At 39.5% G+C, this 72,089-nt stretch overlaps 1 long non-coding RNA gene across 1 annotated transcript; it reads left to right on the forward strand.

Moving 5' to 3' along the window:
• Positions 1 to 10,668: 10,668 nt before the first annotated feature.
• On the forward strand, positions 10,669 to 16,401 carry LOC131424089 (uncharacterized). The gene is made up of 3 exons (XR_009226574.1): positions 10,669 to 10,965; positions 12,628 to 12,765; positions 14,125 to 16,401. It is a non-coding gene; the product is annotated as an uncharacterized LOC131424089 (long non-coding RNA).
• The last annotated feature ends 55,688 nt before the right edge of the window (positions 16,402 to 72,089 follow it).

Raw genomic sequence — 72,089 nt, forward strand, 5'->3', positions numbered from 1 at the left:
GAAACAGTGATTAATAAAGAGCTCGGCTGTTGTAGGATTGGTTCTTCCGTATCTTGTTCCTCTTTCCCATCCAGAGAAATATTTCTGGACCTCAAATTTCACATCCATAAAAAGACACTTGTAGAAAGTGAAACTAAGGTCCCTTCTGGTGCTAACATTAGATCAGTCCAAGTGGGTTGGACATTTCATCCAAGATATTTTAAGGAAATAAAGCACTTTCCTAATCAAAGAACTTTTCAAAAGGGAACACTTTGAACCTTTCTTATGAGTCATTTCACAGTTGGGGACACCTTCTAATTTTATTTTCCACCATCACCAATCAATCACTGAAGAAAAGGAAGGAACTTGAGTTAGAACTTTTAAAAAGCCTTAACAATTCTGCCCATAACAGAAAAATGTCTGTGGTTTAGGGAAATCACTCATTTCCATAATATTTGGATGTTCAAACCGTCTACTGAATTGAGAGCATTTGAGGTAAATGCTGCTGAATAATTTGCCGGAAAAGTATATAAATGGGATATTATGACTACTTCCTCTAAGAGATCATAATCAGCCCTTGTCAGAATAGAACCGGCCTCGTCCTTTTCCTAAGGCAACAGTAAAGAAAACATTAGGTTTCCATAAGCACACTTAGCACCAGCCTTTTAATTTTATAGGTAAGAAATTAGTTAGAAAGGTGAGGGGACCTATCCAGGCTCATACAGCAATTCAGCAAAAGCTCTAGACTTCATACTGGTTAGAACTGCAATTCTAGTACTATTTTCCAATGTTATCTCTTTAATATGCAGATGTGTTTCTGGAAGATTCATATTCCCCAAGCATCAGGAATCGACAAGTGGCACAAGCTCAGCACTTAAGTATATACTGAGCTGTGCTTTTCAAATAGCATCACTTCTATTAAAAAAAAAAAAAAGGAAACCCTGATATCTTCTCTTTTGCGTAAGATTGGGGATAATTATGAATTATAATAAGTTGGCTGATAGAGCAGTTGTGTTGATCTCTGCCTTTCAAGCACTGGATGACAAGCAATCAGGAGATTCAGGCTCTACCACTGATCATATGTGAGAACTTTTATAAATTAGAAATCTCTGCCATTTCTAACTCTTAGAGCCAGTCATCTATGCTTGGTTTTGAATGTAAAACTATCATCAGGGGCCCTAGAAATTTCTATCAGTGGCTAAATCAGGAGCCCCTACTTAGATCCTTCAAATCCAAGGTCAATTATCTCTGACCTTGAGGAAACTTAGAGGCAGAATTCAGGATACCGCTCAGTCCCTTGAGTCCTTTAATTCTTCGGGAACTAGCTGTAGGAAATAATGATTTCTACTCAGGCCCTCCCATAATCTTTTCTCCAAAAGAGAAAAGATTTCACCAATAGCATTTAACTATTTACAATCAAGGAACACATTTCTAGTTTTGTGGGGGATTTTGAACAGCATTTTTAGAAAATTGAATATCTCTTAAATAGAATGTATTTATTTTATAATGATTATCTCTATTTTTATTTCCATTTGTCATTGGGCAAAGAAATATGACTGCTTATAGCAGCTCCTACCAACATGCTTGTTCCAGTGGTAATCATTTCAGCCAAATTGACATTCCAGTAAATGTGTATAATTTTGTAGAGAAGTAATGCATATTATCTATTTTAATATTAGAATTTTTGAAAAGTCCTGGAGGGCTTCTTGTATTATCACTAATAAGCCTGAAGAATTTCTGCTGAAAATTACCCCTCCATTCCCCTAGAGGTGAGAGATTTAACTCTCCTCTGATCCTCAATGGAAAGGCCTAAGTAGATAATTGGAATGTATTCATAATAGAAGGAAAAATAAGTCAGAGGAAGAAAGTGGGATATTTGGGCTTTATTTATTTTTAATTAGACTGCACACCTCCAGGTGAAACACATTTTCTTGGTTACATTTTGTGGGGGTGTTAATGCATTCTTAACTCATGATGATTCAAGAGAATATTTTAGAGGAACATTGAAATTCTCCCGGGTAAAACTTGGAGAACCCTGTGTTTTGAACACTCTTCTTTTAGAACTCTTGCCTCTAACCATATGTGTTGCTGAGTAATACATATATTTATGAAGAGAGCATATACACATGCTAATTCTGGAGGAGATGAAATGGCCAGCTCTGCACAGTCCAAGGGCAACAGGAAGGGCAAGGCCTGGGACCCAGCTCCCAGGGGACATTCTGAAACCCCAGGGAGTCCTCGGCCTCCTCAGCACCCAGCTTGTCTCTATCCAGTGAAGAGGTCAACTAGATTCATTTGGACGCCTTGGGGAATCTCTCCTGTCCCTTCCAGATCACTGTTCTGAGAGTCACGGGTCTCTAGGACTTGATATCCAGCTTTATTTTTCCGACATCACAGCTTTCATTTTCTGAAGCTGACCATTCTTTGACAAACCAATATTAGTCCATACATTCTGCTGCAACTTATTTCATGTGTTTCTTTATTCTTTCTCCAATCATTCAATCAAGCTTTTTTAAAAACCTACTTTGTACTAGGCACAAAGTCAGAAACTACAGTTACAAAAAAAATAAAGTCATAGAACTTGTCTTCAAAGAGCTCAGGAGTACTTTTTAGAAATGCCAAGTACCAGGTAATTACAGTCAAATGGGCAAGTGTCCTGATAGGAGACACGCTCAGCCAGGGGAGACACACAGCAGGAAGGAGTCCCCAGTAAAAACGTGGCTGTCAGAGGACAAATAAAACCCAAAGGAAGGAAGGATAAAGTGCTGTGGGCACAGCCATACAGAGACTGGAGAACACGGGAAGACCATTGAAGGTGTAGGACACTGTGTGTGGTGGGCAGGGGAGGAAGGATTGGTGAAGCATCAGGCCCAGCAAGGGAGTCTGGTGGTGAATTCGGACTTGGGCTGACATGTCATGAGAAGTCATGGGGAATAAAAGAGTGGGGTGGGGTGCCAAGTTTGAATTTTAGAAGGATTGTAGAAGAAATGTAAGAGATGGCACCACAAAGGGAGAGGGGAAAGAGAAGCTGACAGCAGAAAAATTAGTTAGGAAGCATTGGCTGAAATTCGAGAAAAGTCCTGAATCTAAATAGCTATAAGAAACATGAGGCCTTGAATACCCATTGAGAGATGTGAAAGAAAAATCCTGGATAGGACACTAGGACTCTAAAAGGGTGAATGTTACCATTAAAGTCTTTGAATCTAAAACCCAGTCTCAAATCACCTTATAAATTAGAGCAGATATAATTGACCACATGTTAAGCTGTAGATCTCCACAGTGGCACTTTGCATCTTCCCCTGTAGACCTTCTACCAAGGTTTTAATGATTGGGAAAAAGCAGCGTGACAAAAATCCTTTACCCAACAAAAATATCCCCAAGCCCCATTACATAGTGTGTAATGGGATGTTACAAATGGAGTATTACAAGGGAAAAATATAAATGACCACAAATCCAAGGGGAATCAGCTCTTCTTTCCAGATTATGTTCAACTTTAATAAAGGAATTTAATAAGCTCTTGCGTTCCTGCCGGCTTTGGACACAGCACTGCTGATCAATAGCATTTATTTCTAGACAGAAGGGGGGGCGGTGGGAGGGATGTCAGAGCAGCAGGTTGATGCTGAAGCCTGTGAGTGATGGTGCAGGGTGGTGAGTAATGGAGATCTGAGAGAGGACACAGCCCAGCAAGCCTGCCTTGGATCTGGGTGTCCAGCTGTGCGCCACTCCTCCGGATTCTATTAACACCTCTTATCCTAACAACTGGGCTTGGGGCTTCATGTCATCTCAAAGCAAAACAAAAAAGGAAAGCTGTTTATTTTTCCCTGTGTTTATGATTCTAAATGAAGCTCAAAGCTTTGAATTTGGAAATTGAGGTTTTGTCAGAGGCAGATTTCACCTAACAGAAGGATGAATTTGCAGATAATCAGATGTCCCTCGATGGAGTGGGCTGAGTTGGAGAGAAGGAGGTAGTGATTTCCCCATCCATGACAATGTGCCAGAGGAGAGCAAGTGAGCATCATGGAGGGACACGGTTGGGAGGATCACTTTGTTTTGTAGAAGAAATATAAAAATTGGCTGAAATTTCCAAATAAATCCAAGCATTTCTCTCCCAGTTGATTTTACTTTCTTTCTCCATTTTCCCCTTTTTTCCTCTCTCTTTCTCATTCCCTGTTTTAAAGATACACTTTGTTTTATATCCACAAGAAGACACTAAGATTTACTTCATAGAGATGCTTAAAACACAATAGGATATCAATGAAATTAGGAAATAGTGGCAGAATGAACATAGAAAATAAGATAATACTAAGATAAGGGTTGATAGTAGCCAAAGCAATGTGACTCTAAATTCCAGTGACCAAACTAAAGGGACAAGTAGTGGACAAAAAGGGCAAAATGCAGTCTACTCTGGAAAGAGTTGGCTAGTGCCTTAGAAGAGGCAACACATTCTCTTGTTCCTGACCTCAAACATTTCTCCTAGGAGTTTTCATGAGAACTAGACTTTGTGAGAGGGTGGATCATATGTTCAGACTGCTCCTCCAGCTATTTCCTTTCATATGCATATCTTTCATATGCACGGAGACTCCATGCTTACCTTGTCGAGTTTCTGCCAACCTTGAAAACAGGTCATGATTGAGCTGTGACTCTCCAGTCTTCTGAGAATCAGCACATATCAGGCTCACAGTCATTTCTTTGTACAAGTTGTCTGTTGGTTAAATAAACAAATATACACATGAATGAATGTCCAAATAAGTATTCATTGTGGATCTTGTTTCCCTGCTCCCCTAGCAAGAGTTTCCTCCTCCTCTATCATTAGGAAAGTTTTGTTTTGCTTTGTCATGGGAGTTAATCAAAACTCCTCATTACTTTGTATTATATTTTATTATTTTATATCATAATGCCAAGATAAAAAATTTGATTTACCACTAATTTATAATGTTTGATATACACACACACAAACAAACCATGACTAAATCTGGTAGTGCAAGCATCTTGCACATAGAGTTGTCCATAAAAGTGGCCCCAAAAGATCTAAGATATAATAGCTGTAGTACAAAAATATTTGGCAGAACATTAAGAGGAGTAGAAAGAGGGGATCCAGACGAAAGTCTTAAGTGAACAAATTTCAGATTGACCCTTTTCCACCTTTGAAAACCTTTGGGTAAGAAATATAATCAGAGCTTATCTTCTCATCTCAATGAAGAAAATACCAATACTGCTTCCCAATTTGTTGTGAGACCCTAATAAAATAATGCAAATATGTATTTTGTAAATCATTATAACAGAGATTTTGCTTCCACAGTTCTTATAAGAAACAAAAATGATTTTATAGTCATAAGAGTTCTCATAATCAAGCTAACAATTGGTTTCAAAGGGTTCAGTGTTTTTGAAATACATTTTTTTTTTGCTTATGTACAGGCAAGTTCCATAATTGTCTCGGGGGTACCATGGAAAGATAAACTATAGAAAAGAACAAAGGCACTGCTAATTTTTCCCTACCTTTCTGAGGATTTCTGGGAAAAAAATAATATTTTCTAAGGAAAAATAATTTTAAAAAATGGAGATTCTGGGTTTCAGATACCAGTTAAGTATGGCAGCAAAGGCTGGAGGGGAAAGAAATGTTTAATACAGAAAGTCAATTATCTAGGGCAGTAACCTGTGCAGGTTTTATTGCTAAAGGTCAGGAAAACAGTGATTGGAAAAAAAAAATCTAGAAATGCCAAATGGCACAGAAGACTTTTTCTTCATAATGTATTAATGTGAAGATATTGGAAATGAAAGATACTATGCCAAACTGGATCCCATGTGGCTCTCATAGTTTCCTAAATCTTCTATTGACCTTAAGCAACTGCATTTTCTTCACAAAATCTTTCATGATGCCAAAAATTCTATTTCCTCTCTTGTCTCTGAAACATGAGGCATTTTTAATCCTACTCCAGTAATTTCTACTAAATCCTGTTTAGTAAATTTCATTCATTTGTCTATTGACCAAAAACATACAACTTTTATTGCACACTTTCTTTTATGTCCTCAGCACCATGCTTAGCTAGATAAAGGGCAAATTGCCCAAGAGAAGAGAAAAGCACAAACACATTCGTTCAATCACTATTATAGGTGCACTGAGAGATTCACAGAGTATGGGAGAAGAACAAGGTCAGTTCCACCCATGGTAGTATGAGATCTTGGAATGTTATGCAAAAAGAGTGGCATATTAGGTGAATGAGGTGTCTTAAAAGTTAAGTCTGAACACTGGTAGTTATGGGATCAGGAACAGAATATTTCTAGAATATTTCAGCATTAGCAAAAGCATGGAAGGAGAAATGTCTCTGTGTGATCAGATCAGAAACCACAAAAAAACTGGATGAGGACTGATGGAAACCAGGAGGCGAGAAAGAGCGACCTAGAATGTCAAGCTCAAGAACTTGTGTTTTAGGGGTTCACAATGAGACAGCCGAATGGAATAACCAAAGAGTGATCTGATTACTGATGAAAAAGTCAAAGAATGCCAAACAGATTAGAGGGAGAGCAAAATGTGTGTGTGTGTGTGTGTGTGTGTGTGCGCTCGTGCACATATGCATGTGTGCACATGCTTCTGTGTGCATGTGTGCACATACATGCAGGGGATGGGCAGTGAACCAGTCAGAAGATTGTTATAACAGTGAGACAAGAGATAAGAGATGGTCTGACCAAATACAGGAGCTTTCGCCTAGAATCTACAGGGCCAGGGAACAAATAGATCAACTGTAGTCGAGAGTGTAAGAGAGGGAAAGTGGACCAGGAAGAGGACTGAATCTCTGTGGAGGTACCTGATTTGTTCTTGGTGGCCTTCCCCAGAGACAGGCAGTGCAGAAGGAAGAGCAGGTCGGAGGAAGAGCAGAGCTGAAGTTCTAGGAAGCAAGCAGGTGGTGTCACCTCTTAGGCAGCTCAGTAGTGAGATCTGGAGCTCAAGGTATGTGGGCTGAGAACACAGATTTAGGAACCAGCATTTGTCTGAATTTCAAACTGTAGTAGAAGAGTGAGTCAGGAGCCTGGGGGTGGGGGAAAAATGCCAAGACAGGTCTATAGAAAGCTGCAAAAATTAAAAAAAAAAATAGAAAAAGAAGGACCCGGCAAAGGAGCCTCCAAACTATGTCAGAGACAGGAGGAGAATTAGAAAAGATGAAGGAATCAATCAAGAAAGCACCGGCAGCACCACGCCCAGCAGTGAGAAGGAGTGAAAACTGCAGGGGAATTCAGGAAGTGAAGACAATGGTTTGGTGCAGGAGTTTGTGTGCAAAGGGAAGGGAACAGATGGAAAGGTAACACGGAGAAAGGAACGCTAAAGGACATCTTAAGAGACATGCATGATAGTTTGTAGTCCAAGAATGAGGAGCCAGCTGACAGGGAGTGTTTAAAATAAAAGAACAAAGTTGTCAGTCAATATTCCAGGGGAATCCAGTCTAAAAGTAGAAGACGACTTAAATAGTGTCGTTGCCTTATTTTAACAGTGAGACTTCAAGGTTTGGGGGAAACAGAATCATTCAACTCCTTTTACCTTCAATTGCCAGGAATATCTGTTAGCCCTCAGTAGACATTCAGAAAAATATTTGTCAAATTTAATGAGGTTTATACCAACAACTTGGAGATATTTAAATAAATAAGAAGACTTTTATGTTTCTATTTCTTTATTGATCAGGATGGGAAATACAGCTACAATTTTTAGAAAGTCTTCATTCTTACATCAGTTTCTTTAACGGCATCTGCATTGTGATTAGAGTAGAAATCTCTATAACTGAAAGATTCATCTGCAGATGAAATTGTTGTCATTGGCCAAATAGATGGGACTTCCTTCATGTGTCTGAAAGGTATCTGTTTGAGTAGAAGACCTTACAGTTGGTCTGTTATCATCTCTGTTTTTTTTTTTTTATTTAGCTTGAATGTTTACAGAAAAATAATATCTGTCTCCAACTTATTGTTCTGGAACTGAAAAGGTGCTACTTGAATGAAACAATTAAAAAAAAACTGGCCTATAGTTAGCAAAACAGTATCAGGAGGGAAGTTAATGGTCATGAATACCTGAATTAATACAAAAGAAAGAGCTCAGGTAAACAATGAAAATCTATTCCTAAAGAATGAGCAAAATAACAAACCAAGCTCCCCCCCACCCCCGCCACTTGTTTTCTTTTTAACAGAAGAAAGGAAATAATAAAGCTTGGAGAAGAAACAAATCTAATAGAGAATACAAAAGCAATAGGAAAAGAAGAAGAAAATTAGTTTTTTTCAATGGTAAACCAAATTAAGAACACTTTTAACACTCTTTGATTCAATTGCTATTTGATAGTGAATTGTTTAATTTCTACATATTTGTGAATTTTCTAATTTTCTTCTTTGTAGTTTCATTCCATTGTGGCTGAATGAGATATGACTTTGATCTTCTTCAACGTAAAGAGGTTTGTTATGTGAAATAGCAGGCAACCTATATTAGAGAATGTTCCCTGTGAGTTTGAGAATTGTCATCTGATGTTGATGGGCAGAAAATCTTTTGAGTATCTACCAGGCTCATTTGGTCTACAGTTTTGTTCAAGTCTGCTGTTTCTTAATTGATAGTTTTTGCTGGTATTTGCATCTCTTATTGAAAGTGAGATACTGGAGTGTCCCACTTTTACAGTATTGCCATAAATTTCTGTCTTCAGATCAGTCAGTATTTGTTTTAGGTAGTCTGCTGTCGAGTGCAAACATATTTATAATTGTTGTATCTTCTGGTTCAATGAACTCTTTTATCATTATAGAATGACCTTCTTTGATCTCAGAAACAAAAGCCTAGACTGAAAACCTATTTTATCTGATGTAACTACAGCCACCTCTGCTTTCCTTTCATTACTATTTGCATTAATCTCTCTTTTCACCCATTCACTGTGAGATTCTTTAGGAATAAAGAGATTAATGGCTGTTGCTATTTTCAGGGAGTTCAAAATGCGGTGAGGAAAAAAAGTACTTAGAAGTAATAAAGTTCTGAAGATGAGATGAAAGGTTACAGGAAGGAGAATGGGGACCAAAGGAAAGAGAGGAGTTAGCCGCTTGAAAGTTGGGGAAGCATCCCCCGAGATGCCCCAAGTCACACCTTGAATTCTGCCTGACTAGAAAATAGTAAGCATCTCTGTAAATGGAGGAAACAGATATTTGAATTGTAAGAGTCCTAAATCAACCTAAAGAAGAGGCATCCAAGGTTTCTTGAAAGCAGAAATGATGGGTTAAAAACTGAAAAGCAAACCCAGCACTACGACCTTCTACAACTATGGTATTCTAGTCACGGTGGACAAGCTGTTTGCAGTGTTCTATAATTCACCAGTAATTTTACATCATCACAGTAATGTGTATGGTAGGTATCCCTTTCCTTGAAGAATGTTTCATCCAAGCAATGAGTCTTTGAGAAAAAAAAAAAAGAAAGAAAAGAGAGAGATTGAAAGTAGACGTATAAGATCCCTAGTACGGCTTCCTCTCCAGTATTATATCCTGCTTCCCAATCAACTTCTGAGGAGTATCCTCAGGACTACAGATTAGAACAATTTAAATATACAAGCATCTTTAAAATATAATTAAAACTACAATGGCACCCATTTTCTGAGTGAAGTAGGAGAAGTAGTAGACTTCATTGGGTTTTCAGTAATAGGTGCTTATAGGCCATAGTCTTTTTTAAAATATCAGTTATAAAAATTATATAGAAAAAGAGAATGTTATCAATAATACACTGAATGAGTATTTTCTCATTCTTTGGGGATTGCAAGCTGTTCTCACATAAGTTATTTTATTCCATCCTCACTTTGAGAAAGTGCAACATGGTTGTTTGTTACATTTGACAGGTGAGCAAATGAACTCAGAAAGGTATAGTAATTAAAGACTTAGATCCAGTTAATATGGCAGAAGTAAGTCTGAATTGACTCCTTAACCTCTGAAATAGCTAATGCCTAATAATCTTGAATGTAAAATACAAAATTTACTTCAACTATGGAGAAGTCAAAGACTCATAGGGTTGGAATTTTCCTTATCTATTCTCATTGCATAATGCATTACTTAATAGGTGCCTAATGTTTATTTGATGAGTAATAAGTGGGTGAGTATAAAACAGTGAAATTAATAAAAAATGTGTATTCCCCTTTCCTTTCTAACTAGACACATAATAATTCTGTATATGTAGTGGGGGCATTTAAGTAGAATACTAACGCTCCAAAGACTATTCATAATCACTTAGTTGGGAACAAGGTCAGTGTCTAAAATATATTCACACACACACACACACACACACACACACATACAGAGGTGGTCTTACATCAATTGCATTGCAATGAAAATCTTTAGTGTGTGAGCACTCACAGCTTTCCTATTCACATGGCACAGAGAAATTGGAATAAGAGACACCTGATAGTAATAAAAGTCTCTATTTAGTACTTGTGTTACTTTGCAGAAACCAGCTATATTCTATAATTGTACTATCCTCATCTGTAAAATGGTGCAATGATATCTATTTTGAAGGACTTCTGTAGATAATGAAGACAATGTATTAAAAAATATATAAATATATATAATATATTAAATATTAAAAGCACAGTGTTTACTTATAGTAGAAAAGGTTGGCTTTTATTCTGATACAGATCCTAGAGTTAGCTTTTTCAGGAAAAAAAAAATTAGCCATTCTTTCCTTCTAGAAGCATTTGGAAATAGAATTGCTTGTTATCCAGACTGTGCAGAGCCAACATCCTACTCAAGAGAATCCGAAGTGGGAACTAGAAACATGTGTGCGGCACCAGAAACGATGCCCGTTTTGTGTTGTGACATTGTGCACCAAAAATGAAGCCACACAGTCCTGCTAACTGAGACCATTTGCAGCCACCATCAGTACCAAGTGGAGAGCATTTCTCAGGCAGGAGATGAACAGACGGTGATATTTCTCAACTGCAATCCCGCAGCCGTGAAACTTGGCAAATGCAGCCATCGTTTTCACCCTGAAGAAAAGTAAGTTTTAAGGAAATGGAATACCAGCCGCATGAATCCCCACCAAGAGATGAGGGAGAAGCAGAAAAGGAGAGAGGGCATTGTAGACAGGGCACCTTGCAGACAAAACAGTTGGGTGTCAGCTAGTAGAAATGCAGGGGGTGAGGAGCAAGCTGAAATGCTAGGAAAGTACAGGGGAGCTTCCATACTTCACACAGATTGATCCCTCCCAAGGAGACCCCTGTCATAAAACCCTTTCTGATGAGTAAGTACATTATGAGAAGCTAGGATTTTCAAAATATTATAAATAACCTTCAGAAAGATGAGGAGAAGAAAACATGAGGATAAAATGATATTCCTTTTTTTAATTTTTATTGTTGGTTGTTCAAAACATTACATAGTTCTTGATATATCATATTTCACACTTTGATTCAAGTGGGTTATGAACTCCCATTTTTACCCCGTATACAGATTGCAGAATCACATCAGTTACACATCCATTGATTTACATATTGCCATACTAGTGTCTGTTGTATTCTGCTGCCTTTCCTATCCTCTACTATCCCCCCTCCCCTCCCCTGATATTCCTAATAAGTAACAAAAATTAAGCTCAGTGCTTCACAAATATGTTTAATCTTCATCAGGGAGCTTATTTATCTTCATTAACTATTATTTTTTCAACTATAAGAGATGCACAGGAAGTTCTGTTACTTGAACCAAAATCACTCTGCTTAATTTCAGATCTCTGACTTCTGTGTTTTTGTGGTTTTCAAATTTGAAAGCATATCAGAATCAGCAGGGGGCCCTTGTAGGGTTTCTAGTACAGCCTTGAGTGTACCTTCCTCAACCACTCCCAAGTGTGCTGAGGCTACAAGCTCCGCTCTGTGAGAAGCACTTTCCACAACTGGATGCAGAAAAGACTCTGCAGTTGTAAAGTCTTGTTTTTTCCCAGAATCAATTATTCAAAAGAGGACAGATGAGAATCATGATTGGAATGAATAATCTCAACCAAACCCTGCAGGAAGTCTCATGGATGCTTAGTGAATCTATTCAACAACCCAGGCTAAAATGCATGCAACCACTCTATATGATGGAGGAAGGATTCAGGAAGTCAATGCAGGAGGCCTTCAAGGATGGAAAGGGGGCCAGCAGCAGAGGAATTGATGGCAAAAGGTAGAATCTGGAGAGAGACCAATCCAGTGCTGGGCGCATGCATGCCAGTGAGCTGGAGGGAGCCAAAAGTGCAGGTGCTAACTCTAACCAGGAAACTTGGAAACGTTCCAGCCCCTGGGCAGGAAAGCCAGGATGTGGGAATCAGAATCAAAATCCATTAGAACAAGGGGAGTAGGCTGTTGGTTGGGTGAGGTGGCTGCATGTCTCTTCTGGAACTAGAGTGGCAGGTAGGGAGTATAGATGTGTACCTATCATCTAATCCTCTCCTCCTTACTGCTTCCAGAACCACATTTTCATTTAGCTAGGACTGAACCCAGATCCCACCTCCCAATATGAATCACTAGAGGCAGGGACAGGAGATTGCTCATGTCTAGGAAAATAACAAGTCTACAAGGTGACTTCTAGAAATTATTTTCCTTCAGGACAAAAGAGATAGTTACCTGAGTGAAAGACGCAGTTCCTACCTTAGAACCTACTGTGTAAAGGCTTCATTCACATTTAAATTTGCAGCTGCCTTCTGGTGACCAGCGTGAGAGAGCCCCTGACATGCTGAAGACTGCAGTTCTAGGGGAAGAAGACCATGGGGTATTTGGCCTACTGCCAGAATTCATGCTAGATGGAACCACTCACGCTGCCTTTTGCTGATTGGTTGGTTGTTTTTTGTTTTTTTTTGTTTTTTTTTTAAAGAGAGAGAGAGACAGAGAGAGAGATTTTTTAATATTTATTTTTTAGTTTTTGGGGGACACAACATCTTTGTTTGTATGTGGTGCTGAGGATCGAACCCAGGCCGCACGCATGCCAGGCGAGCGCGCTACCGCTTGAGCCACATCCCCAGCCCCAAAATACAGTTTTGACTGGAAACAAACTAGATTTAAAGTTTAAATGACTATCAAATATATCAAAAAAGTACATTCAGCCTACAGAAGCTTGATGGAACAGGCCCCTTTCAAGCTACAAGAAACAATGAAAACCGATGACATACACTCAGCTCTGATAGCTGAACATCACTTCCCCACTGCCACTCAGCTGAAGGATCATAGGAGAGAGAAGGAAACCATGGGCTTCATTTAAATTATTTCCACTGGGAGTCAAAATCTTTGACCCTTCCACAGTTAATACTAATAAGAATAATATCATCTATTACTATAATGTGTACTGAAGTTCACAAAGTGCTTTCTATTATATGATCTTCACACGAAATCGAGATATAAGTACATATATAAAAGCTGAGAGTCCCTTTACACTAAAAACTTACTGAAGATCTCTAAGACATTTCTTTACATAGGCTATGTACATAAATAAGCAGAGCATCACAAAAATGTAAAAATAGTTATTGTCATTTAAAATAACGATAAACCCATGTGAACATATTTTATGAAAATTAGTTTTACCAACAAATATTTACTGAGAAGACTTTCATTGTCTTTCATTTCTTTAATGCTTGACTTCGAAAACTGACATATCCTCATGTCTGCTTTTGTATTCAATATTTTGCAGAGAGTCTCAATGTAATCTAATGGGGAACTCCACTGTATAGGAATGAGGGACTGAGAGTAAAAATGGCGAATAATGTTAGTGTTAGTGTAAATATAGTTTTTAACTTTGCTTGTAGATCCTCTGAGAGGAACTCAGAGGATTCTCAGAAACACATAGTAAGTCTGAGAGCGGGTGAGACCAACCAAGAGAGACCAAATGATATAATGGAGGTTGCACAACTAATTCATCCCTCATGTAGGGTGGGAGCCTGAGTATTTAATATCAAGCCAGAGGGAGTTTCAGGCCTTGTATTACTGTGCTTAATAGAATATGATGCGTACTCCTTACATGATGACTATGCGATCATTAATCAATAGCTAACCCAGAAAACACACACACACACAAGCACATACACACACACCTTTGTATTTTTCCCCAGGACAGTCACTAAGGTGGTTTGAGAGTCACCGTGGTTCAGTCAACTGTGGTTTATGTCCTTTTGACATGCATGCGATGGTTTGTGTCTCATAGGTGCAATGGAACAGAGGCCAGACCCACAATTTCCTGTGACGCTAAAGACTTTGGTGGACCATGGTGTATTGGAAGGAAGTAGAGCTTGAGAATGAGATTCCAGGAAGAAAAGGATGATCAGAAACTAAGGAATTGCTCTTGCTCCAAATATACAAGTTGCATTTGTATAAAACAGAAGAAGAATATCGCAATGCAGTAAGAATTTAAATCTGAGAAAAAAAAATCTGCCAGAAATGGATCCATCGAATTATGCAAATGATGAAGCAGGAAGCCTCACATTTGTTCTGACCTAGGAAATGGAAGTGTCACTAACCACATCCTTGGGGACCAGAGAGTCGAGATGAGGATGTTTGATTTCTCCTCAGACTTAGACTTGAAAATGATCTTAAGTAAAAATAATAATAATGATTTTATTAAGTCAAGCAAGCTGACAAAAATAATTAATATTCTCTATGAGAATAAATATTCCAATGGCAAGAATAGTCAGAGACAGAGACATTCCCTGGGGATTTTAAGATAAGTAACACGGCCCCTCCAGGCAAAACTAATAATTATTACAAAGTTGCCTGGCAGAAGAGGCCAACTTTGGATCATTGTTTTTGGGAAGAGGGAAGAATATCTCTTAATATTAAGTTAACCAAATTTTTTAAAAAGAGCATTTATAAACCACCTATACATATCAAGATAAGTGATGAATGTTCAACGTATGTGATCTCATTGAAATTTAATAACAGCACAGGGTTCAATATTATTGTCCCCCATTTTGCAGTTGGCAAAAGAATAAGGCTCATGGACTTCACTGGTATTGCTCCATGTCATGCACTTGGTACATGGTATGATCAGGACCAGAAGTTAATCTGTTGGAACTAAATGCACTCTTCAACACAGAGCAGTACAGTGGCATGGCACAGATACAGATGAGAAGAGATGTGGTTCATTGCAAGGAGGAGCACATAGTCAGGGAAAATTACACACAGATATGCAACACAAGACACCCCTGAAGAAATGTGCAGGACTGGATCCCAGAGGCGATGGGAATGTTCTCCTGTAGGAATGTTGGTGGTCGTATTTGCATTTTAGAAAGATCTTTCATGTAGAAAGCAACACATTGCCCGAAGATGATGTGTTCAAAGGGAGGGTGGGGGCGTAGCTCACCCCTATTTTTTATGTGAAACTAGAATTCAATGCTTAGGAATGTTCAGAGATTTCAAAAGCAGCAGATTAAAAGTATGTAAATACAAACAAGTGAAAGATTATTCTGATGTTCTATCCCTGTTTCAAACACACCAAAATGGAAAACTGTTCTTCTGACCCAAGGCCCTGATTTATAAATTCATATTTCAATTTTTCATGAATATGGTTAAAGTAGAGATATAAAAAGCTCAAAGAAACTCTCAGCTATTTGTCAGAGCTTTCCCTTTAGATGAGCTCTCCAGGGAGGGGTTCATTCTAATCTGGAATAAAGTTAATGTCCCTGTTGCAAAGGCATACCCACTACACGATGTGCTAACTTTAGCCAGAGCCCTTCATATTACTGAGCTTGGGCATGTAATGCTGACCCGCACCTTCTGCAGCTCTGCAGGAAGACACAGCCACAATGGCAGAAGGGAGCAAGATCTCAAGAAGCCAGTGGGTGTTCAGAGGAAAAGCGAAGCAAAGAACTTGGTAATAAGACACAGGATCGACCTGAGCTACAGAAGGTACGAACGAAAAAGAGCAAGAAGAATAATATTAAGAAGAATATTCAAGAATCAAAGAAGCCAGCATTTGCAGCTGTGAGGTTGAAGCTCAAAGGCTTATATAAAGACAGATCATACTGAGCAAGAATTAACGAGTGAACTTGTGTGGAAAGTTCCCATGTACTCACATTAGCTCTCCTGAGGAAGGGTGATTTCCAGTCTGCGTTGTTGCTATCCTTGGGGCAGATCTGAACTGAAATAAAATAGATGAGGTATACATGTGATTTATAAAGGAAGGCCACCTTTGACACTAAGTGTTAGTTTGGTGGCAGTCAGCTTTGCATAAGAAGCAGAACACAAAGGCTCACAATCCCAGAACTGGACTATTTCCTTCTTATATGGATCTTTTTGCCTGTCATGTGTGAGAGACTGTGAAAAAAATAACCTAATAGCAAAGAGTGTACCTCACACCTAGATCTTGGTTTCTAATTCTGTTCTCTAAAAACAGGAAACATATCCAGAGAGAAAGGACTGATTCTGAGACTGGGTCAGAAAACATATAAAATGAGCCTGGAGAATGTTGTAAGTGCCAGGAAGTCAGGAGGAGAAGAGAGGGAGAGTGTGGAGGGCGGGGGAGAAGAAAGAAGAGGAGGAGAAGGAAGGGGGGGAGGAGGAGGAGGAGGAGGAGGAGGAGGAGGAGGAGGAGGAGGAGGAGGAGGGGAGGAGGGAAAGAAAGGAAGGAAGAACATAAAACAAAATACCATATTGGTGAGGTATGAGAGTATGTCCCAGGGACACAGAAATTAACTAAAAGAGCTCCTAATTACCAAAACAAGAACAATCTAAGAACAAAATGACCTAACATTCAATTATAACTCAAAGTATAAAATAAGCATGCATGATATTTTACTAAAAATCATAAAATATTAAATGAATAAATAAATAGGGAGGCGAGACAAACCTGTCACACAGAAAAGACGCCACATGGCTCTGTAAATGCTCTGCCCTCAAGAACAGAGGCGAAACTCCTTGCTTCTTCAGTGTGGGTTGGGCCACATGGTGTCCTCCAAGTGAACACACTTCAAAAAGAGGGAAATAGAGAAAAGAAAGATTCACAGTGAAGAAACCTGACAAAGGCCATGTTGTCAGTAGGCACTTTAATGCCATGTGAGGCAAATACTTCACCTCTGTGTTCTTCCTCCTAAAAACCCAGAGTTCCACTCAAATCAGGAGAAAAAAATAGACAGATCCAAATACAGTGATATTCTAAAATTATCTAAGTAGTATTCCTTAAAACTATTAAATCTGTCAAACCCAAGCAAAGTGTGAGAAAACTGATGCAACTCAAGAGGAACTTAAGAGACATGATGAAAATGTATACTGGTGTCCTAGGTGAGACCCTTTAACAAAAATAAGGGTATTATGTGAAAACGAAGGCAATCCAAATAAAATATGGACATTAGGTAACAGTAACAGATCAATATTGATTGGTTCATAGTGACAAATGTACCACATAAATATAAGATATTAATAACTGGAGGAAACATTCTTGCCATTTTTTCTATAAATCTGAAACTGCCCTGAAATTAGTATCTATTTTAAAAAAAAATAAATTAATTTCATTCACACAAATTTCCCATGTCTATTTTCCTTTTTCTCTCTACCTCAGTGTTCGCCATATGCACATAGAGGCCTGGTGGAGATATAGCTGTAAAGGAAGTACAATGTGTTGCAAATCTCTTGCAACTTAATTCCATAGCAATTAAAATTCATCCAAAACATATTGCATGTTTAATGTGAATTCAGGGTAAAGAACCAAAATATAAAATAATACAGAAATAATTCATTTGAAAAAAATAGGTAATATGGCGTGGCCTTTGTCTCTGAAGTCCACCATTCTTGGGATCCATGTCTGGACTGCTTTTCCTGTGCTCGGGAGCCTCAGGTCTCCTTGCTACCCAGGGAGAGCTTTGGCAGCATGAAATCCAGGAAAGGGAATCACTGACATTCAGGGTTGTGGCAATGGGAATGGGAATGCCTGCACCCTGATCAGCAGAATTTATATACAGATGTGACGTTAGAGAACTACAGAAACCTGGCCTTTCTGAGCTCTTGCTAAGTTGTTCAAAATAGCTTCAGGCTCCTTGTTTGCACTTCTCCTTCTTCAGCCTTCAGGCAGCCAGAATTACTGGCATACTTATCATCTATTTATTGATAAAACTGTTCTTTTGTCTAGGTTAAAGACTTCAGCATTTTAAGGAAGATTCAAAAGATTTTTATAATTCTGTTTATCTTTTGTGTATTGTTTTAAAAATTAAACACAATCAAGACCACATAAAGTTAAACTAGTGTTTTAAATATTTTAAATATGTTGCTTAGTAGTGTTCATACACATTTTTTCACAACATCTTTTTAGAAAGTTTACATCTCACAAAATTAAGGGGAAATTTTCATGAAAAACAGGTGCTCATTTCTGTCTCTCTCTCTTCACAAACACCATTCCTTCTGTTCAATGGGTTTGATTACTTTAGAAGTCTCCTTTAAATAGAATCACGCTGAATTTAGCTTTTTTAAGGATGGTTATTTGAGCAAACATAATGTCCTCAAGATTGATCCTTAGTGTAGATGCTATAAAATCTCTCATCTTTGTAAAATTGAAAAACATTCCATGGTTTCTTCCAAATTGCCTTCATCCATACATTTGAAAGGGCATTTAGTTTGCTTTCCCCTATTGGCTCTACTGAATGATTTAATAATTATAGGTTTGTAAATAGGCTTTGATTCACTTTTATAAATAAGAATTTACTGTCTGTTCTTTTCTATGTCTACTTGTTGAAGTTCATGTTAGTATTAACCTATTGAATACTGGAGCTTTTATTATGTTTTAAAAGCAGCATTATTCCAAATTTGTTCTATTTTGAATATTTTTAATGACTCATAAACACTTGTGATTCCACAGAATTTTTTCTGAAAAACTAATATTGGGACTTTGATAGCTATTACATGGAGTCTCTAGATCATTTGGGTAGTATACACAGCTTCTAATTTTATCTTCCTTTTCTTGAATAAGATCATGTTTAAGAGTGCACGATTGCCACAAATTTATGAAGTTTTGAATATCACTTCCTCTTTAGATTTCTAATTTATTATGTTTAGAAAGTAATTTCAATAGTACATAATTCCTCAATATTTTTTGCGCTTTTAAGCTGGTCTACTCAGAATATTTTGTGAGTTATTGAGATGATTGAGTCTCTCAATTTGATTGGTTTATGAGAGTTTTAACTTTTCTAGTTCCTGATTACCATTCCACTTGATTTTATTTTCTAATACATTCCATCAGGGAGGTGTCTCCAAATATTATTGTTTTGCTTTTTATTTCAATCAATTCCTTCAATATTGTCTTTCCATATTTGGGAAGAATAATGTGAGTTACACATGTATTTATTGTTGTAGTATTACAGAGAGTGGTCTCTTTTTTATCTTTATATATTAGTTTGTCTCTTGAAAATAAGTTTTCACTTAAGCATTTTATCTCCCATAACATTTTCTTAATTGTTTTGTGTAACATAAATATTGCCATCTTTGATTTCTCTTTTATATTCTCATATAATACCCTTTTCATCCTTTCACTCTTACTAAAAGTGACCTTAGATCTAAATGAGGTCTCATGTAGATAGCAAACAGAAATTTTTAGATTAAACCCTGTTAGTCATGTTTTGTGTTCTGATTAGTTTTTAATAATAATCCATTTATACTTAAATAAAGTACTGAAAATAAAGAACTTATTACCATCACTTTGTTAAGAAAAAAAAATGCAAGAAGTAGAAGAAATAGCCCAGCTAACTCAGAGCTACCACGGGGATAAAAAAGGAAATCCCCACATGTCTCCTTCTAATTAACCCCTGTCCTGCGTCCCACTGATTAGAGCTTAAGCAAAATATAGCCACCTAAGTCTTATAATCAGAAGCTAAAGACAGATCCGTTGTTAATGGAGAAGTCATCAAGTACTGTACTTTAAACACAGGGCACTGTACCAGCCTCCTAAACCAAGACAGGACAAATGGAATGATTTTTCCCCAGTCCTCATTTGCCATGGGCAGTCTGTAAGGGAGAGATGTGTGCGGTCTCCTCTGGCTTCTATAGTCAGTCCCACATTTGGAGATTCCTCTTGCCAAGAGAAAAAATAAAATGCCTTCTATGCAGCAGAAAATGTCTAAATTATCACTGAAATTGATCTTTTCAGATCCTTATAAATATAACTAACAACAGTAACACAATATTCAAGAAACACATAAAGAGAAATAGCAGCTCAAAAGATAAGAGAAAGAAAATAGAAAATAATAAAATGGGAGACATTTTAAGTTAAAATATCTAAGCAGATATTGAATTGATTAAAATAATAGCTGACAGGTCTCCAAAGGAGGGAAGAAAGGGAATAATGGGAAAATTCTTGAAAAGTCAACAAATTATCTCTCAGTGCATACCAGAATGCACACTAAGGAGGAAAAACATTGTCATTTAGAAAACCAATGCAAACTCCCAGAGTATAACAAGAAGAAGGAAACTCTAAGGAAAGATGAGATGCAGTTGATAGATGTAGGAAAGTCATTTTTCATGTAATATGGTACTGTAAGAAAAGAATGAGGTAAATACACAGGAAGCAATTATTAAAGGAATAAAAGAAGACAAATGACCCAGCGGACAAAAAGGTTGTCCTTACACTGAAAGAGATTCTTGTCTGTACATGTGAGGGAATGTTCCTGGACTCCAATAATTAAGGAGGAGATGCTTTAAGCATCTCAAAAAAATAAAATAAAATACAGACTTCAAAATAACTTTCACTTTGAAATAAACAAGTAAATCAGAAGAAAGCAAGAAGAGTTTAATAGTTATAGGAGCAAAAGTTAAGATACTACAAGGCAACACATGTAGCTCAGAGTTTGTTAAACTAGAAATGGCACCTTTGAAAGATCATTACGAGTAATTAAAAGTGCTGGTAATCAACCTTAAGAATGAAAAAAGGATGTGAACCAAACACAAAGAGCTTTGTTTACTCTTAAAGGAATGTTGTTATGGGCAGTTGCATGACAGTGACATAAAAACCTAAATCAATTAGATAACTAGGAAAATATAGGACTGAATTCAAGGCAAGTGAAAAACGAACTTTGAAATAGACAAGCAAAAAAGAAACTGCAAGAGATAGAGATTAAAACACCAAAAAAAGGAATTACTGCTTATCTGACTGAGGATTAATATTCGGAATACATAAAGAACTCAAACAACTCTACAGAAAAAGAAGAAAACACACACACACACACACACATAATCAGATTTAAAAATGTGCCAAGGACCTGAAAAGACAATTCTCAAAAAAAAAAAAGAAACACAAATGGCCAACAAGTATGAGAAACAATGGACAATATCACCAGTTGTCATGGAAATGCACGTCACAGCCACAGTACCACCTCACAACAGTTAGAGAGTGGGTCTAATCAGAGACAAAGCATAACAAAAACTGGTGTGGATGCAAAGAAAGGGAACTCCTATCTTCTATACATTACTGGTGGAAATGTGAATTAGTACATCCATTATAAAAAACAGTATGGAGACTCATTGAAAAACTAAAATCAGGACTAACATGTGACCCAACAGTCCCACTGTTGAGATATACCTAAAGGAAATGAGATCTGTATGTTGAAGAGACACCTGAACTTCTGTGTTCATTGTAGCACTATTCACAATGACCCAGATACAGAATCAACAGATGAGTGGACAAAGAAAATGTGGGGAATATACACAATGGAACGTTGATCTGCCATAAAGTAAATGTAACCCTGTCATTTGAGACAAAGTGAATTGAACTGGCAGCTATCATGTTAATTGAAATAAGCCAGGAACAAGAAGACAAATGCTGCATGTTGTCACTCGTTTGGATAATTATATAGTTGATTTCACAGAAGAGAGTCGAACAGGGGTCACTAGAGACTGAGAAGTGGGTATGACAAGAGAATAAAGGTGGGGGTGGAGAGAAGGTAGATAAAGTACAGTTGGATAGGAAAACGAGTTCTGCATTCTATACCTTAGTAGGTAATTATAGTGTACAATAATCTATGATATGGTTCAAAATAATTGGAAGAGGCCTGACCTTCCCTTCACATAGAAATAATTGATGTTTGAGGAGTCATAAATGCTACTTACCCTGATTTGATCATTATACATTGTATAAATGTATAAAATTGTCTTACTGTACCCAAGAATATTTACAAATGTTATATGTCAATAAAAGAACTCCCTTAATAGAAAGAATCATTGATTTCATTGAAGCAAACAAAAAAGGGCCCCAAGAATGCCTTGGAAAACCTTAATTTGGAGGCCAAAAGAACAAAATTTAAACTCAAACTTCTTCATCTGCCAGTACATAATTTTAAAAAATTAATTTAAACTTAAATGAGTTGTAAAAAATTTGATCTGCAAAAACGACTTTCCTGGGTTATCAGTTAGGCACTGGATAGAGTTATTAAATAAAAAAGATAAAGTGCCAGAAAGCATTTTATAAACTGAGAAATGGTTTGCAAGCTCATGGTATTTCTATCGGTTATTTTCAATCATAAGAAGTTTCCATCACAAAATTCTCCAGAACTTACCACATTTTATCATAAGCTACGTGTTTAAAATAATAATTCCAGTTTGCAGTAGCACAGTGCTTTCTCATGACAATTCCAGTCAGAAACAGTTACATATGTAACACTGAAGCGTCCTTAATTGTAGATGAATTCACTCCATCCTTTTCAAGTGAAATCAATAGGTGTTGGGAGTGTATGGGGTCTCCTGAAAGATCAGGGATACAGGCTTGTGGCCACACAATCAGGAAGACTGCAATAGAAACACATCCAGAAAAATGCACACCTTTCAACCGTGTTGCTGCAGCAACGTTTTTGCCATAATCTCCTTTTCAGCACCACTGACACTAGACCCTGCACCAGAGAGATTCCGAACCCAGAAGAACCATTAGCATCTCTCGCCTGCTTCACAAGCTGTGATCAGCTGGGCTATTATTGCCGCCATTGCATATGGCTCGTTTCCACCTCTGAGATGTCTACAGGTGGGGTTCCCTGAGGAACCACAGTCAAAACAAGCCTCTCTGAAAAAGTGTCTAGGAACACTGGTTAAAAATTCACATCCCTGTCCCCAGTTCTCAGAGGTTCTAATTCAGTTAAGCCTGTGTGAAGTCTAGGCTAGTTTGTTAGAAAGGGGCCTCGGGACCGACCATAAAGAAGCCAGTCAAACCACACATAAGTTTGAAGACTGCAGCTAAGGCATTGTACCAGTAAATGTTGTTTAAATGCTTAGATTTTCAAGTGTCAAAACCAAATAAAATTAGATTCTGCCAATATCACTTCCTCTCCAGAAAATCTTATGATGTTAGGGCAGACATAGGGCTGCACACCTGTAATCCTTGGTACTGAGGAGGCTCAGGCAGGAGGACCAGAAGTTCAGGTTCAGCCTGGGCAACTTGATGAAATCCTGTTTCCGAATAAAAATAAAAAGGGCTATGGATATAGAGAGTGCTTTCCTAGCAAGCATGAGGCTCAGTGCTTAATCCCCAGTACTGTAAATTCTCAAAAAAAAAAAAAAAAACCTACGATGTTTTCCTAATGTCTTTTGGTAATATTCAGCAGTAGCTTGACTTGCTAACCACTCCTATCACCATCCAGAATTCCAACCACACATCAACTATGAGCAATTCACCAGAGGAGCAGATGCTGCAATGTTCCACGTCTTACCGGGTTTGCCTCCCTTTCCCTGATGTGTCTTTCTTTTTTTTTTTTTTTTATGAAATACTCAAATGCCTAATCATCTACTCAAGCATCAACTGCTCTGCAAACCAATTCAGGGCCCACGAAGAGCTTTTGCATTTCCAGTACCTTCATAAAAAGTGTATCTCAATATTACAACATCAACCACAATGCAATTAGGTCTTGCAGATTTGGTTTTCTCTCTAATCTGTGAATATTTAGAAAGTTATTCAATGCTGGGTTTCCAGTAACCTGTACTAGGCTCTCTGAAATGTTGGATGAATAAATCCATGAATACCATTTATCTAATCTAAGGTTCCAAGCTATGTTATAATTTGTGTCATGAGTCAGCTTCCAGGAAAATAGATCTGAAATACAGATTTGCTTGCAGAAGTTGAGTGATACCCATGATAGGATCCCCATAAGTAGTGAGGGAATAGTTTTGGACAGCGTAGTTGAACTGTGATGCCATCCCATCACAGATTCCAGCCCAAAGCACGGGAACTTCTGCTTGAGCCCTAAAAGGAGGCCAGGCACACTCCCTCAGCCCAGGTTGACAAGTCCCTGGTATGGGATGTCCTCATGAAAGTGCATGATGTCAGGCGAGGGAGCTTCCAGCAGCCAGGTGCAATTTCTCAGCTGCACATGCTCAGTAGACAGGACTGCCTGCATCAGGGTGGAGCAGCACCTCCATTCTGAGAGTGTCACCTGAATGGTTGGTGCTCAAGCAGTGGCTCCTGTACCAGCTGTCTTTCCTACTCTTTTGTTCAAATATGTACACAAAGTCACAGCATTTCAATTAATAACTGCCAGCCTTTCCTGAATAACTTTTGTATTCTTTTATTATTATTATTATTATTATTATTATTATTTTAGTTCATGCTGATTTCTCTTAATTGTCACCAAGGAACTTTTCCTCTCTCCTCCCTCTCAACTTCCGTATTTATCCACCCTATCATCAGCCTCTCCCACTTGGTTTATACCTCTGTCCTGATTCCATATTACAAAACTTCAGGATCCACTTGGAAGCTCCTCTGGGGACAGAGCAGAGAAGACAAAGTGTCATTAGATGCACTGGAGAGGAAGAGGCCCTGGTTGGACTTGCATTTCTTAAAGCCACATTACTTTTAGGTTGCAGCTTGTAATAGCACCTCTTCCTGTTGTGTGTCACTCCCTGAGGAATAAAACTCTGGATGCCAATTCGTTTGAGCTTCCTGGGCTGGTCCCCAGAAAGAAACACCCATGAAACCCTGTAAATAGGAAACCAGCAAGGAAATAGCATCCCATCAAAAACTAGCCAGTAATGTTCATTGCAAACTTCTGTGAATGTCAGTTTGCTTTGATAGAAGAAAGATAGTAGACTTAGGATAATTCGCATCAAAACACTAGTGTGTGTGTGTGTGTACTCTTATGTGTATCCATGTGTGGCAGGGGAGGGAAAACGTCTCTGTATTTTAAAATACAAGTGCTGGATCAGTCTTCTGTGTTGGAGGGCATCGTTATGGGTGGAGATGTGGAGTTTGGTGTCCCTTTGGATAAATCTGTGCAAGAGTGAATTATGTAGAAATGGTATTTCAGTTTAACAGGAATACACATGCACATCTCCCTGACACTATATATATATATATATATATATATATATATATATATATATATATATATATATATATATATATTTTTTTTTTTTTTATCAAATTCTCCATCATAGCTGACAGGATGGTGTACAGTGGAAAGGAGACTGCCTTGGTCTTCCTTCTTCCAATAACGAGTTCTCTGAAAATGTCACTCACTCCGCTGCCCCTGAATAAATGCAATAAATTAAAGGAAATTTATTCTGAGAGTAACAAGAACTACGAAATCCTAATCTGACAGCAGAGTCAGACAGTTAGGGAAAGGAATTAAGAGGCATCTTTATAAAACTGAGGGAAAAAGGAAATTTGCTCCCATTGCCCAGTTTTCCCCATAATCCTATCTTACCTCTGGCACAATTCTACCTAGTACATATTTTTATCTTAGATAAGATCTGAGTACTGCTTACAATGTTTCAGATAAAGTTGGAGCCTGGAAATTCCTAAAGGCCCCAGATTGACAGGTGGGCTTCATTTCTCTTCTTCACAATCACTGAATCATAAAGCCCCACCATGTTATCAGGGCATGGTTCACTTATGCTGGTCATAAACTCTGCTTGGTACCAATTCCCTGAAATCCAGTCTCAGACCCACTGCTCTCCCTGCCCACTCCGTGCTCACAGGTCTTCGCTGGTGGTGGATTTCGCCACCTACCTCTGCTCACTCTCAGTTTCCACGATGACCTATGGTATTTCCAATAGTAGTTTTCTGATTGCCAACCACTTAAACTGGCCTTCAGCATCTCTGGGGGATTAAGATCTTAGAAGTGAAGGATAGCATAATAAATAATACAGCAGCACACCCATGATGATCCTTTCCTCCAGATGTGACAACTCTCTGGGTGTCCGGTGATTTCCAAGGAAGGACTTGTATCCCCCATCTCTCCCCCATGTTCAGGAGATGATTTTTCACAATATCTCTATTCTTCCAAGAGACGTCATTCTTTCCTGCGCACCTTTTGTTTCTTTGAAATTTAGCTGCTAGTGAGAATCATGATGTTTTTATTCCTGGGAATCTTTTTAAAGTTTCCTATAATGTTAAGTTTATTCAGGAGCTAGGTTTTCTACTTTTCCACAAATTAAAAGATAGATTCCAGGTTTCGAAGGTAATTCTGCTAGGGAAGGTTTTTTTTTTTTTTTTTTTTTTTTTTTTTTTTTTTTTTTATTTTTAGTTCTCTAGACTCTTGTTGATACTAAATTAAAACTTTCATAGTCTCTGACTTTGTATTTCAACATCATTATAGGGTTTTGATTACTCTTGGTATTCTCTACTTAGGGAAGAAATAAGATCTTTAGTTTATATAACAAAAACATAAAATATCTTTTAAATAGTTGACTGATCTTAATCGCAAATGAAACAAAAGCCATACATTTTATTGGATGCCTAATGTCTACCAAGGACCTGGCCTATGTATCATAAAGTGCTTGCAGTTGGAAACATGACTCCTTAGGGTAACATTTTGTAGGCTTGTTTCTTCCTTGGCCAAATTGGGCAACAGGAATTATTGCAACAAAAACCAGGTAGACTCCATATTATTCCTAGTTTTGCCCTTAAAAATAGGTAAAGGCTTACATGTTTATTGGCAACTCAAAGCTGTGATCATAAATCATCAGCAACAAGGTCACTTTCTGATCTATATAAAGTTTATTATGAAATTATATAATGAAATTAATTGCTTATTCTTTCATAACATACTCTGAACTACAATTGTAATCCAATGGAAAGCGGTAGAAATAAGTATAATCATATGAGATCATCTCACATATTATATTGTGAGACATAATATGAAAACCGTGCAAACCACTACTGGCCAACAAGAAACAGAGAAAATTAATTGCAATTAAGTAGAATAGGATAGACTTATAAAGGAGATGACACTTTATAGACTCTTAAAGGGTTTTGTTGAAGTTTGATATAGAATGCCAGTCACAGAGTAGATTCTTAATAAATTTGTATTGAATAAATAAATGAATAATGGGGCAAGCCTTCTAGGAATAGAATGCTGAAAACACAAAGAATTGAGATGGAAATGTACAGCCGACATTTGAATAAATGAATAATTTTGTTTTGTTCTGTTAAGTGTCCTTCATGATGCCCAGTGGATGTCAGTTGACATGGGGACACCAAGACATTAAAGAAAAATATGTTTATTGATAACAAACCAGTCTTATATTAACCCATAGAGATAGAGAAAGTGTCCTTTATAAAAAAAAAAAGTTTGCACAATATTCTGATCCAAAAAGAGTGTGGGTCAACTAACTCACCTGTGTTTCACATATGAAATTTAAATTAATGCCAAATTAAATAGTTATTTCCAGTGCCAATAGCTTTGATCAAAGGCAAGGTCTAATTTCAGCACTAGGTGATGAATGAAATGTGGAAAGGAAATTCATGCTTTTCTATCCTTATAATCAATTCTAAACACATATGGGAGAAATAAGTCTGGAAAATATAATTATCTGTTTATCTCAGCTACGAAAGGCATGTCAAGTGAGCACAAACTAAAGTATTTATGAGAAGAGGTCAGAGGTAAGGGAAGGTCCTCCCAAACTTATTCCTTTACTCCAAATCATGGGCATTCGAGCCCTCACTAACTTGGAGAGTGAGGAATTTTTCTCAGTGTTACCTTGCTGCATGATTCCTGAGGGAGACTTCCATGTGCACATTGACTTTGTCCCATATTGGAAGGGGAGGGCTTGGGATTCTTTTGTAAAAAAGAAATATCCTTTCTTGGACGTGGGTGGATATATTGTAAATTTAAGAGGCAAGTATCAAAGCAAAGATAAAACTTAGAGCTTGTTCGTATAGTAGTACAGAAAACACCACACTTCCACACTTTTTTTCCTTTGTAATCTGCACAACATTATACTTTTGTGGATGTTGAGACATGAATGATTAAATGATATTTTTAAGTCACAAAACCTCAAAAAGGCGGAAGCCTGACTTAAACTCAGGTCTCCTGACTGCATACCCACATCTCCACCAACTCTTCTATTTCCATAGCAGCATCCAATATGGGAGCCTGAGCTCTACACCACCTCTTTGGGCATAAATGTCAAGCCCATTGTTACCAAGGAACCAAAGTGAGATTTGAGCAGAGAGGTGCTGGAACATACGACATGTGTCATGTGGGTACTGGAGACTGCTGCCTATTTTTCCTCGAAAGAGTCTGGTGATGAGAAGCCAGCCAGAGGTGCTCTCATCGAAGGGAAAACAGAGACATCCGCAGCGTGAGAACTGAGATTCATCTCACAGCTGCATATGCACCTGTGAATGTTTATGAGCACCAAGTGAACCTGCAGGAGGAGCCCATCTTTCATCATCTTCAAAGACTCATAGTCACTGGGGCTTCCTGGCATGGGTGAACTGGCTGTAGGAGACAAGAGCTGCAGTTGTGCCATTCATTGCAAAGTGGAATAAAAGGAGAAACAATCATTAACCATCCTCGGATCCTGTCATTGACACCCAAGAATGATTCTCTGGGAGACTCTCCAGCAAGGAGATCTCCAGGGAACCAACAAAAGTGCCCCACAAGTAATTTGCACACCTATAAGGCCCACAGGCCATCAATTTCAAGTAAAACTGCCCCAAAGAAGAAAGATATTTGGTGATTTTTACCCTTCCTGCCTCTGCCATTTCAAATAGGATAAGTGCAGAAGAACAGAGCAGTGGGGAAAGGAAAAATGCACAGGCTGACCACAGCAGCTCCAAAGCTGACCACAGCAGCTCCCAGAATGGACACTTGCAAGTCTGAGTCAAATCTGAGTTCAGGTTGGTGTGAAGCGAGAGTGAAGATTTACACTACACATGAAATCCAAGTTTTGACATTACACTCTCTGGCCTATTTCACTGTCCCTAAGGTCAATCCAAGAGAAGATACTGGAGATGTGACAAAGCATGAAAGGCAATGGCAGAAGGAAAACAAGTGCCTTTATTATGCCAAACCTGGGCCTTCAAGTAATTGATCAAACATGTTTCTCATTATTTAAGTGTTAAAAATTCAAAGTGGAGTAGTATGAGATGGCTGAGTTTTCATAAAATTATTTATTATGAATCCTGATATATAGGGTGCACCGTAGATCATCACTGTCCTTATTTCTATAACCCTGCATCTGTCACTATATTGCTAGTTAGATAGAAGAGAATCAGTCACATTTCTGCCAAGTTCTGAATCACTAGTCCACACAAGGAGGCTTGCATATTTCAGAACCCTGTACTTCTCCTTCCACTGAGGGTCCTCGTGGGGGAAACTGGTTTAGGGCCTGGGATGACAGGAGAAGTATCTATTTTTTATATCCTAATACTTGTCACTTTAGCAGCTTACACACTAACTGGAAAGATAATTTACTGACTCTTTAGAGAAATCTAGAAAAGTTAAGAATAGATTAGTGTTCTTCATCCCAAGTTACAGGAGTAAGAGAACTTAAGAGGGACCCAGAATAAGGAATTTCCCCTTTCCTAGTCCATAGAATCACTTTTAGAAACTACTAAGGAAAAGGTTACCACGAAAAGCCAGGACAAAAAATCTCATACTGGAGCTGTCAAGCAAGGCTCCATGGAGGAAGAGATAAAAGATTTATGTTCAAGCAATCTTTAGAGGTTCCACAGGGTTCTCTCTGAAGGCAACCCATGGCCATGCGTAGCATCAAAGTTCTTTGCAAATGGAAGGCACCATTTTTCAAAATTTGGACATGGACCAGCATTCTGGTTTTGTTTTTAATTATTATTAAAAGCTAGCCTTAAGGATGATAGAGTTTCTAGAAGTCAGCAAGAGCATCAGATAAGTTATGGCTGGCTTTGACCAAGTCATTTCACTACGGTGCAAAATTCTGAAAATGAGAAAAACATCGTGTTCCAAGGAATTCATCATCCTGTTTATAATCATAGAATATTTGATAGCTACATAAGCCCCAAAGTACTAGTATGGGTTGTATATGAGTGTTCCCCCAAAAGCTTATGTGTTAGGCAAAGCAGGAATGCTCAGAAATAAAATTATAGTAAAGATTCTTTAAGTAAATGAAGTAAAAGTTTTTCATTGCTAATAATACGACTATACTATACTTATCTTTTCTAATTTCAGCTATGTGTTATCCACATAATGTGACATCAATTATGCTAAAACAAATCAACAAACAAGGTTTTAAAAAGCAAAACAAAATTTAAAATATTAACAGATGTTGACCAACAAAACTAAGACCTTGTTTTTTTTCTGTGCTGAGTTTTCAAAATTACCTATTAATAACTATGCTCCTTTTAAAATTAGAAAAATTAACAATTTAGAAGTAATCTAAATAAAATCTTTGCCTCTGTATAGGTGCATCCAAAACCCCCCTTGGCTGGGAGTCTAGCAAGTGCCCAGAAAACCTCCTGTGCTTAGATGGTGGACATTCCTGTTTAGATGTGACTCTTCCACTGAGACACAACCTCAAAGTGTGTTCATCTCTCTCTGGGTGGCAGATTGAGTATTCTTAAGGTAGGAGTGCTATGATTTGAGGTTATGTAAACAAGTTTCAAATTTCTATGCAGTACTTGATGATGTCAAATACTATCTTGAAGTAATCATTTTATTCAAATTTGTATTAAAAATGAAAATATTTTAGAGTAATTTATTGTGCATTCATGATGTATTGAATAAATACCTGCTTAGCTCTATCTTAGTCTTTGGGGAAACATAGAAGACAGATCCTGCCACTTCATAGCTTATAATTCACTCATTTAACTCTAACTCATTTCTTCCTGGGGGAAACAAAACACAGAGCCCATTAATGTGTAAGGCTTTTGTAGATGGGAGGACTAAGGTTCTGAGAACTTAAATCATACAAAAACCAAAACAGTAGCAAATCTTTTTTTTCCTTGGTCTAAAGCTAGGATTCACTGCATAATACTCCATCTCTCTCTTCATCTTCAGGCACATTAGATTATGTACCAAACAGCATGGACACAAAGCATTTGTTATCCTTTTCTACCTCAAAAAAAATCCCATATTCTCCTTTATTTTAGATATTATAGCCCAAATACTCAGGTGAAAAAGAATTTCCATTTGAAAAGTATTGTCTGTACGCTCTAACCATACAACAGTGTTTATTTAACAGACACCTTAACATTTTACCCAAGTGGCTCAAGACCATATTTTGGAATTATACAAAGATCCAAGACTTCATGGGCCAGGTACCTAGTGATGTGGCAGGGACACTGGAGGTCACAACCTCAAAGAGGAACTAGCCTCTTTAGTTAAGACACTTACAACAAGTTTTGAAGAGAGAGTTGGAATTATCTATAGAAAAATTCCAAAGGTTGGAAATCTTGCCAAAATAAAATTTAAAATTTTAATGCATATTATTGTTGGGAGGGCTACTAATATGGGTTGGATATGAGTGTTTCCCGAAATGCTAATGTGTTAGGCAATGCAGGAATGCTCAGAACTGAAGTAATTAGATTATGAGAGATGTGACCTCATTGATGGATTAATCCATTTAGTTGATTGACTACTGGGTAGTGAGTAGTAGGTAGGGTGTAGCTGGAGGAAGTACATTGCTAGGGAATGGGCCATGAACAAGTAATTTGTTATGCACCTCCATTCCTTGAATGTTATTATATGAAAGAGAAAGAGATAGAGAAGGAAATTCCATGTAAAATGAAAGTAAGATATAGTCTTAATCATTTCTTGTTGCATCTTCTAGATATTAAAAAAATGTTAAATAAAATTTGCATCAAATTTATTCAATTAATTGTGCTGAGTTTGAATATGCAATGAAGAATAAAACTTTGAATTGGTTTATTTTGAAATAGTAAACCTGCAAATTAACAAATGAATTATAACTGATGTCATAATAGTAACAAATGTCTCAGAAAAACAAGGGTTGAGTTAGACAGAGAATGATGGCTGAATAAGCTGCTCCAAGGAACACTATCAGAGGGCCTGACATTTAGGCAGGAATTTGAGTCTGACTGCAAAAGAAGTTGAGTGTCTTGTCTCAGTCTTTCTGTATTTCCAAAATTCTCATAATTTTAAAGAAAAAGATGAGAACATTCACAGCAGTAGATAAGTGGGAATGTCTGGGGACAGAAGGACCGCTAATAAGTTCAGAATTCATGGAAGTAGGCACCAGAGGAGTGGGATCAGATCGTGGCAGGTATCTGGATCTGCTGAAGGACAATGGAAAACCATTGGACAGTTTCTTGGTTTATAAGCATGACCTCCTCCTTTCCCTGTTGATTCCATCTACCCTTCATCCTCACACAGTTCCTAACCTACTTAGGGTTCTTCACCTAAAGGATCTGAAATCACAATTGTTCTGCATTTTTATATCTGTGTAACTTTTCATTCACTTTGCCAACTATACATAGAAACACTAAGAGACACACCAAAGAATCCTCAGGTTTCCAACAAAATCCTTCTCTCTCTGATAACAACAAAACCTGTTCTTTCTGCATAAGGAAAATCAATCATCTCCAATCAGTTCTTAATTACTATTTCAGCATTATATAGCATTCAAAATGGTGGCAGTCTCAATTTCCAAAACTGGTGGAGCCACCATTGAGTGCCTTGTGGGAAGCATTCTCCCCTTGAAGTCTCAGACTTATAAGTCAAGAGAGCTTAAAGATGGAACTTAAAGAGTGAACAAAAGCTTATCAAGTAGTGAAAGGAGTCACATCCTCTCTACCACTTGACACCTAAGTCATATTTCTGGCTGTTAGAGAAATCATGCAGTTTATTAATAGTTTATTTGAACCATATACTGCAACTTGATGAATGCTGTCTCCAACCACTGGAACTGGGTCTCTGGCAGACCATCCTATGTTCTGTTGGTCCAAGTAATTGTTGGGCCACTGGCTGTATGGAAAGAGTGATGAATTTTATGGGTACCAGTCCATTATTAGAGTTCTTGCATTTCAAATGAGTTCCTTGGCGGGAGTGATAATATGCAGAATACAAGGTCAGTGAATGAGGTATTCTGTGAGTCATGTATGACCAGGCCAGAATGACTATAGCAGTCTTGGAAGATAAATTCATATCCAAGATATATGACTATAATTCAATAATCCAGGGGTTACCAGTTGTCTACTTACCAGGCCTCAGTATTGCTGTTGGAAAGAGGCAGTCAACACCGGTAGTGTCCTTGCCATCCTAGGTGAGAAGTTCATGCTGCTGAGGTCATGCCCGGCTTCCATTCTGTGGCCACTCAGGTGCACCTGTCCATTCAGTAACCACTGCCATGATTGGGGTTAGAGACTGATTGACATCCATACAAGGGGGCTGCTTGCCCATTTATTTAAATGGTCAGGAATTTGTTTTAGAGTAGATACCTTTGGTGGCAATCACATGAAAAATCAGCACTTTGCACAGTTCCTGTTCTGAGATGACTATCCCTTAGGCTCTTCATGGTTCACACACCTCATTCTACAAACTTTGAAACGATGGCCTCATGGTTTCTCTTAATAGTACACAAGCATTTCGAGTTCTAAAAAACAGAAAAGAAAGAGAAAAATGTTCATTGCTACAGAATCTCTTAATAAGTGACACAGAAACATTTTTAAAAACTAGAGAATTAAGAGGCACAGCTGAATTAATGATCAAAACTCAATAGTAAATGTCAGTCCTATTTACCAATAATAACATATTTCACAGAAAAAGATATCATTGAGGACAGAATTTAAACTATAAAGCATATAGAAATGAGGCTAGAAAAATATGTACAACACCCATGTTAAGACACTTATAAAACATTATTAAAGAAGATGAAATAAAATTTATATTAATGGGTATATGTAACTTGTTCATGCATAAGCAAATTTACTATTCTAAAGTGGTCACTTTCCCCAAAAAGTACTACAGATATTCAAGGTTTTATAAAATAAAATTTCAAAATGATTTTTTCAGGAAACTAAACAAATTAATTCTAAAATTACTTGAAAGAATAATTATCTGATACTTTCCAAGTAACTGTAAAAACTGAATAAGAGGTAAGGCAACTTTTCCTATTAGACTTCAGATTTTATAAAGCTCTGATAATTACAACATTAAGGCAGAGGCTCAAAAGCAGAAAGACAAAGCGAATCAACTAAAGACAGAGAATTTTGGTGTATGTGGAAATTAGTACTTGATGTTCATGGCATATAAACCCGTGTGCAATGATGCCATGTTCAAAAAGGTAGAATAGCTCAGTTGGCATTGCTTAAGGAAAGTAAAATCTAGATCTCTGTGCTACATACATCATACCAAGAATATAACTTCCTGATGTATTCAATTCTAATTTATAACAAAAATGGAGAAGGAATGGTGTTAGGAAAGCTGAAATGTAAAAATGTCTTAGATAAGATACATTAAAACAACAAAAAGAATCCATATATATTAAGGTTTAGATATGAGGTGTCTCTCAATACTTAGTATTAGACAATGCAAGAATTTTCAGAGGTGAAATGATTCATTTATCAGAGTCTTAACCTAACCAGTGGATTGATGCACTGATTTGGATTAACTGGTTGGTCACTATAGACAGGTAGGTAACACTGGAGGAGGTAGCTCACTGGGAGTGTGCCTTTGGGGTTTATATGTTGTCCCTGGTGAGTGGAGCTCTCTCTGCTTCCAATTGTCATGTCCTGAGCTGCTCTCCTCCTCCATACCTTTTTGCCATGAGGTCCTGCCTCATCTTGGACCCAGAGCTATGATTTGGTCATCCATGAGCCCTAAATAAACTTTTTCTCCTCTTGCCAGGTCTTTTGGTTACGGCAATGGAAAAAACTGACTAAAACAATGTATTTGACTAAATCTGGATTTGAATTTCTGTAACATAAAGGTGTCACAAATGAAATTATAAAGGAGCCACTTGCCACAAGATATTTCTACTACATATATATAGCAAAGAATTTTAGTCTCCTGGAAACAAACAAACCAAAAAAAATGGCAACAGTCAACATTTAAAAGAAAAATAATTCAGTGGGAAAATGAACTGAACAGGCAATTCCCAGAGGGGAAAATAACTAATAAATATGAAAATGTGTACAGGAAATCAGGAAACGGTGAATTGAAGCAAAGAGAGGATACTGCACATGCATCAGATGATTGGCAAAATTCAGGAAGTCTTACATTACCAATTTATGAGACTAATTTGGAGAGCAATTAGAAACCTAATGAAATTGAAATGAACACATCTTATGATACTGAAATTCTGCTCCTCGGTTTTCAGTGTAGAAAATCTCACAAACATGTATCAGAAAAACTCAAAACCATGTAAATGCCCAAATAATGTGGTGTGTTCATATATAAAATTCCATAAAAACAAAAATAAGCTAATCAGAATTTTTTATCTTCATAATGTTGAATCACATCATTAATGTGGAGTTATATATACAAGATAGCATTAAGACAAATAAAAAAGAAAAGGCACACAGTGAATTGGAAAGAAACACACCAACTTCATGTTGACTTTTACTTTGGGGAAGGAGCATAGAAATAAAATTGAGAAACAAAGGAAAATTTTAATATTTGAATTTTAATGATAAAATAGTTTTATTAATTCTGAAAATTGGGTATATGCATATCTTATATTAACTTTCCAAATTAAGACAGACAGAAAGACACACACATACACTCTCTCTCTCCTCTCTCTCTCTCTCTCTCTCTCTCTCTCTAAGCAGAAAGAACAGGAGAAAGATGGGTTAGAAGAGCTCTTGAAATTTTTGATGATTAATGGAGACCCAAGAAATGGGACAGGAGTAAAACTCTGGGAGATATAGAGTCAATGTTTTTTTCTTAAGCGGGTACTGTTAAAGAATGTTACTAAGACATTGGGAATTATTCACTAAGGCAGTTAAAATTAATGATCCAGGAAACAGAGTGACTTGTCAGAGAGGCTGGTAAAGAGCAAGAGGAAATGAAATTCAATATAATCATGAAGTCACTGATGGGTGAAGAAATGTATGCTGAAAACAGAAAGAAGTCAAATGCGTAGAAGTCTATACAAGTTTGGTTGTGAGACGAATGTTAGTCTTCCCCAATCCAGGTGGACAGATCTCCTGAGCGATCTGGGAAGTCAGCTCCAGTGCTGTCCTCCATGCCCACTGGAGGCTGGAAGCTACCCAAATCTGCTGCTGTTGTCACTTCTTATGGTTCAAATAGGAAATGTCTCCAGAAGCTCATGTGTGAGACAATTCAGGAGTGTTCAGAAGTCATGGGTTAGATTATGGGAGCCATAACCTGAACAGGGGATTAATCCATCTGATGGATTAATGATTTGAAAAGACTACCTCCCTGGGTGGTAACCATAGCCAGGTAGGATTTGGCTGTAGGAGGTGGGGCGCTGATAGTGTGCTTTGGGGGTTGATAATTTGTCCCCGGCTCCTCACTTGCTCTCTGCTTCCTAGTGTCCTGAGCTGAGCGGCCTTCCTCTGCCCTTCTGCCTTGATGCTCTACCTCACTCTTGCCCTGAGCGATAGAATTACCAACCATGGATGGAACCTCTGAAACAGTAAATGCAAAATAAACTTTTCCTCCTCTCATGTGTTCCTGTAAGGTATTTTGGTCACAGTCACAGAAAGCTGATTCACCCACCACTGTGGTCCGGTCCTGGTAGAAGAAATCAGTCTGAAGGAGGCTGAGTTGGTGCATAATACTTTGCAGTGGGTCCTGGAGAAGAGACAGTCACAAAGTGGTTCTGCTGAACTGAAGCTGAGTCTTATCTCAAAGGTTGGGTTTACCTGCAGGTAGGTTCTTCTCGGATTCTTGTGCTGCACCCCCTCTTTCACATCTATACACCTCTGGCTACAATGGAAAACAAATCTTACCAGGGAAGGTAGAGCATCTAAACCAATCTTAGTATGGTGAAAACTTAACTTACCTCCTTTTTCCCAGAAAATTATCTCAGGAGGAATGTAGAACAGACACATAAGTATCTTAGAAGTTGAGAAAAGAGGTACATCTAGTTTTAGGGTTTATGATCCTACACACACACACAAGCGCACACACACACGCACACACACACACACACCTGAGAGATGAATGTTAGCTGTCACATAGCACATATTAAGGGGGATTCCGTGTCAGAAATGATAAAGCAATTCACAACCAATGACTTCAATTTTATGTTTGAAATATGAAGCTAGGTCATCAGCTGAGATCGATGGAAGGATGGTGTGAGAAGAGAATCAGTTTTCAGATAGTCATCTTAGACCATGATAAAAAGAGCTCTTAGAGACACTGGGAGGATTCCTAGGCAATCCTCCTTTCAACTTAGGGTCAGAGAGGGAAACGGATCTTACTTATGTGATTTTCCTCAGGCAGAGTCAGCTTTCCCAGGACCAGGTATGAATCCCCATGTGAATGGGGGTATGAATCCTGATAATTTCCATTTGGAATAGGTAAATGAAAGGAAGAAAGAGACAGGAATTCATGATATTTTCAATAAATTAATAAAAACAATAAATCAAGCAATCCATGACCAAAAACTTGAAAAAATTTGGGTAGGGGGTTAGGGATGGCTCTAAAGGATAGGAAAATTTCTGTTGGGAGCAGAATTTGAAATGTTTGTTGTGATTTCAGAGGTGATCTAGTGTTAGATGATAGAAAATTCTAGAGTTTCACTTACAACTGGGCTGCAAATAACAATGCTGAATTTGGAGAGCTAAAGGATTGAGTGACTCTTGAATGATTTCTTCTTGGAGATGAGGTCTGTCACAATGAAAAGCAGAGTAACAGCTCAACTGTGGTGTAAGATGGAAGGCCCAGGAAGGAGGAGGAGGAGGGTAGGAGTGGGCAGGTTATTCACAGCTGACAGTGACCAGGAGGGGAGAAGAGGTCCTCACCAAATGACAGGAACTTCTCAAAAGCAGGTCAGTTTCCTGAAACTTCCCCCAAAGAAGGAAGGGTACAAATGATATGAAAATGCAGTGAGGGGCATGGAACGAACTTCTGGTCCTGAAATGAGAACAGGAAGAAGAAAACAAAAACCAACAATTATAATACAAAATCATAATGTTTAAAAATAATACTTAAATTCTTCCCAAAAAATCACTTCCATTAACTAAATAGGTGTATTTCACTAATATTTTATATTATGTGCCATCTCTTAGGCATTGAACTAAGTACATATGTATATCTGTGCCATCTGTATTTCTTAACCCTCATAACAAGTCTGTGAGGTAGACCCTACTAATTAATATGTTACCTATGAGGATACTAATGCGTAAAGAAGTTTTATAACTTCCCTGGGGTCAAATAGCTAATGATTAAAGGAGTTCTTCCTTGCTGTTGACTGTTCTTGTATCCTCTCCAACATGCCAACTTCTTCATAATGGACTGTTAAATATATGTGAGGACTTAAACAGGTAGAAGTAACTCAAGGGTGAAGAAACATGGAATAAGTACTCTAAGTTCCTGGAGGAATCAAAAATATTGCTTCATTTCTATTTCAGATAAAACAAAATCTGTACCATATTTTATTGGTTCAAAGATCACCTTTTTCTCATTTTAATAGCTCTTATACTGGGGAGAATGTACAATTTGGGGTGCATTACATTCAATGACTATAATGGATTATAGGATACAATGGACTAAATCTAATTGTTTCTAGTTCCAAAAGTCATTACTATGAAAACAGAGTTCATATTCCTCCCATCTTACTGAAGAGGGGTGCAGATGGAGGAAGAAAGGTGAGCCCATGGACAGACAGGACCAGGTTTCATGGATCCTGAAGTCTTTATTAATTAAGGGTCCTTTAAAAGGGAGAAGATACGAAATTTAGTGCAAATGTGAATATTCTTAAAGGAAATAACAAGTTATAAATTTTAAAATGCTAATAAAGACCACAAACCAGAATATCCAAAGAAGCATGATATTTTTTTTCTTGCATAACTGACAGGGCATGTCACCAAAGTCGTGCTTGTTTCCTGTATATTTTGTCTACATGTTCATTGATTACATCTACATGTGACAAGGATGTTGTAGCATTATTATTGGTAAAAAAAAAACAACAGATAATTTAGTCATTCCTCTAAAATTGTGAACTGAAAATTTTAAAATTATTAATAACTTAGAAAGATTTTAACCTCACAACTAATTATCAGTGATGTTATGTAAATTCTAATGGCTTATCAAATTTGTTATCAAATAGTATTCTAGTAAGTATTTTTAGAAAAAATCTGAATTCTGAGATTTGGAAGATTTTTTTTCACTGACTAGTTCTGGCTCCACATATTTTGGGCCAATTTCTCCTTCATCACCAACTTCTGTCCAGGGCCAGGCAGCCTTCCAGCAGGACACACTTAGTTCCCTGTAAAATCTCTAGTCCTGCGTCTTTGTGTAACAACACTGGATCAGTCTGCATAGAAACTGGCCAGTCAGCAGTAGCTCAATTACACATGGACGTCTGTGTTAAACTGAGCCCTAACAAAAACTATCTCTTTCTTAAATTACCCTTATTTGGATCCCCAAAATGCCCACAGTCATCCCACACCAGCCAACGTGAGAGCAGGTAGGAAGAAGGAAGTCAGAGTGGGAGGAGAAAGAAGCCTCCGCTGATCAAATAATTCTAGCTTCTCAAATATTATGAAACTGTATGTTATTCAAACACTGTGATAGAGATGTAGAATGGACAGGTAATGTAGATCAAGGAGGGAAATCAAAGGAGAAAAAGAAGCATTCAAAACTGATAATATAAGTTAGAATAGTAATTATTTTAAGAAAAAAATAGACTTTTTTTAAAAAATGAGCATACTCATAAAAGTAAAACAATCATTAAGAGTTGGGGTTTTTAAAAGAATGGAGATATACAGTTCCCTTCCCATCCAGTTATTACACCTAAGATCTCTGCAAATGGTGTATACAAAACTAATACAAGATGACTCTGAAAAGTAGAAACAAGGAGGTAGGCAAGCAAAAAAAAAAAAAAAAAAACCAAATCCAAGGACAGCCCTGGGCGAATTCCTTGCATTTCTCTTGCTTCATATACACCAAACTTGGAACTTTATGCCTCAACTTGGAAATGTTGGCAACAGCTTGCTGTCTCTACTGAATAAACCAAGAAGATGTTCCATGAAGCCTGGTCCTGTCTGTCTGTGGACTCACATTTCCTCCTCCATCTGCCCCCTCTCCAGTAAGATGGGAGGAATATGAACTCTGTTTTCATAGTAATGACTTTTGGAACTAGAAACAATTAGATTTAGTCCATTATATCCTATAATCCATTATAGTCATTGAATGTAATGCACCCCATTGTACTGAATAAACCAATAAGCCAGAAAGAGAAACAGACCACAGAAAGCACCAGGGGCCCTACCACCACTCAGACAAGCAGACGTAGGGAGGGAGCCTGGACGTCAACCCTAAGCAGTTCATAATGAAATGGCCAGCCACACCATGGGGCAGTGCCCAATGTGCCAAGTAGGAAGCCAGGACTCCTCAGTGCTGAGCAGTGGGTCCAGCCTCTCCCACCCCCCACAGCGAAAACTAGACTATCCAGGCGCCTGGACTTCCTCCCCACCTAACAGTGACAAGTGACCTTTTTCCTCCCCTTTGGGGGATGTCACAGAGACCTAATGAAAAATCAGGACTTTGGCCACCATCTAGGGGTCAGGAGACCACCCTGTGGTATCAGTGGAGTCTAGATGGGGAGAAACCTAGAACGTCCCTGCCCCTCAGCTAGATGACATTAGAGAAGCCAACCTAAAAGTAGCAAGGAGCTCTCCTTCCACTGCTGGGTGTCAACAGAGATGAATGACCAAGACTTCCACTCCAACCTGGTTGTGACAAAAGAGAGCTTACACTTTCTCTGTGAAAGTGGCATCAGAGGAAGCCTGCCCAAAGAGAAGAGTTAGCAAAATCCAGTATCATAATACCCCAAAGGTCCATGTTTAAAGACAAAATTACACATCAAAAACCTGGAAAAGATGAACTTGAAAGAAAAAAAGACAGTAACAGATGCCAACTTTGAGACAACCAGGGTGTTTTAATTTATCTAACAAAGATTTTGAAACATTGTCATAAAAATGATTCGGTTACAACTAGACCTGAACCAAATGTAAACACATGTGTATATAATAGATAGCTTACATGTGAGAACCAAGTCATACAGAGTAGAACTGAGTAAAAACATTAGAACTGCAAATGGAATAACTGAAATTCTAAAAATCAGCAAATAAGCTCCATGAAGACTGTAGGGTACACAGGAAAGAATCAATGAAACTGAAGACAGAATAATATAAATTGCCCAGTCTGAAAAAAAAAGAAGAAAACAAATAAACAGAGACTTGGGGTCTTATGGGGCTAAAATAAAAGACATAGCATCTGTGCTATTAGAAAGAAAGAGAGAGAGAGAGAGAGAGAGAGAGAGAGAAAGAAAGAAAGAAAGAAAGAAAGAGGGTAGGTTGGAAATGTACTTGAAGAAATAATGCTGGGTAAAAATATTCCAAATTTGGCAAAAAGAAGCATACCCCAAACAAGATAGCTGCAATAATACACATTATGTTAGTTTCTAATTGCTGTTCTAACAATGTATCAATAATTTGGATGCCAATAAATCATTTATCTTACAATTCTGGAGATCTCTGGTCCTGAAAAATATCAAGGCACTAGCAAGATATTATTCTCTCTTAAGAATGTAGGGGAGACTCTGTTTCCTTGACCTGGTCAACTTACAGAAGCCATTCACATCTCTATTTCTTTCTTTCTCTCTCCCTCCTTCTCTTTCTCTTCCTAAAAGAAACTAAAAATAAAATACAATAAAAGAAAGACATGCCATATAAAAAATTATATCAAGCACAGCCCTAGTACAGCACTTAAAAGGACTTTGAAGACTAGATTAAAAAATAAGATTCAGCTCTATGATATCTATAAGAAATTCACTCCAAATATCGTGACTTAGCAGGTTGAAAATAGTATGATAAAGTATATTGTGGAAATTTTAATTGGCTTAAAGCAAGAATGGCTTTATATCAGGTAAAATGGGACTTTAGAGCAAACAGAATTGCTGGAGCCAGAAATGGACATTAGAGATTAATGAAAAGGCCAATCCACCTCAAAGATGTAGCAGTTCAAGATGTGAATGCACCAAACAGAACGACAACAGAGGGGAGGCAAAAATCCTATGGAACCAAGAGCAGAAATAGTCAAATCCACAATTAGATTTAGAAATTCTAATAGTCCTCTCTCACAAATGACACAACCGGAGAAAATCAGCAAGAACATACAAAAAAGTCAACACCACTGTCAGAGGAGATCTCATTGACCTGTATAGGACACTGGATCCTGCATGCAACAAAAACAGAAGAAGCACTCTTCTCACGTAACCACAAAACATGGACCAAGGCAGAATGCGTTCTGAGGGATGAAACCAATCTCAATAACCTAAAGAAAATGAAGTCATATCTTTTGTCTAACCACAGGACCCTCCAAACACAAGAAAACTAAGCAACACATTTCTAACTAAGCCATTGGTCACAAAGAAATCCTCAAGGAAATTGGAAAAATACAGAGAACTTAATGAAAATATAAAAATGTGTTAAAATGTGTAGGACACAATTACAAATGCTGAGAGTGAATTTATAACATATATATAAACATCTACATTAGAAAAGAAAACCTCAAATCAGTATTTTAAGTTCCAATCTAAACAACCAAAGAAAGGAGCAAAATAAACCCAAAGCTAGGAGAAAATAACAAATATAAGAGCAGAAATAAATGAAGTTAGATGGTGTTATAATAAATATAATTTTTATTTGCAGAAAATCATTTAAAATGAAAGTTTATATTCTCTTTCCCTAAATGTAGTATGTTTTAAAAATTGCATTAAAAGTTCTCCTAATCAACAACTTAGTCATGACATGAAAAGAGTCAATTATATAACAATATGGTTAAAGAAAGGAAATTCTTACTTATGATCTGATTCAAAAATAGTCACATGCTCAGCATGACATGTACTAAATCCCTAAATTCTAAAAAATTGTGGGAAAAAAATCTGCTTTGATTTCATGTCTGTTCCTCCCCTCTCTCTCTTCCTTCTTGTAATAGTTGTTGCTGTTGTTTGTTTTGCTGTTTTTGTTTTGGAGAGGGCTGGCAAACACAGTCATACAAATTTAAAAACTTAACTGAAAGCTTTGACACTGTTAACTCCTTACCAGTATAAGCAATTATTCTCAGATGGATAGAATATTTATTTTTTATGAATATGATAATTTTCTCTACTTACAAATTGAGTACGTAGTCAAACAGCCTACAGTTAAACGAATATGATCTGTTTAAAAAAAAGAAGAAAGAAAAAAGTGAAATGAGTAGTCTCTGATTTCAGACTGATAATTTTTTGCACTATTATAAAAGTACAGAATGTACCATTGATTACACAGAAAGAATGAGGAGAGAGGAGAATCATAGAAGGGATTTGTGTGTGTGCATGTGTGTGTGTGTAATTTGTTTCTATCTTAAATAGCATATTTCTTAGACATTTTTGCTTAGAGGTCAGATAAATGACACAAGAGTTGAGTGTGTTTTTTTTCTCTGTCCCTCCCCCTCATGTTGCTGCCTCACTCTGGCAGTCTTCAGAGTGAACACCTGCCTCCTCCCTGCTGATGCTCCACAGGGCCACTGGGTACATGTGCACTGTCCTGCCAGTGCATGAGGAATCCTGTCCTTATGCTGGACAACTTATAGTTTTCAAAGTGTAGAAGTTAAGAAGTATCCTGTAAATAAGACAGGTCATTGAAATCAGAAATGCAAACGAGCACTGTCTCATGTAACCAATATAAAAGAATCTACAAACTGAGGCTGCAAATAAAGACATAATAGTTTTACTTGTCTCCACTCATTCCTGAAACTTCATTTCCCTATTAGCAGAAAGTTGAATGATTCCCTTGAAACATCCATACTTGTCCTCTGACCCTTTCATTGTCCAAGAACCCGAGTGTCATGCTTGGCTCAAAGGTTACATTCTTCCTCTAGTGCCAAGCATGGAATTAACTGAAATCTGGATTATTTGTTATTGTTATGGCTCCCTACTGTCACACCGGGTCTTCACTGAAGGTTATTAACACAATCTGGTTATGCATAGACATTGCATACTGATGCATCTTATTGTTGAATCCCAAGATCACTGTGTAAGGATGATACCACTTTCATAAATATTACACCCAAGTTCATAGCTCTTAGTAATCTCAGCACCCATGCCTCAAGATGAAAGAAGCTCAAAAACATCAAATCTAGCACCCAGGATTGCCAGACCCACTGTCTCCCAAGTTATCAAGTCTCCAATATGGTACACCACCTCCATTTTCAGTTCTCTCAAAATAAGGAGCTTTACTAACCCCCCTATCCTGTATGATGAAAGGTACTCATTCTTCACCCAACTCTATAAGGGAGACTATACTCAATAACACCGAATAGAGACACCATTTGAAGAAAGTATTTTTAGGAATTTCAGGATGATTCTCTGCTTTGCTTTTTCCTGAGATGTATGGCACTTCTATGGCTAAAAAAAAAAAAAAGAAAAAGAGAAAAAGAAAACAGTATCACCTGCAGGGCAGCCCTTTGGTTAAGCATCTGGTTACACTAAGTATAAAATATTTTGCTTTCTCTGTCTTCTGAGAAGACAGTAATTAATCAAAATGTTATTTTCAACTGTAGTTCTATGTTGGACTCACCACTGATTTTATCAATTATGTAGTATCTCTATATGCCAAAGGGGAAAACAAATAGTAATCGATGCACCTATTTAGAGTTAGGCATATAATTTACATGATTTCATGCAATCCTCACAAACATTACTCTATCAAGAGTTTTTATGGATAAGTGATGATTCATTAAGTTTGAGGGACCTGCTCCAAAACTCTGGATCTGTGGACAGTAGATATTATTTGAACCCTGGTCTCACCATGAGGTCCGTGTCTTGTCCATTCCCTAATCTGAGTAGCTATCACCATTGGAAAGGTGAGGAAATGAACCTAAAAGATGTCAAGTGACAAGCTCAAGCTAAAGTCTCACAGCTGACAGGAAGCAGAGCTGAGTCAAGGCCAGGTACTCTGCCTCCAAACTCTGGGCATGGATTTTACAGCATCTCTGTCCTTTCTAAGTAGAGGAGCAATCATCTTGCATTAATGGCTGTGTCTGGCTCTAAGACATTTCCTTTCCATCTGTCAGTATCAGAGTGGAGCAAGGCAGACACAGTGAAGGCCATTAGTCATTTGGAAGAAACCCTGAATGGAGCCTATTAGCCATAAGAACAGGATGTTTGGGGACACGTTTCAGAAATTCACTTTCAGGGACCTTTTCAGTACAATTATGACCTTGTTCCTGTGATCAGAGGACTGTCAGCAAGCACTTAAGAAACTCACCTGCCTGCTAAAATGCCCTAGAGGCCAATGAGAAATTTCTCTCAATCAAGAGGAGAAAATCTGAGGCACTTCCTGAGTGCTGCAGGACCCTGAGATAGCCTGGCACGGGTCAGCCAGGGACTCCTGCCTGTGTTCAGGGACCTAAGTGAGACTTGACATGGTCAGTGGGAGATGGAGAGTTCAAGAAGGTAACCCCTAAGGTCCTCTGCATTTCTTCTGAGAATATTTAACATCTTCAGTTTCAGGTACAAAAACAAAAATGGGAAGCAAACAAAAATCTCCTTTATCCTAAGAGCAAGTCATTCCTTCGTAGAAGATTTACTTAGAGGAAACTGAAAACCTTCCATCAAAAGACAAACGATGGAATCTACCATTATCAAACATTGTACTGTATGCTTTATATAACTATTTTATTTAAGCCTCAACAGAAACCCCTGCACAGATCCTCGGGTTTGGGCAGATATAAATGGCTTAAAGGGCTCCTCCAAGCATGATCAGCTAGTTGGGAGCTGGAATGTTCCTTCTGTGACAAAAGCTTCACCACAGAATAACCCTGGAAAGAACAAACACAGGCAACTGAGGCAGCAAAGGCAGGGTCAGAAAAGTCCAGGGATTCCTGTCCACCCCCAAGGAAGTGCAGCCCTCAGCTCACGTTGACGTCAGCTGGCTCTTGCCCTCTGCATAACCACAGGACTTTGAGCTGTGGGGTGGAAGAGCCAGAGATGGACACTGGTGACCTGAGTCACTAAGAGCAAGCCGCCACTTGAGGCCAGTGTCTCTCCCTCTCTGGGCGTCAGTGCACACACTAATTAAGGGGCTTTTGAACCAGGTTACCTGCAAGATGCCGCTAGCTCTCATACTGATGTCTTTATCCCCCAATGCAGAGGTTTAAAAAGCACTCTCCATTGACATAAAATATTAAACTATATGATTCGATGATGAACAAAACAGGGTAAAAAAAAGCACAGGATGTTTTTTTTCTCAATTACCTTTGAATCGATTCATTAAAGACCAGAGAATTATCAACCTCAGTTTATAGATTTTAAACCCCCAATATTTCTGCTTTTTTAAAGGGTAAACATTTTATATTTTAGGCTTTAGAAAATTTCCATATGTTATATCATTTAATCTTCACAAGTGTTTGAGGCAGACATCAGCATTCTCAGTTAAAACCACTAAGACCCAGGGAGGACAAATGAGTTTTACCTGAAGGACAGGCTTAGCCAATAAAGCCCTTATCTTGACTTTGAATCCCTTGTTCTTCACACTTGCACATCTTTCCTTAAGATTGAACCATCAGCAAAATACATTTTGCCCTACTGTGAATTAAAATTCCATGTTAGTCCCAAAGGCATCACTAGATCAACTGATTGCATCCATTTGAAATATGACACAAATTTTGAGTGTAGTTTGAGGTTAATTATTTATTTTAGGACCCTAAAAGTTACAGCTTTTCATTTTCTAGGATCAAAAAATGAGGAGAAAAGATGTTGCAATCTTTTCACATTTTTCCACCCAGAAGTAAATCATTTTTAAAAGTCGAGGCTCGGGACATCCCTGTTTGCAGGTTTGATTCAGTTCTAAACTGTCAAAACATGTTTTCCTGCCCGGAGCCAAAACTGCTTCTAATATACCTTTCAAACACTGTGACCAAACTGACAAACCTTTCGAGTTCCTCTATTGTATGAATGAAGCAAAATTATTGTTTCCTGACAAATAAAAATGCACTAAAATGCCATAAGTCCATTCTCCTCTCTATCCCCCAGGAAGGAGATGCCCTCCAGGGGGGTGTAAGTGGACCCCATGCCCTCCAATGCAGAGAAGCCTTGGTCACAGTGTCAGAGCCCATGTGGGCGCCCTCCCTGGGAAAGTGAGAGGTGCACAGACCCGTGAGCAGCAGGGACAGGCACAGAAGATCAGGGACACTTGCTCAGGGTGGGAGTGGGCTGGCAAGGTGGAGGGACACCTAGGAGAAACCTGAGTTCTGGGTGAAGACAGGAGGTGGTGGTCAGGCCTCCACCCCTGCCGCAGTCTGGCTGCAGCATACTAACCGGGGGGTGACGAGCAACTTGTGAAGGTTGATACAGCAGGAGTGGGAGCCGTTTATTGTAGGACAGGAGGGGTATATATACATAACTGAATACACAGCTTAACTTAATTAACAAACTAGATACAGCAGTCAACCAATAAGGAATCATCAGCTTAATGATTACACACAGCTTAACTTAATTGACATAATCTAGACACAGCAGTCAGTCATTAAGGAATCTCTATTATCTTAATGGCTCACTGGCATTACTTCTCAAACCACTCCCTCTGGCAAAATGCCAGGCGCCATCTTGACTTGTTTACAGACCCTAACACCCCCCCACGTTCTTCTAGTTCCGATCCCATCCCATGAGCAGAGGTGGACAGGGCCACGCTGACTGGGAGGGGGGAGGACCAAGGTGGAATGGGGCTCACACTCCTGCACAGCCTCCAGTGTGAAAAGGACAAAACTCCCCTGTGGTCCACCTGCAGAAGCCGGGGAAGGACAGGCTGCAAATGTCAGCTCACCAAACTGTGCCTTGGATGGGCTTTGACTCCAAAGCCTCCTGGTCCTAATTCTAGACCCTGTCTCCAACCCAGCTGTGTCCATGAGAATGGAGACGACCAACTTCCAATCCCAGCTAGTGAGGTTAAGCAAAAGGCTTTTGCAAAAGTTACCCCCTTTAATGGAGAGGACATCCCTCGCCCCACCTTCCTTCATGAATCACTGTGAAGGCAAACTAACTGCTGCTGGAAATGTCCAGAAAGACACCCACAGTGCACTATGTAAGTCTGCAGCTGAAACACCTGGGCTGCCTGGACTTCCACCACGTGAGCAAACCCGGGTGTGGGGACAGTAACGTAAGTCAGGGCACTATGGAAACAGAAGGCCAGAATCCGGGCTCACTCCCCTTTTAGTTAGGGACACAGTGTCAAGATGCTGGGCTGCACACCTTGTCCTTATCAATTCAGAGCATATGCAGCATTCATAAAAGTGCCTCCCTCTGAGTGCAGCAGGCTCTAAGGCCCCATGAAACGCTCTTTAAATGTTTACCAAACTGTGAGTAGGTCCTCGGGGTAGGATTAGCCAGATCTCTCTCCCTTTTTAAAAAAAAACAAACTTGTGCATTTATAATAGAGTCTTGCATCTTGCCCTGACTCACAGGACACTTTTGAAATTTCCCTGAGACAATGGTCAGGAGAACATATAAAATAATAAAACCTTTGTCATTTCTTCATGTTCCTTATTTTATTCTCATCTGTTATGCCTCCAGGCATATAAGATTGCAGTGTGTGTGTGTGTGTGTGTGTGTGTGTGTGTGTCAGAGACTGATTTATGGAAAGATATACAGACACACACACACACACACACACGCACATATGCAGATAAATGGAGAAATGTCTGTGGTGGAAGGTGTCCACAATAACAAGCAGGGCTCAGGAAAGTCATCCCGCAGCCCTGACCTCTTCTTTCCTACTCCTCTCTCCGGTTATCCCCTACACATTATTTAAGGCTCAACAAAAGAGGAAACTTCTTCAACAAGGAGAAATATGCTTGGACTATGTTATAGTCTGTATGTGAGTTGTCCCCCAAAAGGTCACATGTGAGACAATTCAAGAAGGTTCAGAGGAGAAATGATTGGGTTGTGAGTGTCTTAACCCAATCAGTGAATTGATACCCTGATAGGAATTAACTGAGTGGTAACTGAACGCCCTTAGGGTGTGGCTGGAGGCTATGGGATTGGGGCATGGCTTTGGGGTATATATTCATAGATGAAGAGTGGAGTCTCTCTGATTCCTGATGGTCATGTGAGCTGCTTCCCTCCACCACACTCATCCACCATGATGCCTGCCTCACCTTAAGCCCCAAAGAATGGAGCCTGCCTCTTATGGACTGAGACCTCTGAAACCATGAGCCCTCAAATAAACTTTCCTTCCCCTAAAATTGTTCTGGTCAGATCTTTTAGTCACAGAGGCAAAAAAGCTGAGTAAAACAAACTAGGAGAGGAAACATGAGAGAAACTTGAAAATGAGGCATCAGAGTCTTTAGAAGCAGCCCAGACTCATGCTAGGACAAGCTGGTCAGGGCCCCAGTGAGAGGATGAACAGATGTTCCTGTCCTTCAAGGCCCTGGGAAGGAGAAATGCAAAATGAGCAGGTGGTTCATCCAGGCAGGAGTCAAACCCAACTGCTTTACAAACATGGAAATCCATAGAATCTCATTTCCTCCCCCGTTATGCAGAGCACTTACTTGCCAATCAATCCCAATGATTGATGGGCTAATGGGAAGCTGCACTTCGAGCTGCAGGCATCAGTGAGTCCACCACAGGGGGAGAAGGAGCTGGCAATCAGGAAGGGACCCAGGAAGGGAGGCACTGCAGAAACAGATATCCCCTCGCTGTGGAAAGACTTTTGGATCTTTGGGAACTGAGACGGGTCTCCTTGCAGCTCCTCCATGACAGGAACGTTGCCCTAGAAATACAAAAGCAGCACCGCTCGTCACAACACAGCCAGAGAGACGGTCAGCAGCGTATTCTAAGTTCCTCCTCTCGTTGATTCTTTGCTGGAAAAGAACACATAAAATTATGTAAGTGTTAATAAAATCAGGTAACTTTTGACTAAAATAGCCCTATTATTCATTTTTAAATGAATTAATAACATTCACTTAATTATCACCTTTCTTTTTTTTAATTCTAGGATTTTAGCAACGGCTCCTGCTAACTCTTCAAACACTCCCTGCGCATTTTGTTGCAAGTTTGATGAGGGAAGTCAGTCTTCCCAAGTACACTTCTCGAGTACACTTATTTCTAATTGTTACCCACATAGGTTTTGACTAAGGGGACTGTAGATGGTTTCACAGTATTTATGATTACTTTTTCTTTTTTTGGTACCTGCGATTAAACCTAGGGGTGCTTAACCACTGAGCCACACCCCAAACCCTTTTTATTTTTTTTTTTTAATTTTGAGTCTCACTAAGTTACTTAGGGCCTCTGTAATTTGCTAAGGCTGGCTTTCAACTTGCAATCCTCCTGCTTCACCCTCCCTAGTCCTGGGATTACAGGTGTGCACCACTACACTCAGTTTATAATCACTTTTAAGATAGGTTATCAGAGATTTCAACTTTCTAACACTCGTGATCTGGGTAAGTGACCACTTAAGTCATTAAAAATACTTTAAATAGCCAAGTTTCCATGAAGAGGTATGTTGGTAACTTTATATCACTCTGCTGAGATACCTGAGATAATTAACTCAGGAAGAGAGATGGCTTCTTTTGGCCCACAGTTTTGGGGAGTCCAGTCTTAAAGCAGACCTATTGCTTTGAGTCTCTGGTGGTCATGCAGGATAGCAATGGTGGAAAGCATGTATAAGAGCAAATCCACTCATATCATCAACCAGGAAGCCAAAAGGGAAAAGGAAGAGGTCAGACTCCCACAGTCCCTTCAGATCACCTCTGATGACCTAAGGACTTCCACTGGGCCCCAACTCCTCCTCCTAATCTCACTATCCAGGAACCAAGCATTTAACACATGGATCTTTAGTAGACACTGATCCAAACCATAGCAAGATAATTGGGCATTCCTGTAAATCTAGCTGATATAATCAGAAGAAATGTTTGCAATGTTTCTAGAATATGTTATGGCTATAAACTTGCATATTTATTTAACTTGTTCTATTCTGTATTTTGAGAATGAGGACAATTCCTAGTCATTTACTAAGTGGTCATTGGTGGCAAAAATATCATTATTATTCATTATCTCAGCAAATGTTTATTGAGTTTCTGGCTCTTTCAGGACCTGTTTTATATACTGAACACCCATAACCACCTAGAACATACTAGATCTCACTATATCTATAGCTTTTTATGGCATAAAGGAAGTAGGCATAAACTTTTCTAAGCTGCCCTCACCCTTGCACTTATTGTCTCCTTACCTGAAGTCAAGAAGCTTTATAAAATTCTTTGCATCAAAACAGCACCAAAAAGTTGGCTTCTTTGCAGCATGTACAGCTCATCCACCCAGGAAGGAAGAGCAACCTCGGATCACTGTTTCCATTTGCATCAGTGGAAGAAGGGTGACGAACTCAACTGATCAGTTGAGAAAAACTCTACATTTGAGGCTTTCTAATTGGAGAGACAAAAATCATCTGCAGTCCGTACTGAAATCATGAGCATTGTCCAAACTGGGCTGATGGAGGCAAAGCAAGATATGTCAACCCAAAGTCCAGATGACAAGCAAAACCAGAACAGAAAAGACTTTCCAACTAGATCCAGTTAAAGGTATTCCCAAAACTCTCATTGGAGGATCTGAGGTATAGATATCACAGGTATCCTTTTGTAATAAAGGAATATTATACATTTGTGTCATTTGGTATCATGAACAGATTTCGGTTCTGAGCCTGAGTTTCATCTATATTTCTGCTCAGTTGACCTACAAGCCTTTAGTTAAAAGAACCATACTCCTACTATAAGAGGAACAGGTAGGGTCTTCTGCTGTCAGTTGCTTAAACTGAGCTCACCAGTAAGAAATACGTCTCAGAAAATTGGAGAACAAAGCCACCCCTGCTCTTCTTGGGACATTCCTAAAAGAAAAAAAAAAAAAAAGCAAGAAACAGAACAGTGCACAGTAAAGAGGAAAGGCTTTCAGGCACACACCTCTGTTGGTATTTGTTTTGTTTCACGTGTGGCTCATTAAAGAATGCACATTTTCTAACTAGTCTCACACACACACATTTGTAATAACTTTATTATGCTCAGAGGTAATTTGTCTCACTCAAAATCCAACTGTGATTACCACAGGCTATAAACTTCCTTGGTAATTGCTTTGCTTCTTATTTCTTTTTATAAAATCAGGTTCTCTAACCTTTTAACTCCACAACATCAAATTTGTCTTATAAAACATTTGGATATCCATAGTTTAATTTCTCCTGAAATTATCTGCATTAGTTCATAGTTGAATTCATTTCATTAAAGATCACTACTAGTTTATTTTTTTTTAATTTTTTTTATTGGTTGTTCAAAACATTATAAAGCTCTTGACATATCATATTTCATACATTAGATTCCAGTTGGTTATGAACTCCCAATTTTACCCCAAATACAGATTGCAGAATCACATCGGTTACACATCCACATTTTTACATAATGCCCTATTAGTAACTGTTGTATTCTGCTACCTTTCCTATCCTCTACCATCCCCCCTCCCTCCCCTCCCATCTTCTCTCTCTACCCCATCCACTGTAATTCATATCTCTCCTTGTTTATTTTCCCATTCCCCTCACAACCTCTTATATGTAATTTTGTATAACAATGAGGGTCTCCCTCCATTACCATGCAATTTCCCTTTTCTCTCCCTTTCCATCCCACCTCATGTATCTGTTTAATGTTAATCTTTTCTTCCTGCTCTTCCTCCCTGCTCTGTTCTTAGTTGCTCTCATTATATCAAAGAAGACATTTGGTATTTGTTTTTTAGGGATTGGCTAGCTTCACTAAGCATAATCTGCTCTAGTGCCATCCATTTCCCTGCAAATTCTATGATTTTGTCATTTTTTAGTGCTGCGTAATACTCCATGGTGTATAAATGCCACATTTTTTTTTATCCATTCATCTATTGAAGGGCATCTGGGTTGGTTCCACAGTCTAGCAATTGTGAATTGTGCTGCTATGAACATCGATGTAGCAGTATCCCTGTAGTACGCTCTTTTAAGGTCTTCTGGGAAAAGTCCAATAAAAGAGGTAAATAGGGAGCCTACATCATGGGAACAAATTTTTACTCCTCACACTTCAGATAGAGCCCTAATATCCAGAGTATACAAAGAACTCAAAAAATTAAACAATAAGAAAACACTACTAGTTTAAACTGTTTCACTGTTTTACAAACATTGTCTTTAAATCATCATGCATTTATTTTAACAACCAGGTTTTTGTGTAATTTCAAGAAATGAGGTAGGACTACATTTACTTACCGAGTGCAGTTCTCTTTGATTCTCATTGCTAGTTCTAACAGGACCCGCATTTAATAGAGCCCTCCATTCAATGCAGCTGGCTTCAAGGAATGTTCTGCATTCACACGCTTATCTTTTGCATCTAGTTGCTAAGTACAGCCACATATTTCTTCAGTAATGATAATGCCATGGAGCAATTACATGGATGGTGTTGTGAATTGAATGGGGTAGTTCTGATTTCAAAATGAAAATTATAATTTTCACTAAGCACTAATAAATACTGGGAGCCATGGTTCCAAAAACTAAGTAAGGCTATGGTATTTAAGGAGCATTTTATATTTACTGTTAAATTTCCCCTGTTAAACAAGCAAAGACCACACATGAAAGAAGTGGAAAGAAAAAAAGAAAGAAAGCCTGATGGTTTGGTGAGAAGAGTACCACCCAGATTCCAGACTCAGGTCCCAGGCTTTGCTGTGCTACACTTGGTCAGGACAGAATCTCTGAGCCTCATGCGGATACTCACAGCCTGTTCCACTCAACGTCCCAAATTCCTGCCTAATGACATTTTACAATCATTAGTTTGCTCTTTAAAATAAAGTTAGCTACATTTCAAGCCTCAGATTTAGATGGCCAGGGAGGATCTTAGTCACCTGAGTATCCATAGCTAGGCATAAATAAATGCCATGACACAATTGGTAATAAAGAGTGACTTAAGGCTGTGATAACAATTTGGAATAGATTAGGAAGTTTATTAAATAAATACCATACATCAGCCTGTATTTCAAGACTGTCTGAAATAGTAGGACTCCAAGCAAATGTTTGACAGCCCTCTCTGTCACTCGGGTGTAGGATCCTTCATAAAAGCTTACAGAATAGCTGCGTATCATGTGGAGCCCAGTGAGCCCAGTCAGTGCTGCCCCAGAACGTTAAACACTCCACCTGCTAGAATCTTGGCACCAGCCCCAGGATCTTCACCTGAACTGACACCTTCACTCCCACCTCCACCAGCTACATACAGGAAGTGACCCACCTACAGCTTCCCTCCGACCTCCACCAGCTAGCTACAGGAAGTGACCTCCACCCCTTCACTCCCACCCACTACATACAGGAAGTGACCCCCACACCTTCACTCCCATCTCTACCAGCTACATATAGGAAGTGACCCCAACACCTTCACTCCCACCTCCACCAGATACAGGTCCTACCCACTACATATAGGAAGTGACCCCCACACATTCACTCCCACCTTTCCAGCTACATACAGGAAGTGACTCCACACTTTCATTCCCTCCTCCACCAGCTACATACAAGAAATTAACCCCAACAATTTCACTCCCACCTCCACCAGCTACATACAGGAAGTGCAAGAAGTCCCTTCGCAGCATTTCTGTGGTTTATAATCTCCCCTGGGTCAACTCACTCCACGCATTCTATCTTTGGTTGAGTATTCATTTGAAGGTTAAAAGCACATTTCTGAACTCTCATGGGTGCCTTTAGGGCACCTGCCTTGCCTTCAAGCTCACTTTCATTGCTCTGGGCTACCAGGCTGAATGATCCCCTTGTCTTCATCCTGATCTTCTCCCAGGTGACTTTGCGGAATTTCCATCTTCTGTTCTGAGATCCCCAAATCTTCCCCTGACAGCCTTGTGCAGCTTGTAAATAGTCACCCCACCCCTTATCACCTTTGCCCAAAGCTACACGGAAACATTAATTCCTGTAATCTCTTCTCCTGTTGTCATTTCCCTTAATCCTTTTACCTTTTCACTTTGCTTTTATGGTGTTTATTTCTACCATTTTCTGCTGCCTTTTGTGCATATGGTGGGTGAGGGAGGACAAGGCAGAGACCAGTTCAACTGATACAGAGACCAAGATAGGGGTGTAGAAAATGTGGAATAGGTCAGAGTTCTAACTCTCTGCGTGACTTTGGGCTTCAGAGATACGTGTTATCAGCAGGAAATGGAATCCTCATTCACGAAAGAGACTCGGATATTAAGACGGCAGTTGCAAATGTATGAAAATCAATCTTGGGCATTTATTCCAGACATAATTATTTATCTTCAATATTTAAATTTCTTTTTAGGAATGACCTTATCATAGATTTCTTCACATCATAGTTTCCTTGTTTATTTATCCTGATAATTAACATAGTTTTTGGAATTAGCACATCACTTCCCCCAGAAATATAGTCAAAGGTGCCCCACTAAATGTGGAACATCTTCCAGCACCTTCTCCAAGTTCATCATGGAAACAAAAAGGTTAGAAGCCATTTTGGAAATTTCAGCCAGCTTCACTTTCTTTAAGAAATGGAAAGAGAAGAAACCATGCTGCCTCGTTGATAATTCAAGGTTGCTAACCAAAGCCTTCCTGTCTGACTCTAATCACTCCCCTCTCCCCCACAAGCCCTCCATTTCCCAGGGATCAGAGGAGGGCAAATTAGATCATATATTTGAAGTACTTGGTCTCCTTGTAGTAAAGGGGCCGTATAAATCCTGAGTGTTGTCACTTTCTACTCTTTCCCTGCCTTTGACCTTAGCTCGCTGAAAGTAATTTATACTGGTTATAAGGGCTTAGAGCAGTTCCATCCTCCTCCCAGGGAGAGAGGCCCAAGGCTGGAGTACTGGCGGGTCCCACTCACTGGACCACAGGACTCCCCCTCTGCTGCTTGAATAAGCAGAATTGTAAAGACCACAGCATTTGTCCAGGCCTCGTGGTGGCAAGAGATGAGTTACTGTGAGGCTGAGATGAGCAGTTCTCAGAATGCTGTCCCCTGAGCAGGCATCCTCCCCCAGAAAGTGAACCTACAGTCCTGCTCCCTCACGTGTTGAACTATAGCATTAGAGAAGCACGCGGAGGCAGGCATATAAAGCAGGGCTTATTTCAAAATGGATAACAGACTTCTCCTGGGAAGGAGCGGGGCCATAGCTGGTATCCCCAGAAGTGAGGGTGTTCCGCCTTTTTATATGTCCTAGGCTTCCTTCCTTCTCCTGCTCTCTTCCCCTCTTCTCTCTCCTTCTGTAAACCAGGAGATGCTCAGTGGGATGGCCAATAGGTGAGAAGCAGATGGGCCAGAGGGGCAAGGTGGAGTGATCCGGGCTGGAAGGGAGCATAATTAACAACTCCCCGTAGGGAGGGACAGTCCCTGGGACAGGTTACCTGAGCAACAGGTTGGAGCAGGGACAAGTCATTCTGATAAAGGTGGAGGAAGGGCTCTGAAGGCATTGACGTTTCAGTCCCTCCATTCTCTGGATTTGACCCTTGCCTATCTGCCTGTCTAATTCTGGCTAAAAGAAGAACAGGAAATTAAAGGAAGAGGGACAGGGGATGGAAAGAGGAAATACTGAGGACTGAAATGGAGCAAATTATATTAAATGCATATATGCTTATGTCAAAATGAACCCCAATATTGTATATAACTATAATGAATTAATAAAAAATAATTTTAAAAATTTAAATTTAATTTCCCCTGCTTTATGTAAACACTTAACTTTAAAGCAAATATGTTAAATTTTTAATAACTTTATTAGATGTATGTCTTATGTTTTCAATTTTATAGACAAGGAAAATGACAAAAAGAGAGGTTGATTGAAATGTTAAAAATCTACACATTTTCATTGGAAAAAAGCTGTCTTTGAAGCCAGATCTCCTAATACTATAGAGTTTATATGGTAAAGAATGCGGTCACTTTGTCTTATAAAACTTACTTGTCACATTTGTCAGTGTCAGACGGTTAAAAGTAGTTACTGTAAGTAATTAAAATTGTCTTGTATTATATTTCATTCCCTCACTGATTGTTTTCATACATTATCTTGGTGTATGACATAAAATGCACATTTGTGATGGAGACTGAGATTGTGTGTGGTACTCCTCAATTTGATTGGTATATTTAAGCACAATTTTTATTGTCATAAATATCAAGTGATCTTTTATGTATTATGAGTTCTTTGGCTGATTTATATGTAATTAAGTATTTTTGTTTTGTTTGTTGCATATTTTATTTCCAATTAAAATTAACTTTTGTGTGTTAGTTAAAAAAAAAAGGAGAGGGGAGCCCAGCTGTAAGAGGGCAACCTATGGAGTCCCCAGGGTGCTGCCCTGGAGCTTGCTACAGAGGAATGTGGCACCATAATTTTTTTTTTTATGCTCATTGGATTCAGGGAGTCAAGAAGGAAAGACAGATGCAGACACTTTCACTGAGAAGACTAAAAATAATAATAATAATAATAATAATAATAAGCCAAACTTACTTTAAAATCAACAACATTCAAGTATATTGATTCCCTGTCTTGCTAAGTGCCATCATTTTGTTCTCAAGCATTAAATTTAAAACAAAAAAAAGTTTCAATTTTCTGATTGTGGATGTAAGTCACATCCAGCCGTAATTTTTCATCAGTTCTCCTTCCAGAAAATTCTCGCATTCTCTCCCTCACTTCTTCTGGGTGTTGGACCCTGGTGGCCTCTTTTGTGAAGTTCCTCAGAAACCTTCTGTGCCTGAGGCGTTTCTTCTGGTGTGTCTCCCTGTCCACTACCTGTGCACTGTCAGGGTCAGGGACGTTCTGAAATGTCAAGTCTAGAATGTCCCAGGGGTTCAGAGCCAGGTCCAAACTGCAGAGTTGGACATTGACACCACCAACTAAGTTAGGGACAGCTAAGAAGATGTAATCAAAGTGGTCCAGGCCTTGGGGAAAGAAGCCAGCTTCTAGGATGGCAGCAAGAAAGAAGATGGTCAGTATGATCACCACCTGCCACCTGCCACCAGGTCTCCAGCAGGCAGGAGACACGTTGGCTCCAATTCCTACCCACACACTTGACCACCTTCACCTTCCACTTCTCCCCCAGAGACATTCTCCACTCTAAATGAAATTAACGCCTACAGTCTTCAAGGTCTTAATGCCATGTTGTAAGCTCTCCCAGATACACTGCTCTCTTGTCTAATTAGCAAATTCTATCTGGTCTTTACAATTTAATTAAAGGAAACTCCTTTTCAAGTATTCTTCCCATCCAGAGGCACGTGCCTCTTCCCACCTGCATGTGCTTGTTCATCTAAATGCTGTGTTTCTACATGACTATAATTATTGCTACATGTTTTTGTTTCTCCCTCTGGTTTTTCCTGCGGGAAAATCCTAGGTCTTATAAATCATCTAACTCCTGATGCCTGGAAGCATGATTGGAATGCAGTCGCACAAGATCTACTTCTACTTAGTTCAAATTAAACCCACAATCAGGGGCGAAAAAGTGGAGGCAAGTGTAAAAGGAGGAAAGCAAACATGAGGGACTCAAAAATCAGATTTTTCCACCCATTATCCCATGCTACGAGCTCATGCTTCCCCATAAACAACCATGCTGACCCCACAGTAGCTTATCATAAAAGGGTCAGAGTGTAGAGATTTTTGGTCTGGGAAGACATGATATTATTGCAATATGCTGAAGCATCCCACCTCTCATGCCTTTCATTATATCTAACCAAAAATAATGTTGTGCCACGTTTGTGGACCAAGTATTCATGTAGCACCTACAATATGTCAGCTCCTGTTCTAAGGGTTTTTCAAACACTGACCTCTATAGGTTTCAAACAACCCGGGAATTAGGTAGAGTGTTTTGGTCTCAAGAAAATGTCTGCTCTCTAAATATCTGAGGATTCTGAAGAGCTTAAGTTTGTGTAGATTCTGTCTATCAAAATATAACATATTAGAAATTAAAAATGCAAAGGTTATAATGTGCATTTATTAACTTAAATATTTAAGTAACATTAGCATTTCATTAAAAAATATTCTTTTTTCAAGAAATAACAGGAAATTTTTTTTTTGAGTGTGTGAAGAATGGCATTGCTTTATCAACTCTCCTGAAGATGCTGCTTACTAGAATTCAGCTGAGTTCTTACTTCTACTCCTGCATTCGGTCTTGTGCTTTATCATTTTGGCTCAAGTATGTAAAGAAAATCTGGATGAGTCTAGAAATGTGATTGGAAAGCGAAGGAAATTTTAACATCCTCCTCACATAATAGTAAAGATTCTCTTCTGATATACCAAAACTGGCAAGTGGTAATTTCTGGCAGATTAGTTGTACTGGGAATCTGAAACCATGCCACTAATCATTTTGTACACTAAATGTATGGGTCTACATTACATTTCAAGCAGATCTTTCACCCATGCTTTATGTTTTAAACCCCATGCATTGATCACTTGAACAGTAGGTGCCCATCAAGTTCTGCAGGTTTTTCAAGGGTTGAAATGTATTGCGTTTCACAATATCAGAAGAAATTATAGTCATCAGCAGTACATACATAACCTCATCAGCAGCATCCTTAAGTATTGGGAAGCTGTCAAGCTCATGGGCCTAAGTTTTCCAAAACTCTGATTTTCACAAGAAAACTTGAGTTATATCACTGGTAACAAATGGTATTAGTTGTTTTCCTTGAAGTAATAGGCTTACTTTGTTCATTTGTGAGACAATATCTGCCAAATCCCCAAGTACAAATAGGCAATATTCATCGATTCAATGTTCTTTGAAATAAAAGTGATGTTCCGTGAAAGACAAATGATTATTTTAGCTCACAACTGAAACAAAAAAATACCACTAATTGTCATCCAGAGATAATCATTGTGCTTCAGTCTGCAACACAAATGCTTAAGTAGGGCGGGGCACTGTGGTGCAAGTCTGTACTCCCAGTAGCTCCAGAGGCAGGAAGATTGCTAGTTCAAAGCCAGCCTCAGCAACAGCGAGGCGCTAAGCAACTCAGTGAGACGCCCTCTAAATAAAATACAAAATAGGGCTGGGGATGTGGCTCAGTGATTGAGTGCCCCTGAGTTCAATAACCAGTACCTCCCCCAAATAAATAAGAAAAGTTTTACGCATACTTCCCATTTACCAAAACAGAAAAAAAAAAAAAAAAACAACTTTCAAGTGGACTCAGATTGAGGTTTATAACATTAATTGTATCTACTATTATAGCAAGGACATTCGTAAATAAAATTAGCATTTCTATTTTTTGTCCTGCAAGTGTGTAATGGTGACAAATGAGGAAATTATCAAGACAGCCTAGCACCACCAGTTTCTTGGACAATCAGTGCAAATGACATCACAGTGAAACAGACAGGCAATGCCTGTGTTGGCCTCCTGGTAGCCCTGGGATATTTCGGGAATATTTAATAGTCTACAAAACACATTTGATTTAACATCTACTTGAAACTATTTCAGATGTGAGAAGAATAGAGCTCAAATGTTCTCACTCCAGCTTGTAAACTGCAGATCCAGGAATCCAATTCAACCATCCAAGCTTTATCAAATCTGATGTTTCATTACATTATGCTTCCTCTGTGATTTGAATGACTTAGGGAATTTTCAGAAGCAATAATTCAAATATGTGTTGTTCTTTTTTCTTTTTCTTTATTTGTACAGGGGGTTGAACCCAGAGACACTTGACCACTGAGCTATGTCCCCTGCACTTTATTTTTTTATTTGGAGATAGAGTCTTGCTAAGTTGTTTAGAGCCTCACTAAGTTTCTGTGGCTGGCCTTGAAGTTGTGATCCTCCCACCTCAGCCTCCCGAGTCTCTGGATTCCAAGCATGGACCACAACACCCAAAAGTCATGTTCTTATATATGAGCTTTGAAACCAAACCCTACCAGGAAATTTAAACTCTGGTATTCGTACAAGTTCAAAACATCACAGAAAGAACTTTTCTGTAGGTAAATGCCCAGAGGTACTAAAAGCCTCAAAGCATGGAGATTTTTGCAAGCTCAGAAGGAACATGTGTGGCTGACCTGTGCTGAGGATATAATCAGCAACCTGCTTGCTCTCGAGCCCAGGAATCCAAGATAGACAAATTGTCTCCAGGCTCAAACAACCATGCAAACCCCACAGTAGGTTATCACAAAAAGGGTCAGAGTGTAGACAGCTTGATGTACCAGAGCCCAGTCATTGAAGGAGAATCCTTCCTCTTCTGTGACTAGTTCCACACCACCTGTGTCATGCACTCACTGTCCTCACTCTGAACTGTCAATTCCTCAACAACTAATGCCATCTCGTCCTCTCTTCCCTTTTCCAAGACTTTGCTTCTCTGCTCCATCTCTGGTACCACCATGCCCTCCTCCTCTATTCATGGTCATTCTTAACAGTTTACCAACTTGTCTAGTTTTAACCATCTTAAAAAACCAAAGAAACACAAAGCCACCCTCAAACCACAGTCTCCTCCAGATGCCTCCCATTTCACCCCTTGCACAACCAAACCTCTCCTGCACTCCTCTCCTAAGCTTGGTTTCATTGTATAGCCACTCGTCTCCCCCAGGAAGACTCCACTGAAATTCTTCCTTTCACCATCTCGGTCACCCAGGGTTTTCAAGCCTTCCCTCATCTTAAAGTTAACATATCCAATACTGAACTTTTAGTTTTCCCCTAAAACCTCTTGAAAACTTTCCCATCTCAAGTGTTCCCTTGTCCTATTAATTGGTGACACCATCCACTCAGCTACTCAAACTGGAAATCCAGGAAGCATCATTGGCCATTTCTAAAGGAAAAGGTAGGGGTGGGCATCATCTCCAGTACCACCACTTCCCTAGGTCAAGCCATGGTTCCTGCCCTCTGTCCTCTGGCCCGTTCTAATGCATTCAATCTCTAAGGGGTCTCCCTGCTATCAGTTTTGCATTGTCCACGCCCTCTCCACAAAGCTGGGAGTGATCCTATAAGTACATAGATTAAGTCCATTTACTTAAAAGGCCTCCACTGGTTTTCATCTGAGCCTTATATGAGTCATGTTTCCAGGAACCTAATGTACTCCTGCTACATGTGCTCAGTTTCCAGAGCACATCAGGAGCCTTAGCTTCGGGGCCTTGGGCACACCTGTTCCACCTCCTTATGGTCTCCTTCTCACTCCTTGTTGGCTTCTTCCGGTCCTCCAGGCCTCCACTCACAAATCACTGCCTAGTGCCGCCCCTCCAGAAGCCCTGCACACAGAGCCCGCAGTCCCATTTCCCATCACAGACAAACACCCACGTCCTTTATTCTGTATCTTGTATCAATGCCCTTTGCTGTAGGTTGTCATGTTTATTGTTGTCTCAGATTAGAAAGTTCCTTGTAATTTGCCAGAATGTAGAGATCAGGAAAATTTAAACTTATGCTAGATGGCTTTGGCTGGGTTCACCATCCAATCATATTGCTTGATTACAATCTCTCCTATGTATAGAATCAGCAGCATGTTGAGATATGATTTTAGATGCATTATATAAAACACTTAATACAAAAGTTTCAAGTGCTAACACTCCTTCTTTACATGAGGAAAACAAATTTCAGATAAAATCACTCACTGATTTTACATAACCAGTCCTTAGCAAAGCCTAGAATCAAACTCAGTTTGTTCCCAAAGCAAACTGTGTGTTCTTCCCCCTTTCTTCTGCTCTCTCTCTATAACTAAAGCCAACGTCAGCCTGCATGTCTTCACTCTTCCGAAATCCCAGTTGATATCATGATTCACTTGAACTTCATTGTTTCCATGAAAATGAAAAAAAATGCAGTTTCCATGAAAAAAAAAGTTTCCTCCTGCTCAGGAATTTATAACATTACTTTCAGGACCAAAAGCAACAAAAGCAACTTTTGTTTTCTTTCTTTTGTTATTTCTTTCTTTCTTTCTTTCTTTCTTTCTTTCTTTCTTTCTTTCTTTCTTTCTTTCTTTCTTTCTTCCTGTTTTTGATTCATTTTTTGTTAAGCCAAGTTAGTTACTAGCTTTGACTAGAAATATTTAGAAATTCCCTCCTCAAATCTGCTTAGCAAGAGTGTACTAAGTGACTGGAAGCCTGGATGGAGTCAAAACTCCAGGGTTACTAAAGTACTTATTCATTAACAAAAGTCACTATAAATCTGTGTCCACATGCTTTTCTAAGCACTTTGTATGGGTGTATTTTATTCACAGATTTTTTTTGAGATACATGGAAATATTTTTAACAATTTTGTCCATGAAATCCACTTTCCCTTTCCATTATCATTGGTGTGGATTTTCTTCAGGGTTTTACCTCTTGCATGAACAATCTTGCATGGACAATAACACATGGTATTTATCTTTTTATTTCGCTATATACTACTGAAAGTCACTTCCTGTTAGACAAGCTCAAACATGCTCTTCCATTTTGCTTTTAAACCATTGCAAGATTTCTTTTCTGCTTCCATTACCATTTTATAAGTATATTGAAGCCAGAAAATAATTTACCCAACATCAGTCAACCAGGCTGAAACAGAGCCAGATTTGAAAATGAACAGTCTTCTATTTTTCTTACACTAGGGGCATGGGAGCTCTGAGCTCCTGGCTAGTGAGGAAGCTGTGAAGTGAAGAAGGAATGAAGAGGCCAAATAGACTCTCAGCTGTTGAGTGTAGGCCAAAGCCAGTCACCTCTTTCTATGGCCCCCTCCATGTTTTCCCTGACAGGCACTGACTTTCAGAGACCGGAAGAGGGAGAGAGCTCTGAAGGGGGTGAAGGCTGGGACTGGGAAGGAGTAAGATGTAGAACACCAAAGAGAACAGCAGAGGGGGAGCAGAATTTGATGGAGCGCCAACAGGAGGGGAAATGGAGATTAGTGAGCATTTATGGTCGTTAGAGGGATCCTGTCAGACACTTTCACTTGCATTATTTATCAAACCTCATAAAACTATCCTATTATCAGTCCCACTGTAGAGATGAGGAAACTGAAGTTAGGCAAAAGTAAATCTCTTGCCTCAAATTAGACAGCTGGCAAATGGTGAAAGCAATAGCATAACCCAAAGGACTGAGCACTTGCAATGAACCTTTTCTGGGGACTGAGGAGAAAAAGGTAAATAACACTAAGGACTCTGGCAGGGGTGGTAACAGACACATGCTCTTACAGAAGCTAGAAATGCGTGGAGCTGGAGAATATCATGCTAAGTGAAATAAACCAGTCCTCCAAAATCAAAGGCCATATGTTTTCTGTGATATACGGATGCTAATTCACAACAAGGAGGGAAGGCTAGGGAAAAAGAGAGGCATTTTGGATTAGGCAGAGGGGAGTGAAGGGAGGGGAGAGGGGATGGGAGAAGGAAGGACAGTAGAATGAATCAGACTTTATTAACCAATGAATATACGATTACATGACCAGTGTGACTCTACATCATGTACAACTAGAAGAATGACAGGTCACACTCCATTTACGTGTCATGCTTCAAAATGTGTTCTACTGTCATGTACAATTCATCAGAACAAATAAAAAAAAATTAAAAACTAAAGAATAGTAGATGAAGAAAACACAGTGGGGACTCCAGGCTAGGCTGGGAAGTCATGAAAAGCTCCTCGAATTCTTAAAAGAAAAGGCATCTGAACTAAACTGAGACTAACATAGAGGCCAGAGAAGCAAGCAGAAGACCTGGAGCATTAGAGAGCTATTTGGGGGCAGAGTTCCTAGAGTTTTTAATTTCTAGCAAGTTGGAACACGGTCATGTAGGCAGTGTGGTGGCCTTATGGTCATGAGGCTGGAAGTTCTGAATCCTTCCGATGTTGATGTCTTGCTTTAGATTCTTAAGGTGATTTCTGTAAAACTGCGGCAATACTCCAGGATAAAGAAAACTGTAAGATGTATTCAGACACAGATTGCAAGGCAAAGGGTGCATGTGATACCAGAGAAAAGGCGACATAGATTTTCTCAAGTGCCCAACACAGAGGTCCTGTAAATACTAGGTGAGTTGGACAAATATACTAACAGGATCTGTCTTGGTTTAAGTAGTAGAGCCAGGAGTCAGAGTGTTTGTTCAAATGAGTCATTAAGAGGGTGCCCTGAGGACAAGGAGAGGGAAGGAAGTAGGACAGAGGAATGATGTGTCCATTTAGGTGTGATCTAAGCTGGATCAAGAGATATCCAGAAAGCAGTACTTGTGATTATGCCTATAAGGATGTTTCAGGACCAGCATGAAGTCAGGAGACAGAGTGGAGAAGATCCACCCTCAGGGTGGGCAGGCAGCATCCTATCTGCAGGAACCAGATGGAACACAAAGCCAGAGGAACAGTGGATTTATTCTCTCCATCTCTGACAGTCAGAAGGGTATCTAGAGCTGGGATACTCTTCTTTTACCCTTGAACAATAGAATTCCAGGTTCTCCATTTGTTTTCCAGAACTGGTACTAGTACCCACCCCACCCACCCCTATGCGTCCTCAGATCTTTGGCCTTGGACTGAGAGTTCCACCACTGGTTTTCTTGGTTCAGAGGACTTCGGACTCCAGGCACCAGTCATGAGAGAAAGTTCCCAAGGTGACTTTGTGCTGTGCTCACTGTATTTTCTGAAGACTTCTAATCTCTTCAATGTTTCTTGCCTAACTCTTACAAAAAAAAAAAAATAATACAAAAACAAACAAACAAAAAAACCTGGTAGCCTGAAGAAGCACATGCCCCTTTGAGAAGATATATTCCAGATCAAGATGAATGACTGCATTCTATGGATGCCAGAACTGGACCTCTGCGGGAGAGATGGGAATCGGAGGTGCTTAACCTGATGATCTCTTAAGCCCCAGCCACAGGCCTCTGTGAATTAAGCCACACTTCTCAAACTTGCTGGTTAGTTTTTATGGGTTAAATTGTGTATCCCAGAAATATATGTTGAAGCTCTTTCTCCCAGTACCTATATGTAGAATTTCTTTTACCCAGTATCTCTCAATATGACCTTTCGGGGGAAAAAGGTCATTGTAGGTTTATTGTTTATAATGATGTCATTCTGAGTAGGTTGACCCTTAATCCTTGGAAAATCCATGTCATTAGTAGAAACGGGAAAGACAGTATGAAGACAGACTCACAGAAAGATGTCAGAAGCAGAGGCAAGAATGAGGCAGCTAAGAGCCAAAGAAGGGCAGGATTCTGCCCGGAGCCTGCCGGGGGCGGGGGGCGGGGCACAACCCAGCCAGCACCTTGGTTTCAGACTCCCAGCCTCCAGAACTGTGTGGGAGTAAACACCTGTCTTCATGGGGTCTCTGGTTCCTTGTGTGGGTGGGGCAGCACCAGGAAGCTAGTGGACAGCTGATGATGGGGAGGTTGACTGCTTTCCTTCATCCGGGGCTCACACCATCTCGTTGTTCCACAGGAGAGCCTGGGCCTGACACCCGGGACTGAACACAGCCTCTCATATCCAAAGGCCTACTGTCTTCCCAGAGTGTTGGTGACAGCTCCTGGAATTCTCTGTCCTTCCCCTCCTCCATTGGTGAGGACTAGCTGTGTGTCCTGCTGCCTTTATTATGAGGCCACCTTCCAAAGCAAACCCTGTAATGCTCCTGCAAGGGTGCTTCACACTCTGCCAGAAATTACATCAGAACCAGAAAGTTCTAGCATAGAAAAGAGGGAGGTTTAACATATATATGTGTTGTTAACATATGTGTGTGTGTGTGTGTGTGTGCACACGTGTGGGGAAGTGCGTGTGTGTATGACATTTTAAAAACATTGCCTCTGAGTAGTTACTGTCAGTTACAAGGACCAAATCTCAAGGCCAGAAACCTTTTGCTGTTGGAAGGTTGGTGTTGCTTGACGGGACCCAAACATTTGTAAATCCAAGATTAAAGCTAATACATATTGCAGGAGGAAAGGCCAAACCCAACTCCGTTTCTGTCAACCCAGAATCAACGTCAGTCCCTCTACGGCATATTTTGAGTCTGAATCCCGGATGAGTCAGAAAAGTGTTCCTTTTTAGATAATAGTGAAATCAGGCCTTAGAGGATTGTTAGTCAGCAAAATTCAATTTTGGTAAGGCCGTGCTCTGGGGAAGGAAGTGAAGAGATATACCAGATTTAGACCTGTCAGAGGCAAGAAGCAGCAAGGAACAGAGGGAAAGGTCCAAACCGCTCTCCTGCCTGAAATGAGTGGAAAGGCTGTAGCAAATGGAATGAGAAGAAGGACCCGCTTACTTTGCAAAGTTCTGTGAGCTCCTTCCAACTGCAAGATCAGCATCAGGATCCTGCCTTACCCACGGCATGCCTCCTGGAAGGTCCATGTCCAGAACCTGACAGCACCAAATGCTGACCAGGCTGCGAGCCACAGGGACACAGGTGCATTGCTGGTGGGAACGTGAAACAAAAGAGCCACCTTGGAAGAGGTGTTGTTGTTTCTTTCAAAACTGAACACGTTCCTCCCACACAATCCAGCAATCACACTCCTTGATATTTACCCAAAGGAGTTGAAATCTTCTGTCTACACACAACCTGCACACAAATGTTTACAACAGCTTTGATCTTAATTGCTAAAACCTGGACAACCAAAATGAATTTTAGGAGGTGAATGGATAAACAAACTGTAGTACACCCTAACAATGAAATATTATTATTCCATGCTAAAAAGAAGTGAGCTATCAAGCCATGGAAAGACATGGAGGGAACTTAAATGCATACCACTAAGTGAAAGAAGCCATCTGAAAAGGTTCTGGACTGTGTCATCCTAGCCATGTGACATTCTGGAAAGGGGAGAACTGTGGAGCCAGTAAGGACAGTGGCTGCCAGAGATGGAGAGAGGGATAAACAGAATACAGAGGATTTTCAAGGCAGTGAAACATTTATATAATTGATATATGGACCATACATGTGTTAAAACCCATAGTATGCACAAGCTCCAAACTTGGTGCTAACTGTGGACATTGGATGATTATGACATACCGATGTAGGTTCATTGATTTTAACAAAGGTGCAAGATGTTGATGATGAAGGAAGTCATACATGTGTGGAGGCAGGGGGTGTGTGGGAAATCTCTGTATGTTCTCAGTTTTGCTATGAATCAATACAGTTCCAAAAATATAAAGCTATTAGGGGGGAAAAAAACTGTCTCATAGTGTCTTCCTTGGGTTATCAGACTGCTTCCCCTGACGGGTGACGGTCTCCCTCAGCCACAGCCCCTCCTTCGCCAGCCTTCTCATCTGTACAGCAGGCTCTCCTTACTCCCTGGTCTCAGAAGCTCCAGCCCAACATGCACCCTATTTTCCAGTGGGTGACGCAGAGGCAGCTCTCCCCCAGAGCCCTGGTGGGTCCGGCTGTCACTGCTCCTCCCCCAGCTCCTTCCATATGATGATGAATTAAAAGCCGGCTGCTATGCTTCTCCTTGTCAGTCGCTAGATGGAGAACAAAGCAAAATGTGGCCAGGAGAAGGGAAGGTGGGAAGAGTGAGTTAGCTGGACTGCCCTTCTTTAACTCTCAATAGCCCCCGAAGCCTGCCTAGGGTAAGTGCAGTAATGAATGATGGACTTTCAATAGCCAGGGCACAAAACACTGATGAGATATTTTAAATTATTACATTAAACAGTCCTAAGACCATCTACTGGCCTCACTTCATTTGGCGCTTCCCTTTGCTTTAAAATGTTAATAACACCCACTAAGCAAACAACAGAGGCTCAAAACCTTTGAGAAACTTCAAAATTAAAAGTATGACATCTTCACTCTCTGAAGTAATTATGGCACTATGTACCTTACTTCACTGACTATGTCTGAAGAGGTAGGATCTGTAAAGGAGCTGAAACTCTTGTTCTGTTTCCCTCCATTAACTGCACTGGGCTCTCTCCCAGGCTCAGGCCAGGCTCTGGTGATCAAGTCCTGAAAAGGGCACTGTATTTGCTCTCAGCACTAATACTGGTGGAAGGGAAATGGCTACCACTGTGAAGAGCCCAGGGGCAGGAGGATCAGCAGCCTGCTATGGGCTCCCCTAGGGGACGTCTTGAAGGACTGACAGCGTCCCAGGTATGGTATGGAAAAGGAGGAAAGTGGGGGGTCCATTGCCGCATGTGGGTGGGAGTGAGGATTGGGGACCACAAGGGAGAAGATGTCGGTCCTTAGATTAGGTGGAGCAAAGCAACGGCATATTCAGAAAACATCCAAACTTCAAATGTGGGTCAGCAAAGATATAGAGGAGGGGGATTAAGGGGTAGAAAAGTGCTTAATGAAGGCTCTTTTAAAATAGTGTACATTTGGTCTTGCAATGGAAAGCCCCGGATGGATTTTAAACATAGGATGGTAAGATCAGATCAAGTTCAGAAAAGTCCTCTAGTGGCAATAGGGGAGATGTTTTAGAGAGCACAAACGTGGAAGTGGGGTGTCAACTATCGAAGGAGCAAATGCCAAATATCTAGAGTTGAGAGTTGAGGCCCAAGGAGGCAGTGACCTTAAGCCTGACTCTCTGCAAATGGTACAAAGTGAACTAATATCGATTGGTACTTGGAGGAAGAATGGGTAAAGATATTCCCAGAAACGTGAATACTTTTTTCAACTCCTGTTCCTCTGCTACACAATATTGGTATGGATAGAATGCTAGAATTTTTTTTAAAAAATTGGATAGTCTCTAGACAAATTTTCTGATGTAGAGGGAAAACAGTGTTAGATATTAACTGATTTTTTTTCTGCTTGGTCATTTTTTCCTTGCTTGCCAACATTCCACCATTAAACATTTTGTGAAGCTGGCCTAAAAAAGAACCAGCCACAAATGATTCCTGTGGGAAACACTGGTTAAATCCTGAACAATGGCTTCTGAAATAGGTTTTTGAAAGCCTGGTGCAGGATTTTGAAAGCCCATAGCAGAGGGCCAGTAACTCACTCTCTGTTGCCCAACATGTAGCAATATGTTTTATTCTTTTCCAGACCTATTTCCTAATTTCAAAGGACAATTTGGGCAAGTCCATGACTTTAGATCCCCTCTTGGTTGGAACAGCAAGTCCTATTTTTAGTAATTAAAACTTTCAAGTACTACAATTGTCCGTCTGAGAATAAGTCCAGAGTTCTTTCTCTCATCCCAGTGAAAACTTTGTTCTCTGGCCCAGTACGAACCCAGCTCAGGAAATTCTCTCTCTGAAGGCTCTTCCTGAAATGAGGGTCAGTATGAAGAAAGGGACAGGATTATTTTTCACTCTGGGGTTCTGCTGTCATGGTCCTCTTTGGGCTGGTGCTGAGCACCCACAATGCCCCTCCTGAGGGATGTAGCCAAGTGCTTCTCCTTCCAAGGGGTCCTTGTGTGGGTTTTCAGGACTCCCTGGTGATATCCTCATGGTGGCACAGATCCTCATACTGACAATCTGACTGTGATTTGGTTCCTTCCACCTCCATCTCTGCTCCTGGGAACACTTCCACAGACCCTGCTGGCTTCCCCTTTCCCCTGAAGGATGCTCAATTGGATGTCTGTGAGATGACTCAGCCCAGCACCTGTCCATTTGGACTACTCTCAAACATCCTGCTGCACCAAGCCCCAGGAGGTAGTCTGCCCTTGGTGGCCCTCTTTGCCCTGATAACACCTCTAGCCATCAGCTGCTTCTGGACTGGAAGTGGACACCCATTTCTGTGGTTTCTAGGCAGCCTGGATTGCCCTCTCCTGGGAGTGAGTAGCCCCTCACACTGTGTACCCTGATGGGTTGCACTCCAGTGACCAATGGACTTGGCAGCTCTGAGATGCCCACCTGGGAAAGTGATGCCAACCACTTTCTGGCTGGCACCCTGGAACTCTCTGAGTTATTCTTTGGGGAAAACCCTGCCCTCTCCAATTGCAAGAAAAGGGACAGTGCTGGCAGCAGGACAGAGCTTCAGGTGTGGTTACTATTGAAATTTTTTCTTTTCCTTGTGATTTCTGGTCTCCTGTTTGCATAAATAGTTTTTGAAGGATAATGGGGGTCACAGGGGTGGCTTGGCAATCTCTTCTTTAGCAACAAAAGAAAAGGTAACTGGCAGCAACTTGGTGTGCTACTTAAGAGTGTCAGAATTTACTGTTCTCCGGTTGAGGCTTCAGCCAAAATCCCAAGACCACAGGAAAAGCCCCATTGCAAATTCCTATTTTTAAAACTTTAAAAATTGGAAAGGACTTTTATCACTGTCATTCCATTGTTGTTTTTAGCTCTTAAAAACTGCAGTGCCCAGAATATAGAGTCCAGCTATCAGCCATCCAGTGGGGAAGGAGAAATGCTGACACAGAAACTCTAACAGCTAAGCAAGGAATGACAAGAGGAAGTTCTGCATCCCACCAAGGCCATGAGAAGGCTCAGGGAGGAGAAGTGCCTCTCTGTGCACAAGGGGAGGTGGGAGAGCTGTGCTCCATGCTTCATTTGGAGATTGAAACTTTGGAAGTGAAAGGTAATAGGAATCATTGAATAAGTTGGAAGGATTCAAAGTGGAGAAAGTGTTTCTCTCTTTCTTTCTCTCCTCCTCCTCCTCCTCCTCCTCCTCCTCCTCCTCCTCCTCCTCCTCCTTCTTCTTCTTCTTCCTCTCTCTCTCCCCCCAGGCTGCTAAAAGCCACTTAGGGAATCTACGTACCTTGCAAGGAGCTGTTGGGTAGAGCAGCAGGAGCTAATGGTAGGGAGAGAGAGCATGCACCTGAGAGTCTCCTGCAGTCCAGCTGTCACAGGGGAACATTCAGAAGTGCTGGAAGTGTTGGCAAGTAAAAAGAACCCTCCAAGTTGTAGGAAGAGGAGGCAGAGGGTTAAAGTTGGAGGATATGGGGAGTCTGCCGAGTGGGTGATGACGGATTCTCCGGGGACAAGGTTGATGACCAAGACCTGATAGACCAAGACCTCAGTGGTGGCCTCTAAGAACGCACAGTGAGCCACAACTCCTTGCTCACCTCCCTTCCCACCTTGTCTCCAGCTGAGGTCATG

The sequence above is a fragment of the Marmota monax genome, unplaced genomic scaffold (genome assembly GCF_021218885.2).
Source record: "Marmota monax isolate L192 unplaced genomic scaffold, Marmota_monax_Labrador192_F-V1.1 WCK01_AAM20220418_F8-fsc00010, whole genome shotgun sequence".
NCBI lineage: Eukaryota > Metazoa > Chordata > Mammalia > Rodentia > Sciuridae > Marmota > Marmota monax.